This window comes from Varroa destructor, unplaced genomic scaffold (assembly GCF_002443255.2).
Source record: "Varroa destructor unplaced genomic scaffold, Vdes_3.0 BEIS01000005.1, whole genome shotgun sequence".
Classification (NCBI taxonomy): Eukaryota; Metazoa; Arthropoda; class Arachnida; order Mesostigmata; family Varroidae; genus Varroa; species Varroa destructor.
Genome location: NW_019211458.1, coordinates 8,870,032 through 8,942,120, shown reverse-complemented (window position 1 = coordinate 8,942,120; position 72,089 = coordinate 8,870,032). Strand labels below are relative to the sequence as shown.

Here is a 72,089-nt window from a genome sequence, read left to right as displayed (position 1 = left end):
ATCTCGATGGGACTGAATATAGACTCTTTAGGCCATAGTAATTCTATCCCTTCCCACTAACTTTTTTGGCGTGTAAGCTATTGTACACCGTATTCTATCCTGCATGGTGCTGTATTACCACAATCTATTGGATATCCGTTACTTTCCAAATCACTACTTGCGTGTATTTCAATACAGTTAAAAACCGTAGAGTGAATCTGATCATATGACCTCTTTCTTTTTTTCAGGAACTCCGTATCAATAGTCAACAATTCGGCCTAAGATACCAGATTATGATCCATGTGTATAGTACACACGTAAAAAATCAAATGTACACTTATATTGTACGGCGTGTGGGGGATGCACATCGACAACGAATCAGCACCCCCAATCTGAGCGAGTGTAAAAGTGTGAAATCTTTTGTTCTTAACGATCTCAACAAATTAATGGCACAGAAGTATGAACGGTTGTCGATTCTCTATTTTTGGCGGACTACTTTATACCGTCCTTGTACAATGTCTTCAATTGCTTCCAAGACACTTTACCACCAGATCATTGACCCAGTCCAATTTATACATAAAGAGATTCATTTTGCTATGAGAAACGGGAGCATGCCTTTCAGACGCCGATCTTTTAATCCTGAAATATTGATCGGAGCTTTTCGGGAAGGGATAAAGGAAATCATTTTCTTAAATGCTTTTCTTTTTATACAATCCAAGAGCACAATAGAATATACTGTGTTATTGATGCATCATTTGCGTTATCGATTTACTCTAGATAATTGCAGGGAGGTCGTTCAGATGACTATATATCCATCATTTGTTCGCGTCTAGCCGGCAGGTACGACGATTAAAGAGTACCTGAATACGTAATAATAAGAAAGAAATAAAGGACAGGAAAAATCACAAGTACTTTTTGCGATTTCGACCGCATTGACACTTGTTGTCGGCTAACGCCATATATCACCATTAGAAGTACTTGGCACAGTGGATTCGAAAGCATTCAATTTGTTTGCGCACTTCATCGTTAGATCGCCACCAGCGCAGTAAGTAGCATAGTTAAGACACGAGGCTGCGTAGCTCACAGTTGTGAGATCTTTGCCATTGAAGAGCGCTGGCAGGGGTGGGTAGCTCCAGTTTTGTCATCATAAATTCCCGTTCTTCCTCGCAAGCAACCAACAGGAAACTCTTAGCAAAGAAGCTCCCACAGGGTGGCTGGTAAAATTGGGCAAGGCCAGGCAAGGTCTACTAGATCGGACTACCGCCACCAACTCTGTACCTTCTTTCAATTCATTCCTACACAGACGTCATAAGTTAGCCGACGTTAAAAGCATTTTTATACGTTCGCACTTACGCTCGGCACTATACCCATATATCTGCAGGTTTACAGAAGTGGACTAATTTAAGAAGGCTGATGGCAACTGAGGCCGACCAGCCAGCCAGCCAGCCTGCCTGACTGTATACTTGAGGGTGAGGTGAGGCTTTAGACGAAGAGATAGGCCAGTTCTACCAGCTATCCGACTACGGTGCTTTTATGCCCGTTTTCTTTTCTCCCGGATTTCTCCCATGTCGTTAGTTGCCGGGGGAGGCCGTTCTCAGGTCCTGCAAACAGACTTGTCTCCGCTTTGCGGAGCTTTTAGCCCGCCGTCGTTTTTATTCATACAGATTTGAATCACTGCCACCGCTGCCTTCTATCAGTAGAAGCCGTGGCGTGGCTCCATTGGCAGCTAGAGTTGAAAACCTTTGCGCCACTCGACACTCTCTAGTCGAATATCAACCAGCACTCGAAGACGACGACTGACACCGGCAGCGTCAACGAGTCGCTGCTGGTGCAGCCGCCGCTATGCCCGAACAAAGAAGTAAATAGAGAAGGGGTGAAGGAAGAGAGCAGTGGCAGCGAAATAAAAAAATGTTCGCGATTCTGCCAGCGGCTGAAGAGAGTTTTCGCTGTCGTTGCAGTGGTGTCTCTTGAATTGCGGGCGTGCACTGCTCTTGCTACAAGGAGAACCCCACTCCTGTGAAGTGCAGGAAGGGGTGCAATGGAAACGATACGCTCCAGTAGTCAGTCTGCTGGGCAAAGAAGCCTCTCGCGATGCCGGAGAAGGTATAATTTATTATTAAGAGGTAAAAACCGAGACGAAAAGGCGAACGCCTTTGCCACTACTACAGCCGGCGCGGGCGGCGGCGGCGACGAAACCAGCACCACCCGCAGCAGCGCTATCATCGTCGCTATGGCCACGACCGAAGCAGAGTAGTAGAGCTGATGATAGCGCGCACTGCAAATTCAGTCGCGGTGAATTCAGAAGCATAGCTAAATGAAATGGGCACCAGCGTATAGATAATGTCGCCGCGTCCGCAAGTTATCACGATCCTTCCTCATTTCTTCTTTGTGCCCCTCACCGTGTGCACTGAGAATGAAGGGGACAGGCACACGGAGAGGACAGAGGCTTATATGTAAGGGCGACAACTTTGTTGATAAATCAAATGAGAAGCCCAGAGGCTTGAAAGCGGACCGCAAGCAATAGCGAATGAGCTTCATTTGTTACAATAGCAAAAGGGTTTGCTGCAAAGGGAGGCAAAAGCTGAGAAGGCGCATCGCGATCAGATCTCTGAAGACCATTACACCATTTAAGACGGGTCGCATATTCTGTAAGGTTTGTTGGGCAGAAATGGATTTCACAATGGAGCAAGAACGTGCTCGATATAACGATAAAAATGTAACCCTTTTACTCCACCGGAACTGCGCTAACATATACCGTATCACTTGAGTTCTTCAACGAAAAGTCTTCCTTCTCAGATCACCTAATACGATAAAAAAACGCTTAATTCCACTGAAGCTTCCTATGAAATTTTATTGTGCGGTTAAACAATCATCTCACGGCATCCTATTCCTTTCACTTATACCCAAGTCACTCAGAATACGCATTATTTAATGTACCTAATTAGGCGGCAATATGGCGGCCATCAAATTCTAAAGTCAAACAACGAGGCCTACAGAGCCGAATCTGATCATTATGCCTTTGCTAAAGTGCGCCACCCCAGAGAACAATTTCAGGCTAGATATCATAAAGGGGTGATGACTGTCTACACATGCCACTTCAGGACTCTTACAAACGGCATAATAAAATGCAGCTGTGGACAAAGCCAAGCTAGTTATATATAGACACTATTTATGTATTTTGCTTTACGCCTATGCAACATATATCTACATCGGGTTACTCTCGCAAAGTCGATCCTTTAGTAAGCTCTGCTACTTGGCGAGGTATTGGCGAAGTAAACAGCAATTTGTCAACTGCTATACACTATGGTCACTATAATATTGTCATTAACGTACATGTGCACGCACATACACATACAAACAGACGAATAAGATGCGCAAGGATCATGCTGATGACCAGTATAACACATGTGTACTTATACCTTTCATAGACCACTTTTATCGAAACCTCTGGTACGAAGGACCCATGCCTATTTCGCTCTGCCATTATCGAGTGCTTAATCTAAGTCTATTCGTATCCTAGACGAAAAAATATCCTATAGACGAATTGGCTAAACGGAGCCTGCTAGAATGGTCGTGTTCACCTTTCTGATAAGCATACATTGAGCGATCAACGATCGAGCTCCTCACTGAATGCTGAAAGACTGCCAAGCGCGTATAGGGGAGTGAGCTTCCGTAGGTTCTTTTTTTGATCCGATTTGCCTGATCGATAGTCGTTGGAATATAATATAATCACCGCATACTACTGGCAAGGAAGCATGCGTAGACAGCTTCACCGCTGCCATGATTCATCGTTTTGGGCCCGAAAAGCCCGACACTAGAAGCTTCCATAGAGCCTTAGACTAACGTATGCCGTTAATAGCACGCTTCTAGTTAATGTTATATCAACCAAGTCGAGCTAACAAACCATTATTTATGTTGGTACTTTTGTACGTAAATGGAGATTCATGCATTCATCCAATATTACGAAGAAAATTAAATCAAAGAAAATTACTACCGTATAGTAAGTCAGCAGTGTAGGGCTACAATAAATGGGCCTGAATGTGCACGAAGAAACAAGAAGGATAAAAATGTCCTATCCTACAGGAAGCTTATGTCTTCTGCCGGGGTATTCCTTCAGCTGCTAATAGCAGCTAGGGACAGATGAAAAATCATTGAACACATTATCTTGGAAGAAAGCCTTTTTATAATTTTAAACACGCTCTTTGAAAATAGGCGCCGATGATAATTACTCTCCATAGCCAAGAGAATTCCTCACACTAAATATAGCATTTAGTCGGTATCTAGAGGTTTTATTCCTAAGACGAACTATGTAAATTTACCTTTTCTAATCAACTAGATTTCATCCTATATTACCTTAGTTTTTACGTAGGCTGTCCCTTGGTTATGAGTGTATTTTGGTGCCTCTCTCGAGATGTATTGTAGACGGACTCGACACATTGGCTTACCGTCTTTTGTTACTTTGCATGGAAAAGGTGACACTAAATATGAGAAGTAGTAGTAGTAGTAGTAGTACCAGTATTAAGTGAATAGGGAAGGACTAATCTTCTCTATTAAGCCTAATACTGCCTTCAGCTTCAGAACGAAGGTCTGAAACGAACCATTGAAATATGGGCGTGAGGGGGACGACCGACTCATGGGTGGTCCCGACGAATTCGATGCAGCTACCCTGATATTGCGAGCTCGGTCGGTGTGACCCCGGTCGACAGGGGGCCGACGAAACAAGTCGTATATGTTCTGGAACACGCGACTAAACTACTATCGCTTAGAGATGAAACATGAAACTACTGCTTTTTTTTGACAATTTTAATTACACCTTGCAAACGGCGTCTGCTAATAATGATTCATTTAAACGTAGCGTTGAGTTTATACGTTATTTTAGTACTAGTATATATGTTTAACAATAATGAGCTCCACTGTACCAATAAGTTATTGTTTTTAATCGTCCTTGTAAGGTTTGTTTGATTTTCAGAAGTGCAGGTAAAAGGCAAGGAAAGCACTCTCATTGTCCTTCATTAAGTATGATATAGTACGATTCTCTATTTTATTCATATATGTGAGTCTTTGATACAGTATAGTTATTTTAGCTTTACTACTACAAGACATAAAAAGGATGGGCGTAATCCTTCCTCCAGCATATCAGTGGCGTGATACCGGTTCAAGGGGAATATATATTGAGTTCGTTTCTCGAAATCTATTAGACGGCGAGCCAATACGGATTCACATTGGCACTTAAGTAATATTTTACGCATACATATACATGCTTACGCATATAACAGCAACAACCGCACCAACGCCGGCCCGCAGGACGGAGCACGTACGACCTATGCTGGATGAGAACGGCAGGAACGGCCAAATCAAGAGAACGACTTCGCTCAAATGACCCACACATACACATATACAGAGGGAGAAAAAGAAGGCGCACTCACATTGCTTGGCCCGCCTGCAGTTCCTGCGTAGTCTGTGCTCCGTGCAGTCCAGAAATCCTCAGAGCGAGAGCTTCATTGATATACCCTGGGCTGGACTCTCGCATTAGCTAGTCACACTGTTTGGGTGGTATTATCCCCTTTAATCGCACTCGTATTCTGCTCAAACGTAGGCCTCCTCAGCCATGTATGTACTGCCATCGAATTTCAACACGCTCTCCCCTTTAATGCATTGTTATTGCAGTAGCGCTAGCAGCAGTAATGTCGGTAGCAATGATCGGTGGCATCGTTTATTGTTATTATGCAGGAAGAAACGACGCTCCTAGGACATCGAGAAGCAACGGAACTCTAATTCCCAATTGATTGATTGTTCGACTAAATAATGCTATTGTAAGTCGCTTGATATCTGCAATGTATTAGCTTCTATACTTCTGAAAGTGCAGGTCCGTAGGCTTCTTCGGCCTAAACCGACCGCTTAGAAGACTCGGATAAAGCTGATTTTCTGTGGGTCACCAGAGGTTCCTCAAGGCCTCTTGACAAGGCTAGCACAGGACAAAGAGGCAATTAAAGAGGTATTTTTGGCCTGGACGATGAAGTTTGCCTTCCATTGGGGACGAGGCGTTGGCTGGTCGTAGGTCGAGGGCAGTTCCAATGCTTCAAAACGACGCCGCATTACTGTCCAGAAACCGGGAGGGTCACCAGCATCGCCCGCACAAATTGTATCATACTGCGAAAATCGCGTTGCATAAATACGTATGATCGTGCAAGACGATATTAGATTATAGCTATGACCGCATTATAACAAGCCTTTATTATCATACAATTAAAGTAACATAAGTTTATGGCCAAAACAGACTCAGGGCTCAGACAGGAACTCAGACTACTGTTTTAGCTCTGCTAGTTACTGCTATGACTGGTGCATTGGTAACATACTGCATAAGCGTTCACAAATGTCGCTGGTCTTGAAACAGGGTGAGTCTATTTTTCACGTAACTTTTATATCAGAAAACCGAATAGTCTATAGGCAGATAACATAACTACCTTAAGAGATATACCGTTCGATACTCTTTCCGATTAGGATTATTTAGCATAAATATTACTAGATTACTTCTCCAAAATGTCTATTTACGCTGATTCAAATTAGTTTTATGAAACACATACTTTGTAACCACAAAAACGGCCAAAATTTTATTCTAGATAGAGGTTTTTTACTTCAGATGAGAATAGGTAGCGTGACAGATGCTCGTTTCTTTTTAACTGTTCATTTTTAACTAGTTTATATGCTGCTGCGACAGGCGACAGATTTGGCTAGCAAGCTTTCAAAAAGCAAACAGGCCTCCATAGATTCTGAGACCATTCAGGCCCGGCCTGGAGAATGATGCACGGCTGCTCAGAAGGATCTCTAGGCTTTCAACCTATGTATCATTGCTCTTTTCTGAAGTTCGGTGATGTACTAGTGGTAGCTCTGCTGTACACTTTATACACTGTGAACAACTACCAGATCCATAAAATGGAGATCAGATGCACGAGCAAAAAGGAGTCAGAAAGAGATGCAGATCGATGAGCGAGGCGCAAGGAGAAGCAGCACCAACTGGGCTACAACTGTATTTTCTTTCGTTTGGGCTTTTGCTGGCAGAAGCGGACAGAACAAAACGACTCACGTAGATAGAAAGGAGACCACAAAACGGCCAGCAGCTAATTGACCCATATCTCATTATTGGTCAATATCAACAGCACAAGTAGACACGGGTCTTCATTTTTTGCGACACTTATCGTTATTATTAGCTGAGTAATGATAATCGAATAGCGTACGGAATTTTTGTTGATATAGCGATGGTGTAATTCTGATTGACTGGAGGATTTGGGACAATGAGGCAGGGAAGGAGAGAAAAGCTACAAGTGGACTCTATAGGACCAGGCTGGTCTCTATTTTTACCTATTCGATACTATAGGCGGCCGTACGGGACCGCGTGTATCAAATGACTGAGATAGAACCATAATGTCATTTTTATATACTCAGATCGACCTGGCTTCGAGAACTTTAACTTTTGGATTGGGACAGCGGGCAGCTAGACGAAAGACGACACCCGCTTTAGTAGCGAACAGATAGGTGCTTTGAACTTTTGAGTATTTATATACGAGTTAAAAGAACCGATTGAAGTTAATTGTTGAAGTTTTGTCTGACCAATGTAATCAGATATAGCTAAACGATCCTGTATTTTTGAAAATGTGATTCTTTCGGTAGTTAACCTTACTATTCTAAAACCATCAGTTCGGTTATAAGAGATTTAGTCTGGCATCTTCGATTGCACGTCCCATATATGCATGTTTATAAGAACCGTTTTTGAACAATAACCAAGGTCGTGTCCTAAAGAGGTCTGCCCAAGGCTGTTATGAAGCCGTAAGAAAAATAGGTATGTGATAGATTTAAAAACTTTTATTAAAGATTTTACTTATAGATGTATGAAGGAGATCACAAGAACAAAATGTTAGCTTAAGCTTATCAAGCTATGTTTCTGTCATATTCTTTATATGAGGTACGCATTTTAACTTTGTCTTTCTCCTCTATATCAGTAAGGTAATTTCTTAAAATATTTCATCAGTATAATCGTATATTCGGTCGGTCGGATACTGAGATCGACAACGTCAGCCTTTACTCCTTCTGCACTTAACATATGCAGTCGTTTGATTTGAACATTGGCGCGTTCCTCCTTCCGGTTTTTCTTCGTTTGTTGTATGACAGTTTACATTTTGGCAGGGTTCGTTTATAACGACTTTTCGTGTGATCGACTATTATCGAGGAACTGCCGAAAATCGGTCACTGGCTATTTCACTCGATTTCCTGTCGGGATACGTGCGGCTGGGATAACGCGGATTGTGTGAAGGATCGGAGATTAGTGAGCGGTATCTAACAGTGTTTATTAATTTTTATTTAACGTTTATTAATTTTTGTGCTTCGGGGCGGAAGTACAATGTTTCACGGTTTGCTTTGGGCCTCCACATGAAGCGGACAAGGATGAATTGTAGACCCTTCTATTGACTGAAAATTTCGCCTAGTCACTTGGGTTCTACATGATTTCTGTAAAAATGTTATTGTTCCAAAAACTCATAGCCGGCTCATAGTCCAGGCTTTACTCCATCGAATCGAACCCGGGTCAACCGATAAAGCGTGACGTGGAGGAAAAGTGATTTAAACTAAAAGACAGAAATTCGAGAATAAGTCTATCAAAACAGATCACCTCTACGAATGCCTTCTTCATTAGCAGCATTAGGCTAGACCTTAAACCTACCTTAAAAAGCCTTAAACCTGCTGCTCGAACAGTCGAAGAAACTCTAACAGGCCCAAATAGATGACCCTAATGGTAGCGGTCGGACTCTTCCAGGAGTTGGCACTTCTTGAAGTGAGCAGCAAAACTCAATGACTCTCTGATCGGCCTAATATAATACATTAAAATGGGGACCACAAAGTAGATCAACCGCGCTCGTGTTGTGGGTTATTTAAGATCGTTGTTAGCGTCTCGCCTACTTCTACATTATCCGCCTATAGCACGTCACCTTATGCCGCTCGATCTGATGCTCACGCATACGCTTATGCAACACTGATGTCAAACAGCTGGACGCCGCTTGTGTAATGCGCCTGTGGTCTAACAACTGAAATTCCAATACAACTCCGCCTTTATCAGCAATCGAAAACAAACTATAATAAACCCCCTCTTTTCAAACTCTCCGACCGATTTGAACAGAGGGGAATATCGAGTTCCATTCTTTGAGAATTGTCGACTCGAGGAAAAGGCCGAGATGATCGTAAATTGTCGTGTCCACCATCTTTGCCTGCTGCTGCTACGATACTAAGAGTCGTAGCACCTCATATCAACACTTATTATCATGACGTGCTCCAACATACGAACTCCAGACACACCTAAACAGACACACACGAGACACTCTTGTCGGCAGTTTTATCCTTTCATGTTCCCTTCCTTACGCCACCTTCCTGCTTACGAGCAATAACTATAAGCTGCGGGCCGGCCGGTGCCGTCTTAAAGGCCACAAATGGCGTAACAAATACGCGTCAATCTCATACGAGTCGACTGAGTGGCGCCAGCGTATCCACTCGCAGTAACTAGCCACTCACGGGAAGTTCGCACAAGTAAGTTCCAGCAAGTAAATGTCGGGAAGCACAACTGTGGAACTTATGGAACTGCGCAACGGGAGCTCGATTCGAGAAGCAGCTAACTGACTGGCTGGCTGGACGCTCGAAACACACAAGTCGAGATCGCGTAGTTAATAAAGCGCTTTGACGTCGCCGACGGCAAAGTAAACCTATTGTGCGGATGAGAAGGGAGAAGACAAATGGCGAACCAGACAGAGCATCTGGAACGACAGCAGTCCGATTCATTTTTTATGACGCTACTACGAAATCGTCGCTGCTGTCCCTGAGGAACTTCGGAACTTCTTTCCAAACATGGAAGTTCCACAGAAGGTATAACACAGGTTTCGAATGCTTAACGTGTTATTCGGTCCGTGCGATTGACCTATCGCCTCAAAACCGAAACCTAGATGTAAAATTAAATTTAATGGGGTTTCTAGTCAATTTTGTTTTTTGTCGCTCCTCATGCTATTTTAACTGTTGCATACACATTGTTTTTACTCTTAGTTTTGGCTGCAAAGAAGTTCCGTACAAATGAAGTTACAAATGATAACGTTAGTATTAGCATTTACAATCTAACGAGCTCTATATTATATAGTGCTGATACGCAGTGTGTCTCGAATAAAGAAACTTGAACCAGCATAGATACATAAATTTCATATTTTCTTCTGCGATATATACACAATGTCTTCGTTGTGATTTTTAGCTATGGTAATAGTGTCAAAACTGCATTTACATAGATACAATTGTTGAACGTAGTTGTTGTGGGTGAGACACCACTAGACTTCTGCATTCTGTCTGCCTGTTTTGCCATCGAACGTTAATCTTTCTTGCCACCTTTACAGAGTTATCATGGGTATATACACATCACATACGAGCAAATATATCATACATAAACACAGAGAGCAATGTTAATAAAAGTCAAGAAGAAGGACGATTCTGCATGCAGCCACTGTTCCGGTTCCTTCTCGCGACAGAGCATTTTATTCTATAGCGTACCATGACGACTAATTTGGGCTCGTTTGAGTTTAACGACTACGTCCGTCAGCAATGGCACCGCCGAAGCAACAATGACCGAGGCTGTGATGATGCTGCTGCTGGTCGTAGTGGAGCAGTAGTAAAAACCCTACGCACACAAACGTACATACGAGAGGGCTCAAGACGACACTTAACCGACGTCACCATCGAGAGGAAACAGGGAATATGTATTATACACAAATACTGACTAACACAAGGACTTAGAGTAGAGAAACAGGGCACACACACAGAAATGCCGACACGAATTACTATGCCTGTTAAGGAGAGTACAGAGCAAGAAACAGCCTGAGCTTCGTATTTTCTCAACGATGACGATGATCATAATGGTAAACAGGGGGAAGAGGTCGAGCAACTCCCCAAGTTCCGGCAACACATCACCTCAGCTAAATGGGTTCATTTTCCGGTCGTATATTGTAGCAGTAATACCAGTAGTAATGGTAGCAGTATAGATGTACTTGCATATAAAACATTGGATTCGTTTCAAACGGTTTCAAGGCCTTTATCCGCTATAGTTTTCAGATATTTCGTCTGCTTACTGGCAACCACTAAACAACACATGAATGCTGCGGCCCTGCCCACACTTTGCTGTTAACGTTTGCCTTTCGTAGCTTCGATTCGGTCGTTTTATTTCTATTGGCGTACCAGTTAAAGATCAGCCAGCAATTCTTTTCCTTTTTAGATTTGTTTGGACAATCTCGAGCTCGTCGTCACTACCGGTTATCGCTATCAGCCTTCTATCATATTGGGACTTACTGGAAAAAGATCACACCAAGCGGTCCATCTTCGAGAAGACGAGTCTCTGGAACTGAGGGACGTACGCAGGAAGACAAAGGCTACATACACCCGCTTGTGTCTAATCCGGAGTATATCACTAATCTTTATTGTCCTCTTTCTGGACTTCATCTACGATCACTTAATCCTCCTAGATCTGCTTAAATGTCGCAGTGGCTGTCAGGCCAGGGAACTGATGGGCTCTGAGCATCTGTTATATACCAACGCCTACAGAACCATCCATGGAAAGCAAACAGGCTGCAAAAGCGTCTAGGCTGACTGTTGTTTGATGTAGCTAATTTGCATTTAATTTCTCCACGGTAAATCCAAGGGAAACGCAATGATTCGACGATCTTATGGTGCTGCTGTAACGCATTTCTGCCCATCGTTATAGCCCATCTCTTTCTTCTCCTGCTTAGTTGATCATCATTTGTCATTACTTTCCTAAGTTATTGTGCCACTGCCGCTGTCCATAGGGGAAAGTTTTTTTTTGCGTTCGGCGTTTGCTAGCAGATAGGCCTTCCCGGAAAAAGGTTTATTACGCATACTCGCACAGCTACTTCCGGATAGTTCCGCTAATTTCTGTACTGATTTGCATATTGTATAAAGTTGTGCGAGAGCTTGAGAAAGGCTTATACCTTTACATGAAATAAGTAACCTCAATAAGTTATTTTAATTTAGTAAACCGCATAGATTGATTAGCATTCATTTAATTAATTAATTGATTGATCGATTGCAAATGCATATCTACCTAGATCATTGTTGTATATTTGTCGTCTAAGATCATTAGGAGCATATACGTGTGTCTCCTATCGTTAGCTGTTTACCATTCCACTCAATTTAGATCGGTAAATGTTATTCAAGACGGGTTTCGAATACTTAACATTCTCTCATCGAGCAGCATGAAGTTCTGACCTCAACTTGGTGAGGTGTTTCTCCGTTCGTTCTCTGACAGGCAGACAAACGCGACAGACGTCCGATTATTGTTTCTGTTCAGACTTCTTGAACATACTATACGGCAATGGGGCATACACAGTCGGGGAAGATTGTCCACTGGATTATATGATCCTATTCATATGCTACCTTCACTCGAGTGCTTGAATGTGTGGTCGTATTGCAAACATGACTTAAAGGCGAATTAAATAAATAAGGCCAAATAAGATAAAGAAAGTGAAATAACGATCAAATGAACGATGAAGCTTTACCGAGCAAATGTCAATCGCCGTAGAATCGATCGACAGGCGTATGGCCACCTTTGTAACCTAATGGTCTATCAACTCTCTATGTCGATTAACTCAGGGCGGTTCTTCTCGCTTGTCTGTTTTTGATATCTGAATCTCTTTAATGTTCCGTAGATGTCACCGTCCAACAACTGGACAATGGCAGCCAAGAACGGTAGTGATGGCGACAACAATTATGACAACAACCTCAAACAACTAAGATTATTGCTAGGAAAAGTCGTCTGCAATAACATACTGTTATATACGTATCCTTCTCGACAGTTTGATTCCGACCACGTATGACAACGATTAGCTGCTATCTATCGCCGCAGATCGAGGCTGCCAGTTTAGCCGCGAAGACGAGGCAGATCCAGATCCAGTTGTTTAAGTTAAACCGATATGGCGATTTTACATGCTACGAATACTATATGTATTATATATATAGTGTGGTGCTGCAAAGGATTTTTTTGGTCGTGGCTGTTCAACGGCGTAGGCGCGACGCCAGATGGATTTCGCATGAGGGGGCGGAGTGAATATATGTATGTATGTGTGTGTGTGCATCAAGTCCAGGCAAGGAAGACGAAAGTATAGATAGTGTCAGCAGAAAGCTGCTACGATAACGTGCCCGACTGGCCACCGAGCCAAAGATGACATTATCACCGTGGCCGCCTCGAAACTCGGGAAGATCCTGTGACTGAATCTACCGTTTACCAGAAACTACGATGAACTAAGTTCAATAGATGCGAACCTACTATGTTACTTCGAGTGTAGATGGCCACAACAGAGTTACTGTGATGGTCGTGCCTAATAACAAGGATTCTTTGTAGCGATAGCAACTTCCCTATTAAACAGTCTCTATTAACTATTTATCGTTTAAAACGAATTACACTTGTCGTAATATATGATCCGTATTTTATTTGGAAATAAAAAGCAAGCGGCTAGATGAGCGTCTGCAAACTTAGAGAACGCTGTAACGGTTGCTGATGATCATTTCTGTAACCTGTTTGATCGGCAAGGTGAACCAATGAAGAAACCCATTATCTAATGATAATACTTGATTGCGTGGAGGATAGATGGAGTGTTTTAAAACATTATCAGGTTCTAATTTGGCCAGCATCGAAGGTCTGTTCTTGCTTCCCCTGAAAACGGATACAATAGTAAAGTAAAATAATCAGGTTAACCCAGTTTATTCAGTAACCCGAAATTGCTAAACTTTACTTACTGCTTATTGCTATAACCCTATAATAGATATTTTGCACTATAAAAAATTCTAACGCCATCGATCGACGTCTTTTATGTAACCAACGGTTCTTTAAAGTTTTAGCTCTGCATTTAAGACAGGGGGCACTTGACTGTGTGAAACAGTTCTCTTGCAAAGCTTTCTGACCCACGTGTTTTTCTCCGTAATAAGCTCTCAAGTTATGTCAGTTTTGGCTAACTTCTCCTACGCTTCCTTCCTTTTTCTACTTAAATTCCTTTTGATTTAGAGCACCAACTATAGTTCTTTTACCACCCATTAGAAGACCAACTCGTTGTAACGCACAAAGCGAGTTACACCGGGAAGATCTGTTCAGAAAATCCCTGTAAAGCCACGAGAAATCTGAGAGTGCTTAAGCATAGAACCAATTCTAGATGGATAATCGAAAAGAAAGCACAAATTAACAGTGTGATGTGGCTTTTCGTCATTGTCTTGTTCAGCTTTTTAATGTGAGGTAAACTTGTGTATAGGTCTGAAATTCCTCCATAGCCATCTTGGTACTGTAGAACAACTTTTTAATTATTCTACAAGAATGATGAGTACCAACAATACGCCTCAAGGTATTTGTTTACATGCACATAGGCGGCGTAGCATTTTCATGCCTCGAAAAAAACTCGAGCTTCTCTAAGTATCAAGGGAAACTGATAATACACATTTTAGACACGAGAGGTCGCCCTTAACAAATACGTTATTTGTTTGGGTAATCGTTCTCCTTTTTTTTGCAAAGAGTTTGATGCCGTCAGTTAGGATGTTAGTTAGTTAGTCGTCTTTGAAAGTTCGTATGCGTTCTTAATAAACACACAGCTCTGCTTCGCTTGCGGTCAATCAATACGGCGCACAAGATATACTACTGATTGGCGAGTCTGGTTCAAGGGAAATAGTTTGCTGACCCGCTTACTGCACCCACTTGTAGCGGGCGTACCAGTTAGTCTCTTCTTGCTACGATGCGGTGCCTCTGTTGAAACTGCATAATTTTCACTTGAAATAATATTACACTAAATCCAGCAAGACGATGCTTGTCGGACCTCACTAGTTCTATTTCCGACGAACGACTTCCGTTAGTCTGATGAATCGCCTCGAATCTAGCCTCGAACTCGTAGGCAGCCACAGCAATATGTCATTTTGTAAACAACTAACAGTGATTTACTCATGATGAGAAGAAGATGGCCGCTATCATCTCAAGGGGACCGCTGTTTCATTGCCAGCTTTTAACAGCGCTATTTTGACCTTGACGAATAGGATCGAAATCATCGGTACATTATCTCCCGGCACTGCACGCATATATGCCATTGCTCGTCCCTAAGCGGTCAAACTCGCATTGCAGAAGTGCTGAAGTTGCTTTGCTACCACTAAAATATTCGACCTGCTTCTGTGAGATTGATTGGGTTTATTTCTGGGATAATGCTGTCTGTTTCAAAATGGTGCCTTCAAAAGCTCACTGCTCTCCAGATGGGTTTAGTATCTATGCGATTGGGATAAAGACGAGTTGCAAGTCAGACCGAGGTCCAACCGATCAACCCATTTTTTTGATACAGCCTATGGCATTGAAATAACCAGAAATGAAAAAATAGGGAATGTCTGATTATCTAGGCTGACACTAGGGAAGAGCCTTCTCAATGTTCGACTCTTTCGAATGTAGAAAAATCTCGGTGATGTTCGACAGTAAATAAGCACGTCGATACAAAATATTTCTCAACGATTCTGTGTATTTGCGCTTGCTATCCACGTTTTTGATTACACATCTCGTAAGTCCGATGCAGTGGTGGACTTTTTCTGACACCACCTGTGTCGGCAATTAATAGGACCTTTTCCTTCTCGGTTGTTTCTGTGAAGTCTAATACTTTCGATCTCCACGCCAAATGCTTTCAGCACTCTTTTACCTTCTTTGCAACCGAAAAGAACCCCCGTTTCTCTGCCTGTGGCTATAGGTTTCCCGTCGCCGAGAAACTTTGTGCGGTTCTGAAAAAGTAAGCTGGCAACCAAACTAAGGGCATCCTGGAAATTAACACCACGAGATATCGCTCTGAATCTGCTCTAATCTGAGACCTTGAATGATGATCTGCCGCCAGCATCTAAATGGACCTGCTGCTTATGAGGCTTGCTATTTAAACTAAAGTTTTTTGAGGCTTTTTTGGGATGGATACCCAAGATTAGAGCTCCATTGGTCTGCTTGGACCTACAAACAGTTACATTACTCAATACGGCCGTGCGATCGCCGCAACCACCGTCGTACAACTAACTAAGGGTTGGTGGCTTGCAAAGACATCGCCTCTTAGTCGTCCCTATAGGCATTTGGACCAGCAAAGCCTTAGGCTTTGGCGAACGCTCGCCTTCGGAAAAATTTATTTCTGGATGTAGGGTATAGGTGTTCGTACGTAACGGAAGTACTATCTGGAAAGTCTCTGGCATAACTATAGGTGTAATCAAGACTGCTGACTTGCGTCAATCCTAGTTTGAGAACTCTCCTCAAAGACTTCAGGGTCTCAAATGAGAGACAGTTTACATCAGTTCAATCTATCGGGACTATTTGAGTGGGAAAACTGGGTATAAAGAATTTCCGTATCCTCAGATTCAACAGTATCTCTCAAATCATTTGCCGATTTCAACTTACCATCCTCACAAAAGCTGCGTGCGATAACATAAAGTTATTGGTGCAGAGACATAAAACATGACGGTCTCTATTATATACGTTTAGGCTACATTATGTAACGCAAGGGTGTCACACACTGGTCTACTTGTTCGAGAGGAGCCGTTCGAAGAAAACTTCGATCCATTCTTCTACCAGCTACTTACACTCTTCAACAGCTAACGGCTTCTTACGCCTGTATGCCGTTATAGAGTATTCGCAAATAATAAACAATTTTTATTTCCGTATGAAGCACATGCCATTGATCTTAAAAAGGATTGGATCTTCATGTCTTGGAACGGGTCGTATTCTGTATGAAATAAGTTTGCTCGATCATCAATGTTCTTCTTTGTAAACATGCTCGGATTTTTCTCTTGTGCTCAAGTGATGTTTTGGGCTAAGCGTGAACGATATTCTGGAAAGTCGATGACCGATCTATCATCGTCTGCTTTAATAACACAGGAGCAGCTAAGCATACGCTGTACGATTGCAGGAGCTGAATTTTCAAATTTAAGCCAAACTGTTCTCATCCTGATCGCTTCGCAGGTTTTCATGGCATTTTCTAATGCAGCGAGTAGTTCTGCTAGATCAATGAACAATGTGCTTGTAGCAAGACGATTGCTTTAGTTCTATTAAGTAAGGCATCAATGAACGTGAATTAAAGAGGTTGTTAAGTTTACTTCGAATAAATCTAATTTCGTAAAGGTCGACTTTCTCGGTCAACGATGTTTCTAGTAAGTTGATCTGATCTTTCCGCGTCGATGCGGTTTCCCCTAGCCACGAGCTCTGATAGTTAATTTTTTCTCACTTTGTAGAGACGAGCCGATAATCAGTCAATCATTGTACCTGCCTACACGGCTTGCTTGGAGTTCCTCGTCCAATCACCGATTGGCCGCCAATCATAAAAGTCGTATTAGACATTTTTACTTCTTTCTGAGGCCAAACAAAAACAAAGCCACTATGCCCGCTCAATCATCGACGAGCGCCGTAAAATTGCCACGCTCCTTTGTGGGATCCGTTTCACGCGATCGTTGCTTTTCTGCGAAACAGCATTTATTACATACTTGTACATAATGAATATTTTACAATATATTTTTTGGTATCACAATACACACTCTGTGCTAATTCCTAAGTCAAATTTTCTTCCACTGTTCGTTTCACTAGATCTATGTTAATAGCGATATGTCAGATTGAAGAAGCGTACTCACCTTCCAGCACGACAAAACCCACGTTGGTGCGATGTATGAGACTGTTCTTCATGTAAGCTTCCGCATCGGTGTTTGGGAGGTAAGTTGCGTCCGCTATTTTTTTGTCAGCTAATCAGAAACCTCTCTGCACCGATTCCCGATGAAGACCTATTTATACTAGTCTATACTAAAACACTATGTAGTGCGTTCTGACATCAATTGGATAAGCTTAAGCCAAACAACAAACGGAAACCACATTATCATAATTGTTTGAATTTAAAGTCAAATATCCTCCATTAAATCCTATTCTAATTTAATTTTGGCTAGCCTGTCTGTATTGGCCTCCGTAAAACGAGATACATTCGTACCTGTATGTATTTAAAAAAAAAAAAAAAAAAACCTATCTATTTTAAATATCTAAACCCCCAAATTTCTCTTTATGGGTCATCACATCGTTACCGTTATCTTAATGGATAGCACAATAATTATCGCTAAACAGCTAGGATAACCGACAAAGGCGAACTTGATAGCGGACTACTCTAGACGCCGCCATACGGATTTTGTTCAGAATCACAAAGTAACGTTCGATTCCTTGCTATGCGGTAAGGTTTACAACTTATCTATTTCTATGTGCGTATATAACTAAATACAACAATTATATAGCCAATCGACATGTAGCAACGCCATACGTTCACCTCAACCTGTGCAGAAAACCGAAGCGGTTAAAACAACTGGCTACTCTGTGTCCGAATCTATGACGACTTGGCATAAAAACAAAAAACTTATTATCGCCCTTATCTTTTACTTTCTGCCTATTAATATACCGGTATACGTTTATAAGTTGTGGCAGTTGTTGAGCGTATCTATATTGGCGCAATTGAGTCAATGTCAGTAGTGGTATATATCCTATCTCGAAGGCTGAATGGGGTGTTGATGGTCGGCAGGGCTAAGAACGGCACAGGCTGGTTGTAAATGTCTTGCCGATAACTGTTTGAGGTTCTGCTGATGCATCTCGAGGCCCATCATCAGCATCTGAAGCATTTCAAGTCATCATAAGTGATATCTGATGTTATGTTAGGTAACTAGCCACCGTCAATCGATCTGTCGAACCGGAGCCTTTGAACTGTCGTAAGTCGAGGCACTCACGAAGAAAAGCGTTTAAACATTTTGCTGAATCTTTACATGACTGCTCGTGGCATTCAGAGGCGACTCGAAGGAGGTCTGCCTTTGTGGCAAGACCCCGTCGCCTTACGCTGCTGCTGTGATCATTAGAGGATCTGCTCGTTACTGCAACTCTCTACAAGCCGTCATATAAACCTTGTTAAGTTTTACCTGCATTGCTGCGTCAATAAGTTTCACTTGGTGCATCTGGCCAAGCCGATCGAATGCTAAGTGTTTTAGCTACTGAAAATCTATCTAGGTTCAAGATGCTCCAGATAGCATTGCTTTAATAACACAGCCCTACGACTGCACAGAAAAGCATCATTCCCTTAAGTTCTTATTGCAACAATAATAGCAAGACAGGTTGGACAACAGTAACAGTGAACAAGTCAGTAGGTATCAGGTCATGCTATATGTGTCCTACCGTGCGAGTATGCAGAATGGCAATTTAAAGATACAACAAAATAGAAAAAAAAATTGGTGGTCATTTTTTTTTTAATTGCATTAAGCAAATTGTCAGTGTTGCCTACTCGGATCTGTATATTTACGATTTTGTTCGGTTAACGAGTGCACAAGTGTATCCTTGCGCAACTCACCGTACTGCAAATGTTTTCCTGATCTTTAATTAGACATCGCCCATGTTTGGCATGTACTGACGAACTTTCTTTTTGCCACGTTTTTTTAACCTATATTACAACACACACGGATTATTTACGACGAACGGCTGGCCCATGAATGGTAAATGGGTTGATGAGACCGACGCGCACTCAACCGTTCATTCAGCAGGAAGACTTTATTATTAGCAGAAGTTTAGGGCGTTCCATAACATCGCTTCGCTCGTCGCTGGCGGTAACAACAACAGCACTAGGAGACTCAGAGGCGTTTCATCCCGCAATCTTGGCGCTGTTACTGTTGCCGTATTAGGATTCATATATCCCCCAGTCGGTCGAGTGACTTTGCAAATCTGCGCACACGCATCGTTTATTTGAATACGGACACGTAAACCAATTCGTTTACCTCTTTAGATCGGTCGTTATGCGCTCGTCAAGAAAGAGCAACGGCAATCAGCTGCAGTGAAGTATAAGAAGACTATAGCAAAAATGTATGAGAGAAGATGAAGCTCGATAGGAAGCACAGCGACGCATTTTTATCAGAGCGAATTTTTTCTCCGGACAGGCATCAGATCGCTGAATATATATACCAAGTCAAAGTTTCAAGCCCCCACTAAAATCGAAAACTTTCTGATGAGCCGATTGGCGTTAATTGGCAAGCCGATACCGAATTGTCGAACGGAACCTTAGTTATCTTACTTTCCGTTACGTATGTAGCCGTGGTAACGGCAATGGTAATACGAGGCTATTCTGTGGACTCGGACGTAGACACCCGTGAGTATTACTTAATTTTTACGTATACGCAGCTAGCTTCCACGCTGAACTTCGACAAAGATCGCTTACGCATTGATCCGGCGTCTTACAATTACAGCGTCCTCGTTCATTCTACGCCTCGTCGCACTAACCCTGAATGCGTCTCATAACCATAATCATGGATCGAGCTCCGATTTTGGACGATGCTGGTAGATTGAGCTTGACAGATGTGAGCAACAAGATACGAAAAATTCATGCAAAAATCAAACTACAACAGCAACATAGGTGGCGCTTGCAAATATAGCTCTCCGTTATCCAACTAGAAACAATTTTCGAAGGATCATGATTGTCAGGCCCGTATCTGGGTCCGAATGCTACCAGCGGATGAATCGTGCACGCACATGATAAACATTAATACAGTTGGATGAAATTTCTGTCTCGTAAACAAATCTAATGTAATTGGATTTACTGCTAGATGTCAGTGAACCGACTTAGAAGTTGACCTTCAGTTAACACATTGCACAAAGCCCCCTGTAGAACATATGCAGGTAGGCAACTAAAAACGCTGAGCCCAGCTCGATGACAAACGAGACTGGCAGTGCTTCGCATTGAGAAGTTGAAGTTATTGCGAGAGCCTTCTTTACTCGCCAGTTGTTCACGAATCTCGTGCAAAAAGCAAAAATTCGATCGGCTCGTTTGTGTTAATTCGAGTCGTTGCGCATTGCTCTGGACAAAATTTATATTTATATTTAGGCACGATTATATCCTGAAAATGCAATCTAAATAAATATATAAAAAGATAAAAAATATCATATATATATATATAAGGACAAGATGATTATCTTCACAAATAGTACATAAATACTGACAGCGTGATTGCACATGCTGCAATACAGGATCAAATGAAAAAGTAATTTTTTGCACAGGCTTTATTTGAAACTTGCAATGTTTTTGTCCTGAGTAAACGAAATGTAGACCTGTTTAGGTCGAATCATTAGCGCACCTCTACCCAACCCCGACCGTAAGATGTACGAAAAGTAAACTAAGACAAACGGGGACTTGGTATTATACTTTAAAGGAAGCTTTTTAGCGCATCTACGCTATTCCTCTATTGCGGCGGTAAAAACATTTCTTCCGCATTCTACGGCTGATACAGGCCACGTTTTTTATGCATACCTGCGACCGAAGGGGCATCTGTGCAATTCGACTAATAGCGAATTACCTTCGCGAAACAGTTCTACGACTGCAATCTGTCTCATTGTATCGCATCAAATAGTATCTGTGACAAACGAAGTGCAAGGTCATTTTAGTCTATAAAAAAAAACTGAGCTTCATACGATAGTGGTTAACTGATCGATAGGTTGGTTCTTGCCGCAACGTGAACGCCCTCCATTGGCCACTTTTATTGCGTTCGGGATCAATGTTTCGTCTTTTTCGTTAACAGCTGTGTTCATCGCCTTCGCTATGAGAGAATTGGCAGAAGCCTCTTTGGGTTCGTGTCCGCAGTGCCTATCGTATTTGAACCCAGTGTTTGTTATTCCCCCTTTTTCGTTGCAAAGCAAATAAGATAAAACTGCTACAACATATGCTTTGGGTATCGACCCGCTTTTTTTTCTTGATTACATCAGTTTTAAATCACTTCTTATCAGGTCCCTCGTAGCCAGCAGAAGAAGAAGAAGCAGCAGCAGCAACGGAGAGAGGATAAAGATGTAATTATGCTATTTCCTAATGACACTCATCTGCAGCTGCTACCGTCGTTGTTGGCGCTTCATCTTTCATTCTTCGTCGTTTTCGTCTCTGGTCTCTTCAAAAAACCTTCCGAAAGACCAAAGAGCCGCGACTTCGTCGCTTGAGAACAGGCTAACCGCTGTTGTAGGTCGCTGTGGTCCACGGGCTGCTGAAGGAAATTGTCACAGAGCGCCATAGATGATAGCATAATACGCTGCTCGCCCTGTGGTGCGCAATCTACCATGTACGATGTTGCTATTGGACTAGCAGTTCCACTTCGCAGAACGAAAGACATCGTGTTTTTGTTTTGCAGTATTGAACGGCACAGCCGAAGGACGCAGTCGGCCCTTTGTTATCAGGTATAGTCGCTCTGTTTATCCGATCCCTTTCCCACTTTATCAGCTGTGGCGTTGAAATGTTTATTAAGTGTTATCATCAGCAGAAGCAGCAAGAACGACAACCAACCAGCTTCAGCAGCTCCAAAAGCAATATCATCACGAACAACATCGACATCGCAAATAGTTAGGATCGGAGACGCGGATGAACCTGCCACTACTGCCGAAGCGACTACGCTGAAAACGAGGCTTCGCCTGATCGAGGCACGACGGCCAAGATGAACCGGTGCGCATACGATTACTAAATCACACGATATATATATATACTAGGTAGTTAAAAAATAAACCGCCACGAGGTGAAGCTATCACAAAGGACTTGATTGGAACGACAGCAGTAGACATATGGGGCGCAGCTACGTTCACGACCATTTGAGTACATACATGATCAGGAAAAAAAGGTCCTACCATCCACCATGACCCTTAAGTAGCGAAACCATGATTGGCCTGTTGACAGAGGAACGATGTATTGAATTGAGTCAATCGTGGCCAATATCGTTCTTTACCTTCTTCTCTAACTCTTGTCAAGTTACTTAGTGAACTCTTATCTCGATCGATTTTTCAAACGGGCGGTTAGCGCTGCATTAAAAAAGCATTCAGGTGAACGCGTGAAGCTGGTCTATAAATTTCGCTCGGTCTTTCTTCGTTGCCCTCTCTTTCTTGCCTCTTTCGCTTGTTCTGATTCGTTTTTTTTATCTCTATCGTGTGCTAACAACACTGCCTCTATTGGTTTTGCTTGCTTCCGTTGACATGGCGACTGCGCGGCGTATATAGACGCTGACCGACGACAGTCACTGTCCTTTGCCACAGTATACGCGGACGCCAAGCATGAACACCACAAACTCATGCGGAGTAGAACAGAAAATTGAGAAGCTGTACGAAACAGTTTCGACGGTACTATAGATCTATAGATATTGAGAGATTAAAAACTGTTCAACGTAACAGATGTTATGTCCTTAAAGAGTGGTCTCGCACACCCATACCCCCTCTTCGAAGACGTGCACGTTAGTACGAACCCTATGCATAGCTCAAGCTCGGTAGACACAATTGTTTTAAATTAAGTTCATTATGTATCACAGAGGTTTAGTCGGTAAATGCTTGATGTTATCGTAACGATAGCGACGCGTCTCTGATGCTTCCCCAATCATCCTCAACCTTCACATAATCTTTTTTCTAACCGAAATTACCTGCCTTCGCAGGGAGCACACAACTTTCCTGCCTGGCTAACTATTTGTTTTTCTTGGCAATTCGTGATAAACTATTGCCCTAGCAGTATCAATGATATATGCTAAGTATTATGGTACGTTCTTACTGCCTGCTTCTACGGCCGTAATGTTTCTTTCGTACGTAGTACAATATCCGCCCAACATCTTACCGAGCACAGGGGTTTCATCATGAAGAACAAGATAAATCAGACCCTGTCCAGCGCGACCGATCGCATTGCGTGTGACGCTACGGACCATTCACCTATGCAGATCATGTATTTTTTTTTAGTTATTTGGGCTGATAAATATCTATACTACACGCAAGTTCGCAAAGCGGCATGTCGTCTTAAAACAGCCAAATGATGATTGAGACCTATTCGACAGTTAACTTTTATGGTTGAAGAGAGCAGCACGTTCAGCGTCAGTGTTGGGTCGCTTCAACATACATATATGTATGATGTTGTTGAATTAGCTCTACCTCGACCGAAGTCATAAAAACAGATGCTTTAAAAATATAATATAGAAAGGTTTTTCATAAGGTTACTTAGCTTAATGTGTAAAGCCTATTATTGAATAGTAATTTAACACTATATCTCTAATAATTATTGAACGTTTCGCACCGCTCCATGTTAATAAGTATGAAAAGTAATGAATCAGCTCTACATCAACTCCAATTTGTATGTTAACTTTACCAAATAAACAATGATTTGCTCAGTTTTCTTCCATAGCTTTGTTTCTAACTGTACTTCTACATAGAAACTTTAGTTATAGGTTATATATATATATAGGTTAAAGCAAATGAATCTAAATTTATGATGAAAATCGAAAAATGTGGCACAAAAGATGGGGCCACAATCTGTAAAGGTATATCAAACGTATATAAATCTGTAAAGCATCATGTTACGTGCCGAGACAATGGCATAGAGTGAAATCTTTCGAAGACGCTGCATAGTCAGCCTGGACTTCACCACAAGTCCATATCATTACCTAACGACCGACAGGCTCCGGGTTTCAATAGAGATTATCTGTTGAGTAAACCGTACTTTCTTCTTCCTTGATCTAGTCAATTAAGTTAGATCATATTCGTTTTACCTAGAGAGAACGACACGTTGATACAGCTCCTTATTAAACCACAAGTTAATATGATCTGAACGAGGGTCTGATCACGAAGATTTTTGACGTTTGAATTTCAAGGTGTAAAAGGTATAGAATATACAGGTAGATAATAGACAAAATTTCGATAAGTTCTAAAAGATCCGAGCAGGTACTGTTTCCGATGGCTTGTTTTTTTTTTCAGCTTCGAATATACTGTTCATCTTTACCGCATAATGCTTTCTTAATTGTGGTGATACAGCTTCAATTTTAAGAACTATTTCGTAAGCCGCCTGTAAACAACTAGGCTATTGTATGGGAATAAAAGTACAAAGTAACATTTGTCACCTGCGCTACCGGGACGCATCGCGTTTATTTAGCATTTGTTCATCATTTATACCTATTGTTTGCCTTCACGAAGTCAAGCATCATATCCCTACTTTGACTTGGGTCAACGAGTCGTTGTATCGTATGCGATGCCACGATTTGTTTAGATTTAAAGATAAAGAAATCGTTCTCTTTTCGGTACGAGACTCGTTTGAGACTTTCTGTACCAACTCGCATGTATTTCCTTCTCATTCTTCATTTAAACCTTTGTTCTCGTGGATCGATAGGCGAAGTTGCTGTCTATCACATGAAACCTAAATTATCATTGTTCTCTTTAGTGTATGTACGTATGAGATGTCTGCGCATGCCGCCGTTCACGTGTAGGGTTATCGTTGTCTTCCATACGTAGAGAATGCCTTCAGGTATCTTAGAGCAGGAACAGGCTCTAGTTAGACAGCGAACCTGCAGGAACGACTGTATCGTCATCGAATGCGCAAGATAGTTGGGAGAGCAGCTTCCGTTGTTCTGTATCACGGCGCCCATGTGTAACGCCTATGTACGTATAGACTAAACATTGTCTGTTATCTACGTCAGTTGCCAGCTATTCCTAAACTTTCATTTGGCCTTCTTTCTTGCGCCGTTCGGTTCTGTCGATGATATTTTTTTTCTACCCCTCTTCTCCCTTTTTTTTTCTTTGTTTTTGTCTTTTATTTACAACTGTTGACATAACAATGTGATGGTGATATCGCATATATGGCTATCTGTTTGTCTCACTAGCTGCAAACGAGAACGGCGCAAGGGACATATATCTGCCTTCAGGCTCTCAGTGCGCGTATGCCCGGTCGTCGCTAACTTATCGGGCCCGATGTAGTCTACGGTGGCGAATATACATGACAAGGAACTAGTACTTCTCTGGCATCCGTTCCGGAGAAATACTACTTTTGGTGCTCGTCGTGGTGCAGTATCAGTTTTCGTTGATTAGTGAGTGCCAGTGGCGACTTTGGGGGAAGGCGAAGTGAAGGGAGGAGTTAACTTCAGAAAACGTGTAACTGCTGCCCGCCGCGGGTCGCCAATTACTGTTAGAGTTGTTCTGCTTATACTGATGTCCTGCGCCGTCCGCCCGTTCATGAGCTCCTCAAATATAAAACAGTGACAATAACAGAGCGTATGCATGTCACAATTTACAACGGTCAATCGATATTTACGAATAGGGTTACGTTGGTCTCAATTTAAGTTGATGAAGATGCTAATCATAATAGCATGACGCTCCCTACTGAAGAGAAATACCCCAGATTGGGCTCAATAGGCCCACGAAACGACATTGCTACCGCGTGGTAAGCATGCCTTTTTTGCAGTTATTAGCACGTTTTCCTTGTGGCAGTCACAATCATTTGGTGATGGCACAATGCTTTGTAACAATCATTTTAGCGACGCAATTTGAACGACGACATTTGAACTAGGTGTGCATATATAGGGTATTAAAGCTCATACGTTACAAATAGTACAATCTGTATAGAAACTCGGAACTTTTTCCTGTGATTTTTCTTTTCCAGATCTGGACGACTTTCGAGAAAATCGGCCGGTCACACGAGCAAAACGGAAGCTTTTAACTTTAATTTCTAAGGTACTCCATTTTAGATAGTTATTTCTTCTAGAACAATCACGCAAACACCTACATTTTTAACAAACTTCGCTTCCCTATCTGCCCATCGTTAAATAAATTGCAAATTGATTCGGAAGTGTAGATATATTTCCATGTATATATTCCTTTTAGCCAACTCATATTGAACAGGAATAATAATGAGCAATACGATGGCGGTCATAAATTTGCAAGAGAACAACTTAGTGCCAGAGCAATTTTCATCATTTTCTAGTTCTGCAACATTGCTTCGTATTTGCAACGACGGAAAATTTGCAGCACGACTGACGTGCTGGATCATTTTCATCATTTTGTGGTCGAAGTCAGCATCATCATCATTCACATCTCAACGACCATTCGCACTTTGGCCCCAGCTTCAGAGAGGCCGTACCCTAACTGTTGCCTGTGACCGTTGCTGGGACGTTGCTGTGGGCCATGTGACGCCGGTGATCGTCGCCGCAGTAGCAGCGGCGGCGGCGGCGGCGGCGGTGGCGACGACGACGACGACCGGGCCGCCCGCTCGGCAGACGACACTTGGCGCCTTCATGGTGCCATACTCAATAAAATTCACTAAGCAACTAATCTTCTTTATCACCTTAACCTTATCTTTTATTTTGTTGTCCGCTTTGCCTCATCGTCGTCGCCATCGTTGTTGCTGTCGTCGTCGTCAACGAGTAGCAACAACAGCAGCGGCGATGGCGGCGGCAATGACGGTAGTAGCCTTCTTCATGGTCGTCGTAGTCCGTCGCGTCGATGTTTGCGGCAACTGCAACCTCAACTGCTGGCTGCGGCCGGCGACCACCGACCATCAGCTAAAACCATCATCAGGTGGCGAACACCTTTCGAAGGTGTTCTACTGCCGTTTTATCTCCCTTTTCACCCAGATGATGATAGTGAAAGACTCGGTTGAAGTTTTCGGTTCGTACCCCCTCCATTCTCATGTTCAGCTCCCTTAAAGCAAACGATCTTCGCATGCGATGCGTGTGAGCGAGCGAGCGAGCGAGCGCTGCAATCACGACATCAACTCAACAAGCGTTACTATTAGGAAGCGCTGATGGAGGGCACAGGGGGATAAGGAGTCAGTTAGTTAAGCAAACCGCGTTGTTTGCCTCGGCCGCTTCATATATACGAATGATAATCGAACGGTATTCGTAATGCTACTGCTGATGATATCAGCAATCATTATGACGGAACTCATAGGAAAACCGAAGCTTAGGCTATGGTACAGAGTAATAAACATCTATTTTTGTTATATAAGCTCGATAAGGTAAGTTGGGCCTTATTTTACTATGGCGACTATTATATCAGTCTAATAGGAAGCAACGGGACTGGATTGTCATACCATGTTACACGAAAAGGTATGTCTTAATATATCGAAAAGTTCGACATTGTAGCAACCGCATGTAGCTTAGTTGTCCCAATGTTGAAATGATCCCCCATTGGATTTATGCATGTGCATATCAATTTCTTTCAACAGGTTTCAAAATCGTAGCTTGATCTTGCTCTCGGTGTTTTCTTGGATTTTAATTGGCTATATTGACGTGAGATATATAGGTTTTCGGAAGAACTCGATCATCCTCGGGTAGGAATTATTTTGTTTCTATTATCTCATTTGTACCTGCCACGACAGAACGCCCTTTTTCAGTCAAGAACCTTCTCCGAGGCTGTATCGTCAGTCGCAAAACCGCTGCTATCACTTATACACTTAGGATTCCCTCATAGCTTGGTCCTCGAAAGCCTTCTACTGCTATTTCGGTACCATTTAATGGTACTTATAACAGAGCACGTTCCTAGCAGAAAGTACGATGCATGCCATTTAGCACTTCACCCTCGTTTTCCAATGAAACACGTGTGAAAATCAACCTTTTCAAAACTTTTCCTAAATACAAAGCGCATTCTCGAACTCTCTGCGCGAAGTTTGGCTTACAGAGCGCAGATCAACAGGCGAGTAGGGTGCCGTGAGCTGTTTTTTTCTTTACTGAATAGTACCTAGATGGCGTGGCTAGACATCTCAACAAGCGTCAGTCATGGGTAAGACGATCATGTATGTATACAGTATGATTTGAATAAAAGGAGTCTTTAAAAGAGTATACTCTTCATTACGGCGATATGCATCGTGTATGCCTTGGAGCACCAAGTGTGCATCGCATGCCTGTATAGGGTGGCACTAAGTGTTCAGTAAGAGATCAGATATCGTATTGCACCCACTGTATATCTGGAATGGCTACCCCCAGGGCGTGTCACATGGACAAATGCAGCGTATCAGTAGAAGTCATCGTGAGGCAGGATGGCACTCATTGCGTAGGAATGTGTGTAATAATGTGGTTAATAATAATAATAGTAGTGCTATAGTGAATTCGCCCAGGCAAACGACGACATGGCCCGGATCCATGTAGATCAAAACATAGCCACCCATCTCCAAATGCCGCTGTTTTCGAGACCCCAACGCCGCCCCCGCTGTCTCATACGGTCATACGCCCATATGAAAATACCTATTTAGTATACTAGGAGAGTCTATGCGTACAAAAACGATGTCCATATCTATCTGCTTGCACACAATTCAGTCAGACATCCAGAAAATAGCGCATGATGTCATTTATGATTTCCGCGCTGGGTCGGTACAAAAGGGCCGATCAAATCAAGTGTTCAACCTTCTATATTTGACCTATTTCAAAATTAAGTATTCTGCAAGCCCTTAGGTTAAGTGTATAACAAATATTCTGCATTTAAACCAACTTGTAACCCAGAAATATCCGGCTTTAAGCCGGGCGATTTGCGCGAGAAAACTGATTTTTGCCCACGTGTTTTACATTGAGCCCTCCTGTTTTCTACCTGTCTTTTTAGTTTTACGTGACTTCTAAATCGATAACGCACATTCTTCAATATAATCCGCACCAATTTCGGCTTCCCCATACTTTGAAACTGAGCTGAGTAACGTATACGATCATATTTGCCCATGTGTACGTTAACCCTAAGCTTTCATTTGGGGTACATACATATATGTATCTCAGATGAAAAAAAAAAAATATATATATATATATATATATATATATAGATAGTGGTGGCAGCTCCAACCGAAAAATCTAAATAATGATCAACAAAGCTCTCTTCTCGGCTTGACGGTATCATCATGAAGAGTCAGCGAGAAGGCACGACGCAGCTAAAAATCGTAAATCGCTTTGCGCTACCGCGTCCTTAACGCGCGTTAATCGAATTGCTCAGCTCAATGCCGTGGTCGGGAACCTGGATCAATTTAAGTCATAGCATCGCATTTAAATCAGTTTCAGCCGATTTCAAACAATGGCGAGAGGCAGTAGAAATCGTGGTAGCTATCCTGTCCAGGCTTTCCACACCCGCACGATCATTGCTAACCAAGCTCATCGATCTTAGCTCTCTACCGTATAGTTTACTATAATATTAAACGGGCGACTTCAATCCAAAGGACCACCATCGGACTGGAGGTCATTCACCATCTCGCTCAACAGCCGCCGGTAGTTTGAAGACCGTTAGGCGACGAGAAGTTACCCGGCGATATAAAAGTTCACATTGATAAGTGCCGTATGCGTTTATCCGAAGGTGACCCACTTACAGATACTAAGACTACTTTAAGGCAGCCCCCTGTACAAAGCTGCGTGTGTACCTGTACTGAAAGGAATGATCTATTTTATTTCCAATATGGAAATAACTTATTATTAATCTATTTATCTTAGTCAATCGACATCAGTTCATCCTAATTGAAATACCGTATAAATCTCACATTATGATAACAAAAACACGTGTTTTTCCAACGCGGTTATACTGTAATAAACACGTACTAAGTGCACATAGAAATCGTGTTTATATTTCAAAAGTAAATAGACGTAGAAGGACATTTAGATGTTATACGTCTAATAAAACACAGATGCTTAAAATACTTATAAGCGCCATGGTTTTATTATCAACGGAAGAGATGTCAAACATACAGAGTGCTTACTGATTAACACGCTTTAGGGCTGACTCAAAATACGATTCCAACGGAGCTGAACTGTGATCGTTAACGAACTCAATCCATCTTAAATACCATCCAGTCGTCTGTTTCAAACGACACTATTTCACTGCCACCGTCATTGCTACGAGCAGCAGAAACACTGCTGCTGCGGTAAGAGATGGTAAGTGGCCGATCATATAATCGCAACATCGAACGGTCCTTGAGTTCGTCACCGTCTGAGCTATGAGGATCACTCTCGGCAGCCTATGTTGCTGATACGGCCTCTGGTGATGTTGATTAATATATCAGTTATAATGAAGTTGCCTTACAACCACTATCTAAAGTCACCCAAAACATTTGATTACGCCCGCGCTCTACCCACTAGTAGGCCCTAACGGTTTGACAGTTGATAAACTAACAGTTTTTCAGACTTAACCTTATACAATACAACGAGGCTACGACTGTATTTTTCTTCACATCTCAGACTGTGGTTTCCGTGTCGCGCAGCATCTTGAGAGCTGTTAACCGAGGCAGATCTTTTCAGGTTTTACAGAGTCGTCGCGCGGCAACTTCATGAGACACGAAGTATTTCCATGTTATTCATGTACCTAGTGAGTTGATGTCTTTTGTTGCTGGGGTTTGCTATTTCGCGAAGCTTTTCTGGCGGAGTCGACGGGAAGATGCAACTGTAGAAAAAAAAAAAAAAAAAATGATTAACTATATGCTTTTTGAAACATTAATAATCAAATAGTGCATCTCTATTGCGTCAACTGAAGACACGTACACGCAAATATCGTACACAGGTGCGGGCTCGCCGGTAGAAAACGTATATATGTCGTCGGTTGACTTTGGTAATCTTATCCCAACGTAGACCTCTTTCTTATTGAGCACTAACCCTCCGACCTGCTGTTATTTAAAGGCGGTAATGAACCGTCCGTTGAACGGTACCAAGGCCATTATTCCGAACATTTCCGATGTACAAGGAGCGATCGCAAGCGTTCTGCTTCAGTTAGGGCCCAGCCCACTAGAGTGCAATCCATTTGGGTGAGCTATTTTTCTGTTTAGAACTGAAGATACTCCTGAGGGGTAGCTGGGTCCGGGCCAAGAGTTCGATTTACCTCTGCCGAAGACATAAGCAACCGCGCAACACTTATGCCATGTGTTAGCAGTAGGAATCTAAAATAATGCTTCACACCACTACTGGACGCAAAATTCGGAACTTTGACTTGGCAGTAACGGCAATGCGCAGACTGTTGCCTAAAGCAATGTTTACTGGCAGCAATGGTCGTAGGACTCGAAACGCTGTTTAGGTTGCTCAGGACATTGAACAGCCACAGTGAGCACTGACCTATCCAACGACCATGTTGTGATCGATCTACTGACCCCTCAATCAAATATGCTTTATCTACTGTGAAATAACTAATGTTGAATTCCCTCTATAATACAGAAACCTTCTGTAGCGCTATCGGCGAATCGTGCAACACCGTTGTCTACGGCTATCAACCGAGCGATTAGTCTGCCTACGAACTGATTGAGATACTTTACAAGTGAGGAACTCCATCTGCGACACTCTGCTTTAATAAATTACAAAATATTCTATATATATATATATATAGAATATTTTATATAGAGAATATACACAACATAAAGCCCTGTTTAGGCTAAAAATTCTGGCCATCTTTGTTTGCCACACCAACTCTCGACTGAAGAGTCGTGAATAGCTTCTATTGCTGTCATCATAATCTTCTATTGCGTACCACTGCATCGATGAAACGGATACCTGTTGTAAAAGCATATCACTTTATTATAGTATTGTGCAAACGTCCCACTACCATCGGTGAACATCAGCGACATCCACAGTTCCTGAATAAACTGATTGTTATCTCTGAAGCTCGCATACAACATTTAGACTGCTGTCTTAGTTTAAGGCAGATTTCATCCAAACAATACCCCGCTCAGATTTTACAAGTGCCTGTTTAGTCCTTGAACTCTATATTCGCTAGACCTTATAATATCGATGTTGACCATGACCTTACCAAAAAAATGACCTTACACCAGTACCCAGCATAAACTGTAAAATAAAACAAATGTAGGGGGCGACCGGTCAGTTTTCCGATGCTGAAGTGCCTGTCGTATTCTTGAAACATCAGCGTACCACATGTTGACTTTTCTTACCAGCAGTGACCTGTCTGACCCCCATCCCGCAGAGTTAAGTCGGCCATCGATCGGCCTGTGCGCGACCGGAAATAGCGAATAGCTATTTCCGCAGTATGAGCTACTAGGTTCGTGAAGTCCGCACCTCTGGCTTAATTAATATATTATGAAATATATTCTATCACTCCCACATACAATAATAAGAAATACGAGTTTGGCCTTTGAAGCAATACTTAATGACGGTACTGGACGTAAAACTTGAGGCATCTTTTAGTACGTTCAAATTATTTGGCTATTACAGATAATGTAATTTAGTTCAACTAAGGCTCTAAGATTTCTTGCCGCAGAACGTTGTACAACTCAAAACTATACGACAGAAGCCTCCGTTGGTTACAAATATTATGCAGTGTCATAGAGTATTGGAACCCCTGTATATAGTTCCCTTTTCTATATAGGACTATTTCATAGACAGACCAGGAGAATATTCGCGCATAGCCAAACGGTCGACGTTGACTCACAGTTGCGATTAAACGATCTACAATATCAAAGTATAAATAGCACAACGTTTATTTTTATTTAATGTTTGGGCACTCTAAAAACAAACAATACTGTATTTTTTTTTATTTAGCGTGAATTGAAGCTTTGGGCTGATCTGAAAGAGGGACTGAAAATTGGTACACTGGTTTCAACGAGAATTGGTGCAATCTGCGAGGCTGAGCCTTACGCTCGATCCACATAAGATGGACGTAACGCCCAGATGAAGCTGCCCAACTGCTAAAGTTCTCTATAAAATGTACTGCTGCTACTCCGTCTATATACATAGTTTCGCTGTTTCCAATGGACCATTTCGATCCCAAAACATCCGCAAATTTCGCAGTCAATTCAGGTCTGTTCATCTAAAAGTTTTTGCAGCTCAACAAGCTGCTCATATCTCACGCTACGTAAGATAACTAAGTGACATAGATAATTTCAAGAGGAGGCATGGCCTTACAGCCTTGCCTGTAGGCCAATCAAGGCCAAGCACCTTTCCAGCTGGACAATTTTAAAAAAGTAAACGAAAAGCCTGCTTGCTTAGTTCTTCTCATAGAAGTAAGATGGTAAGAGCAGTAGCAGAGGTCAGCGTACTTTTTTGATGATGTGGAAGCTGTTGGTCGTACTTGTGTTCTGTATGGTGCTTGATGCTTAACGTATTGGCTACCGTGAGCAAACTCCGTGGGATAGAAACGTAAGTTGCGACACCTGTTAGTAATCTGGATAGACAAGTTGGGTCTCAGGCACGTAACGAGCACATGTCTGGCCAAACAGCGAAGTCATTCGCTACATGAACAGATGGCGTGAGGACTCGCACATAGTTCATACAAAAGTCACAAGGCCAAAGACAGCCTTGCATATCATCTATTCGGTAAGACGTACATATCGATATGACGATGGTAGTGAATAAAAGAGTTTCAACTCAAAACGTTTAAAAATTGATTAACATTTCCAAAGACCTAACCGGTAATAGATAAACATTTCAAGGGTTAGATTTAAGGTAACCTAAGAATCAGCAGCTCGTGCACCTTTTTGTACTATATATCTATTTATTTCTCAATGAAAAGCTAAAGGTTCACACAACAGATAAATCGACCTAAATATCAAATTGGGACATATTTTCGTGTTTCGAAGGTTCTTTTTCCCTTTACTTTGGATGCGAACAGAATTGGTAAAGACTCACCTGAGTAATCATTCTAAAAGTGTTCAGTGATGAAACGTATTTGTTCATACTAGAGACGGCTTGCTCTGGGGCATCTCTTTGAGTGCGCGCTCACGGTACCCATGAATATGCGGCCATAATTAATTAAAATTCTACCATTGACAAATGGTTACTACGATGTACTGTTAACACGACGTATTAAAGGTTGTTAGAGAAAACTCCAGCAAGACAACTTTGAGGTAATATCTAATGGTGAAAAGTTCGTCCATGATGCTCGGTCTGTTCCCGCTTTCATGTGACTTGCTCGTTTGTGGACGAAATCTTCGTAAGAATTTTTCGTGATTCTTCTTTTTGACGGACTTGTTCACCTTTTCCAGAATGGAGCGTCTTCAACCGCGCAGGACATGGGGGTGGTAGCCGGGGAGCGGGGCGAAAAAGCAGCTGAAAAGTAGCGTAAAAATACGTCTATAATAACACTGTAGGTATGCATGTTATTGTTGCTAACGGTGATGCTTGAAACCCTACCAACTTCTCTTCTACTTAGGTCACCGTTCATGAGGGGGGAAAGAATTGCTGAGTCGAAAAATGATTATAATTACTTTTGCGCTTGTGTCTCTGTGTGTGCAACCATTCAATTTCCCCGTTTCCTGTTTGTTTTTATAGACATTGACTCTTTTCTGTTTCGTTAGATATGGTAATTACGTGGATTACGTTTCGTTTGTACGTTCGTGTCCCAGAAGGCAGGATTTGCATTTTCCAGTCGGGGAACTTGCACACTGTATACGTCTAATTTAAGTTACTGGTTTGTATGTAGCGTGACCATATTCCTTGTTTGCGTTCGTGTGTCTAATCGAATCCTACGACGCATCTGCCTTTGGCCAAATCAAAAGGCAGGATTATTTACTTTTTAGTAATTTCATAGACGGACACGTACGATACGATTACGCTCATTCGCAAGACGAACGAATGGAGAATGAAACCCAGACCCACGGCTACTGGCCCATCGCTGCTGCTGATCATCATCATCATTGCCACGATCAACAATATTGTCTTCGGCTGCCCGCTGACACTGTAGTTGCCTTTGCCTGGCCAGCGTCAGTAGTCGTTCTGCCATTACTACTACCACAAATAATGGGTACTATTGTTATGGACACGTATATATATTCGAGCACAAGTTCGGGCATACACACAGATATTATGTTTTTTACGCCGGTCGTTTATCTGTGTTCTTGTTGCGTATGCCAAGTATTGTATTAGTTGACAGAACAATTATAACTAAGATAAATAGTCGATGGCAATTACCTACGCTTCAGCTGGTGCAAAACAGCACAGATACGAAGAAGCTTCAGAGGGTATGAAGTGCGAATCATAGGACGAGAAACGAGGAAAAAGAGAGCGGGAATGGCGGGCGAATATTGTAACAGAGAAAAATGGTCAGAAAAAGCCATTTTGGCGGGTGGCAGCAACGAAAAAGACCTTGTTGGGTGTAATGTGAATAGAGTAGCAAACGTACTTAATACCTTTTGGATTGTTTATCCAACGAGACGTTTAAAAAGGGGTAAAGCAAGTGGCGCGTTCTATAGAGTTTATTAGTAGAGTGGTAAAAAGATCACAAAGAAAATACAGAAGGGAGTAGGAAACGGTTTTATTCTTAAATAATCCACATCATACATGTAGCTTTACCATGAAGATTTCTACTAGCTCGTCTATACTTCGACTCAAGGCTGGAGAATTATTACTCGAGGCAATAAAAATCCTATAGTCAAACGAATCGCGTTGCGATTCCCCACCGTAGCGATGGCCTAGACATTCGTGAGCTTCTATCCACGTAAACTCTATCATTAAATAAGGTAATCGACAGCGATCAAGGTGGTTCAGGCGCGTACTTAAACCTAAATTTAAAAAGCTATTGATCTGGGACACCCAGAGACGAAGTACATATCAGACTGCATTGAAGACCGCTTCTTGTTTAAATGTTTACTGGAACGTTTTTATAACGCGTTTTATACACTCGATGTAGAAAACTGTTTATTAAATCCAATATTTAATAGTTTCGCTTGTTGCTGTGAGCATTCAGAGGACCCTTCTTAGATGCGCAGTTTATAATGAAGACCTTTTACAGTTTAGAAAAAAAAAAAAGACATGGATAATTAAGAAAAAGAAAGTGCGTATGGTACAGGTGAAATCAACGTAACGATTCCTCGTAAACCCGAGGCGTAACAAGCGCGATAATACTTTTTAACTTATCCGCTATTGCTTCGTTGAGCAAATGTACATTATATCCCTGTATAAATCTACATCCGCAAATGATGCAAAGCAAGAGCATTCAGTCTTTCCGGATGGAATTAATAGTAGAGTCGACTACTTTCTAAACTGTGTTATATACTCGTTCGTAAGTTAAACAGAATTTAGGGTTTGCAACTTAGATACGCAACTGATGTTCGTCACTCTCATACTTCTTTCACAGGCCGGCTCAAACGAACGTTTGTAATGGAAATGTTTTCTGATATCATTCAGCATCGCTGCCTGACGCGTCAAACTAAACTTAGTGACAGGACATCATAGATTGACACAAATTCCACCTCAGTGATCATAATCCTCACTGCCATAACAACAACAGCCGTTATAATAGTGACTGTAAAAATCACTCATGACACATGGGCACTGTTACACATTATACGTTTATATATGTGTATACATCAGCCTAGCCGTACATAACTATCGAGACACGAGCAGATTCAATTGCCGACCCGTCATAGCGCGACCGTAGGCAACAATGAATTGACAGCGATCAAAGCCGGCATTATTACCACCATTATCATCGTCATCTTCTGCACTGTTGTTATTTCATGAAAAACTGGTGTTGCCCGCTAAGGCGCACGTTGTTAAGAAAGGCATCACTAGAAAGTTATCGATCTATGTGTCCATCTGGAGTGATATTTTGATCTATCTCTCCAGACACAGCAATCAAATCTGACATTCGCTAGAAGGCGAGGAGTACGCACCTCAACGCGTATCGTATAAACATCTCACTCGAAAGCATCGTTGTTGTTGGCCCAGAATAGAACAGACGAAGCTGTTTCCTCGCCTCTTTAGTTCAGGTCCTTGTCCTGTCGTGCACAACACACACACACCCAACATTGGGGCGAAATGCAGCAAAGACGGCAAAACTAGCGGCAGTAACAACAAGCACGGCCTGCGTCAGTATACAAAACACGGGCGGCCCATAGAAGCCGTCAGCGGTGATCAGCCGAAGCCAGCTCGATTTCTCATTGGGCTCAGTGTTAGTCCTACGCTCCGTCGACGGCAGAAGAGAACGATCCCGATAAAGTGAAATAGGTTCAGGTAGGCTAAAGAGCAGGCACACAAGCACATCTCGCTGAACAACAACAACAACAATATAATAACTGCTGTATCCTTGTTTCATATCAAAACGGAGAAGCGAACGGAGGACAATGCACAGATCTATTCATAGGCGTGCATTGCGGCTGGAAGAGAGCCAAAAGAGTGGTAGCCGCTAAAGCCGTCTCGGTAAAAACGAGCTGAAAAATGTGTACTGCATCTGGGATATATGGGAATAACTATTTTGTGTAACTGTTACATATTATCTTGGCGAAATAACAAAAACACTATTTACTCACACGATATGTCGAAAGTGCGCGCTCAAGCTGCGAACAACGGTTGGAGCCGCAATTCGAGAATAAACCGTTTTTAGGTATGGTTAGAATAGATTTTCCAATAAATTACTTAGTAAATTTCAAAAGTGACTGTGTGCGGCACTATTGTTTTATATCAATTCGAAAAGCGTAGAACGGGGCATATCTTATTCTCCATTAAAAATGAGTTTCCTATTATGGCGCAGCCATAATGCATTTGTTTGGTCTCAAAAAGTGAGAAGATCTGGATTCGAATTTAGCTGTAGGCGTACATTTTACTTTTTGATCTCCTGCTAGACCGTTTGTTGCAACACGCTCTCGGTTTGGCGCTGACAACAGTATTTGAAAGCGTTACTTATATAGGCAATCATTTATATTCTACATGCTTTACTAATGATATGGAGTAAGATTTAACAATGTGCTTCTTCTTATTCTTTCTGCTAGTTAATATTTTCTGTCCGGAATATGTAGTCGCCGTAAAGCTTAGTAACTTTCCTAAACGGGCTTCCATTGTTCGAAACTCCCATGAACTAGTTGATCCGCTAAAGACTCCTCAGTAGACGCATAATCGAGAATGTAATGATGGTATTGAAGTTGCTACAGGGTGGTGGATTGGTTTCCAGAGCTCGAAGTATTTAAAAATGCTCTCTGGAAGACCTCGTAGTTTTAAGCCCTATTACTTCGATCAGAGAGAGGTATTTGCGCGTCATAAAAGCGTATATGATTTTCCTAAATGTTCGGAACACTCTGTTTTTCTTATCATCGCTCCAAATAGAACTAACTAAAAAATGTCGAACACGATTTTACACTAGATCAGAGCTCGAATTGAACAGAGCCGTGTGCTAACTCGTTGTGTGATCGTACCTGATTTTACAAGGGGCAGCAAAAGTCTCGAGTCTTCGATCGCGGTCCTTTGAACGATACTTATTGATGTGGCTGTCATCGAGCGTTCCCTTAATTCTGTTGTACGAGCCACTTATCCAGATATTTTATGTGGCCATATTAAAGCTCAGGCACGATTCGGCATGCAGTTGTTGTATGGAGTTGATGCTGAACGATCGAATCGTTTTACCGCAAGACGGTGTTGCTTAGCGTAGCGGAACGAGCTGTTTTTATCCGGTAAAACTAGTAATGGTGACGGCGATCACGACCAGCATGAGCTCCTTTGCGGGCACTCACGATCTATATATTCAACCGCCCTCGCCGTGTTACATTTACTATTCGATAGGTACAGCTATATAATACAAGCTCGGTACCATTAATTGCTAGGCATTTTTTTTCCGCTAACCTTTCCGCTCCCAATAGTGGCGTAAGCATCCGTCGTTTACGATGGTGTGCACGTATTGTCCTAGTATTCAAGCATTAACTATTAGAACCGTTGATTACCAATAAAGTTAGACTGATTCGTAAAAAAAAAACACTTGTCCATCTATTGAAATAGGTCAAATAACTTGAATTGAGAACTACGTGCTTGATACTGTCCTAGCAGCGCATCTCGATAAGTTGGTTGTACTCGCTTACTTCGCAGCCAAAGGAAACGATTGCTATACGAAGTCCCCGTATTGCTATACCTTAGCATGACTCGGGTAATGCAGCTTTTCCACTCGGTGGGGCATGGCGATTCTAAAACTTTGCCTAAAGTAATACAAACAAGAAACAACATTACAATGTAATACTACTAACTGTGTGTAAGCATCGAAGCTTTATACTATACACGACCTGAAAAAGCCTCACAGTGGTTTCTCCTCGATCTTCCGACCATGCGTCACAGAGGGGTTTTGATTCATGTACAACGCTCTATTTTGTGTTATTGGGTATGCATTTTTGCGTTGCATGCTTAGTGCATTTTCGTATATACGTATTGTCGGAACGATGGCCATGTGGCCCATCGGCCAATGGGCATGACTTCCTTTCGCTAAGACACAACGGAGTTCACACGAGTCCATTGAGCAACGCGTCAATGATGTCGCGTTTCGAACTGGAATGTACTGAATGCCTGACCCACCGATCGAAGGGGTCGTACCCTATTCGATTGCTTCATGCCGCGACAACTATGGTAGATCCAGTGGAACTATGTCGCCATAACGCAACGACACGGACAGGGCAGAACATGGTTCGAAGTGACTGCACACCGTGGAACAAATGCGAGCAACGAAAATGCATTCCTCTGTCATCGTATTGACGACGATGGCGACCACGGTGATGATGACAGCGACAACTACGTCACGAAGCCGCAAACCCACAACGAACTTGGTAAGCGACCCTATTTCTGTGGCTGGGCTATCGATGAAGCCGTGAAGCCGATAGACGTTCGGCGATTCATAGACAGAACTCAGGCTTAAGCTAAGCCCTACAAGGCCTGAACCGGCGGGCAAGTCTCGGAAAGAGATGAACGAAAATAACAGAAATCAATAAATACGTTCTTTTTGTTGTGACATCTTGTCGTCGCAGCGGCAAAACCGTTCAGCCGTAGGAACATACGTATAATGAATACATCTATTAGATGACAGCGTGTACGAGTACTCATGTACGTAATGGCGTATGCTGCGTTCAACTTCGTTGATAGAAATGCAGAGCTTCGTATTGGTAAGGTGTCTTTTGGATCTTTTGTGCCAGAACCGTTGTTACTCCTTACTTGCTGTTGGAGTATAAGATTCCTACTTAAACAAAGGGACACTGAGAAATATTACAGGTACCGGTTACGCCTTTTAAGGTAAATAATACTGTAATATCTGTGTTCAGCTCGGTTGAGAATGTGCAGACGATATATGTGTACTTATCGGCTCCTCACCTATTGGTAAAAAAAATATGGAGCTCAAATAGTCCATAAATTTAAAAGCCATTTTGCACAGATCTCATAGAGCCACTGATATGACTTACAAAGCTACAATTCTTACTCGTCTGGTGCTCTCAATTGTACCTAAACATTAAAATATAAAAAAGATACTGTACATCTGTGCGCTTTAGATTGGTACGTATAAGATCAACATAGAACTAGTAAAGCTGATGAGAGATCTCTCGGTAAGTGAAACTCGATTTTCGTATTTGTCTAAACAACGGCGCACCGGCCGGACACCAAAGCTCAAATCACTTTATATAGCCTTTGCTACCTAAACTGGCCTGAAGCTTTATTCCCAATGCTGTAACAGTTCAGGCGCACGCCGTCCGGATAATGGGACGTTTCACATCACGTCTTGCTTGCAGGAAAACCGGTCGGGGCAGACACACCCGAGACCCAGAACCTTTTAGGGCATAAACAGTAGTCACCGGCGACGAAAGCATTCTCGAGGCCGCCAAGCTGGCGTAACAGGGAATGATCCTTGACACCTTAATTACAGGAGCTCGCCAATCGATCGCTGCATACGCGCAGTCCAACTGACGCACGGAGATGCGCTTGCAGCCGAGCTAAGAGGTGACAGTTTACGTTGGGTCTGCACAGCCGGCAACGACACAGGCCCGATATGCGTGTCTTCGGAAGAACAACGTATTGCGCATTGTCACGGCTTATCGATATTGTGGATATGATACGCTAGTACGTTATAATCGCAATTGAATTAGTCACCGAACGTATCCATGATGAAACGTAATTTCTGACGATCACTGACGCAAAATGCAATCCAGCTGCAGAACTCTGTGCTCCATTGCGTAATTCTTGAGAACTGAAGTTCTCTGGCTGTTTAACTGACACTACGTTGCAAACGGTCTGAAATTGGGCGCCAACCACGCGTACTTGAAATGGAAAGAAAACAAATAAACGGTAAAAATGTTTGTTCTAGTAACTTGCATTGACATCTATTTTTTCGTCACAGCATGAGACGTGAGACCCTACTTTGGTCCAATGACCGACACCGCATTTGTCAACTTAAACCTCGTGGACATTTTTCCCTGTTTTCGTTGTTTAGAGAAAATGTACGTAATAAAGAATAACTTGAACATGAGCAACGAGATCCCAGTTCGTAGTCGATCAGATATTATTGTAAGTATGCTTCCATGCCAATGGTTCTATCGGTGACATTCTGCGTGGCGTATATTTATAATGCCGAATGGCTACTGATATGAACAGCGTTGTTGTTGTCAGCCAACTAGTAATGGCTTCGTGGAAATGATGCATGAACGCATAGGGGGCCCCGATCCGTTGTAGCTTGATCGGATCCGGGTGAAAAAGCCCACCTAGAAACAGATAGGCAAATGATTACGTTAGTTTTTTTTCTCCTCTGGGCCATACCTGTCAGAAGATAGTACAGCTTTCCCGCGGAAATGCTGCTACATAACAGCCGGCAGGAAGGAATCTATTAGAAAGTGATGTGTATGCAATTGTACTACGGCGACAGAAACATTAGGGGGTTATTAGCAAGGTTTACGAAGCAACCAATGGTCTTTTTAGTTCGTTTCAATGCAGCTCCCAGTTTACTTAACGAATATAAGTTTGTCATGTACGTAGTAACGCGTTCGGATTGCTATTGCTTCGTTTTTGGGTTATCTCTGCACGTGATATTATTCCCATTTTTAGCCGCAGGATTAAATCCAGGCAGCTGAAATAGCGGCAAGGTTGAACTGTGCTGCCATAGTTGCCGAGGAAAAAGGTTTTCGATTACAGTTTCTGGAACGCCGAAAAACGAAGGCACTCTTGTGCGTTGTGATGGTGATGGTTGTAGCAATGGTGACGATGAAGACGACGAGCTATTACGTATTAAGCGAAAATAGTCATCTCATTACGCAAATGGACCTCAGTGTCCTAGCGTCAATGCATTTACTCTGGAAGTTTACGGTGGTAAACCTTCGCTTGACGCGCGCCCCATATTCGAATTTCCAGTAGGCCTAAGTTGTTCCAAACGAGATAAAAATCCGTCAACGGATTCATAGCTCTTTTGTTGAGATACCCCGTACGCTCAATGATCGGTGAGGAAAATCCTAACCGTGGTCAAGACTGTTATTACCATTTACTTTAAATAATCCAATCTGTAGGTCCTCAAACTCCGGAAATAAATTGTTGTTGATGTCAGTGCATCTGAAGGACGATTGTCTACGTAGCACGATGTGCTTACAAAATTGTAAGTACTTCTAGCTTCAGCGTAAATATATAGATAACGTTGTTCGTCGCAAAAGTGATCTTTTCTCTATTTTGTCTCTTTATTCTTCGTTGAATGAACGTATCTCGTTTTTTTCGCGTTTCCTGTTTATCCGTAAGGGCACTGGTTATTATAAATACGCACAAACGTCGAAGTGCCACTGTTTTGTTCGACATTGCCCTCCGTAGGTATTTGTATGTATGCGCGGCAGAAGCTAGTTAACAGTAGCAGTGGTGAGGGGTATTGTTAATGAGTGATCACTCTGTCTGCTGTCCGTCGGTCTATCCGATGTCTGCCATATTTTGTGAACGGTGAGACGGTTATGGCGGACGGCGGTCGCTGTCTGATTGTTGATGGTCACCGACAGCCTCCTGTGGCCATAGCACTGGTGGTCACTTTTTGTTGTTCAGATCACGAAGCTGCTTCGCCGTTGGGGCGCGCCTTTGCCAGAGTGAAATCGTGGTTAATTGTAAAGTAGTAAATGACAGAACGCACGTCGTGTCGTATGATGAATGTCTGATGGAGAACACGGGTCGACAAAGTACGCGGTTTTAGCGGATTCCCCCTAACGAGCTGCTGCAACTTCGTCTGGCTTATTCATTCTTATTTTTCTCAATTATACAAAAACAATGCAATAATCTTAAAGAACAACACCAACGACGAAAAGGTAACGACGCAGATCATAACACAGATTAGAATACATCATAAAACATGAGAAAATAGCAGAAGTTAAAGGAAATGGGACAGGCATTTTGAAGGTACTTACAGCTGGTGCCGTAATTTTGAATACCCAGCTTTCCAGAAGACATTATTTCAGTATGTTCATCGCCCCAATCCTGAATATCCAATTAAGAAATGGAAGAACTTGTAAATGTTTTTTTTATCCGTGTGTTGTGCTCCAAAAAAATCTTCGAATCGAAAAAGCTGCCGAAGAGTGTTTTCGAATAGCTATCTTATGTAAGGTCAGGCTGTTTACCTTAAATACACTGATTACTAATGGCCCCCCAAAAGTAACCCGCAAGATGATTTGAGTACGCAAGCCGTCGAGCGAACTAACTTAGAAGCTCATGCCATTATATCCACATAGAAAATACTAGCGTTCGGGATCAGCGTCAACATTCATCTTTCTGTTCCGCTTTTGTCTACCTCCGTCCTCCCCCACCCTCACCTCATTCCGCGCCATTTTCCCCTCTTGCCGCGTATCTGCTTTTCACCGCGTCAAGCGACTGATGTTCATTACGTTCGCTGCTACGGCTGTGTTCTATTCTCTTTTTATCTGGGCAACAACATTATCTGTAACACCACTTTGTCGTTCGATAAATTTTACCAATCGTTACTTCCTAAGACTTTTTATCAGCATATCGTCATGATCGCAGTCATAGGTGCTGTATTAGACATATATATATATATATGTGTGTGTGTGTGTGTGTATATATCGTTTCTATAATTTATCGTTCTCTGTTCTATTGCTACTTCTGTTATCGATACTAAAAATACCGCTACTACGAATCAGATCGGGTGGTTCACTGTAACATTCCACTTGGCCGCCATGAACGTTGGCTGCGTGCATTTTATACACGTACTCATGCGTACTACATAGATCAGTGGTTGCTAAATAGCTATTGTATAGGTACACAAACAGCAACGACAATCAAATCAAAATAATTTCTCTTAATTAATATCAATTAAAGTATCGTTTTACGGCCACGTCTCATCAGGACCGTCTTGTTAGCGACGATGACGACAACAGTAACAACAACGACAAATGCTTCCACTATCGAACCATCTAAACAACGATGACGTCTGCCGTTACCGGCTGACCAGTTGTCTCTATGCAACGCTTCATCTATTCCCCGGACGCTTATACATATATGATAATTATCTTGATACCAATAATCGGCGGCGTCGTTGATAGCGATGATAGAAGTGTTGATTCTAACTGCTATGATTATTATATATCTATGATTGTGTCTTGTGCCTTCGCTGGGGTTCGCTTCAGCCGTCATTGTACAGCATGCGTTTTGTTTGTAACTTCGTTTTGCCATTTCTGCTGCTACGACCATGGCGGCGGTGATTATCGCTACTTCTATTAGCGATCCGCTGTCCCTACGCTCCAGCGCTACGTCTTAACAGCGCCGACTACGGCATCATCGAAAGCCGCTTGGTCAGCCAAACAAGCGACCGCTCACTCTACGCTTAATATTTCGTTGTAGAGAGATAGAAGATAGCAAAACATACACTTAACTTCATTTTACACTACTGTCTCAGAGCGTTGTCACTAAGCCTATCATCCAGATACCCCTTCTCTTTGCAGCTTTCGTCTCATCTGCGCGCTGGTTCACCGTTCCCTTTGTGCAGCTACAAATTGGGAAATGGTCAATGTCGGGCTAACCCGGGTGGTCCAGCTGCTGGCGGCGGCTGGTGGGGGGAACCAGGCTAAACTTTAGGCGGTCGTGCAACGTGGCGCTATCTAACGTAGGACATACACACTTTAACGTGCTACGTCATACAAGGACAGACAGACAGACAGGAAGAAGACAGAGTTATATAAGGCAGACGCGCACGTTCATTCAGGCACTCACACGCAAAGATGCAGACAGCAGGATTGAGAGAAATAAGGCTAGGGGAATATATGGCGCGTCTCAAAATTCCATTCGCTTACGATGGAGAACCTCGTTTGGTTGGCTTTCAGTTTTTTTTTTTATCAGTTCGAGTGATATCTCTTCTGCTCTGCCTTTTCAGTCTTCTATTTGTTACCGACTCGTAACTGGGACCAGCTTGCAGTAGCGAAGCGGACGGTGACCATTTTGACTCAACGGTGATTCTGTTCGCGTACATCACCATTGGGCCGCTGGGAGCCAGTTAGGCGACTGAGTTTGGCGGATTGCTATAACCTATCGGCACGCTAACAGGGCATTGTGTGTAACAAAATGTACGGTGCACGCTCAAAAAGTTACTAGAGTGCGCCGTACGCACTCGTACGGCAGAACGACAGCGTTGGTTGATTCTGAAGCACCACGTGTCCGTGATAAGTATTCGGCTTTATTACACATTGGCTTCCCTCGTTAGGAATACTTCTATTTGCTGGTCGTCAGTGTGCCCATTTCGGTACACATATGTTTAGCGGGTTCTGTGGATGCACTGGAACACTCCACTATGCAGATGATCGGTTATTATTGTCGCTCTAGAAAATTATAGCGACTGAAGGCATATTGATCTGGTGATGATCCTAATAACTTTGCATTGTGAGACTGGCTAATGAGGCGCGCTTCGAGGGTTTTCATGTATAACGTAATAGCTTGTTAGTAACTAAAAGCGTGTCGAGCAGTTAGCTCAAATTCCACTAACGAATAGGAATAAACACTGTCATCGGTACTAACAACAGGTGGTGGTAGCTGTTTTTTTCTTTTCGCCTTTTTTCCGTAAATTTTCTCTTACTTCTGCGCTTTTTGAGTTGACTTCACTCAAAAGGGGTGCACGATTATCTCGTGCCAAAAGGTCTATCAGAGCAACAAACGCAGCCGAAAAATCCCATCGCTTGAAAACGATTTCGAGATGACACGAGATGAGAAAAGAAGATATTATTATTAAGATGATGATACTTAATTTGACAGTGAAAGCAGTAGTAGCAATAAACAGCGGCACCCAATACAACCTTTGCTTGTATGCTATTGTCCACTGCGTTGCCGCTGCTGGCTGGTTTCACGCCGTTGTGAGCACGTCAGTAGTGACTATCGCCATGCTCGTCGGCGTTGACGACCCGTCGCAATAGTTTACGGCCGTGACATTTCTCAGGCATATACTTAGAAACCATGTAGAAACAGCAGCAACACGAATAGCAAAATCAGTGAATTCGCTCCTATCGCTGTCTGAGTCCAGAGGGGCATAAATGAATGGCAAATATCTAGCTCAACACTAACAGTTTAAGCCCTGTTAAACTTGTTCTTAGTCAGTTAGATGAAGGAACTGGTTACTTGTCGGTAGCGCACTGTCGACAGGCTCAGAGACGGCCACTCGTTTTGCTATCACCGACTAATGTTTGCCTCGGACTTTTCTAACAGCTGCTATTACGACCGTAATGAAAAATGATAGTTGGGAAACACAGGAAATCGTCGCTATTTGACGCTTCACAGTAAAATGTAGGTAAGAGCAATTAGGGGAAATGATGTCTTTTGGGAACCTGTCAATTTGTCTTGCTACAGTGGTCCGACTAGATGTTAATTTACTTAAGATTCCTCTTTCAATGACTTTCAAAAACGTAACTAGGAAATGCTCTGGAACTAGGTAGATGTGCCCATCACATCATTTCTTGAAGGTTATAAATGCCCTAGTAGCCGGCCTATACCTCTAGGTCCAGGCTGAATTTCGTTAGCTAACAAGTTCTATTAGGGCATGGCATTTCCATCGGGTGCAATAAAAGCCGATCCATATCTAGTTTCTTCTTTCGGATATCAGCGCTTTTCTAAGGACGACGTTTTATTCATTTAAACCCGACATTAAAATGGGCTTTCGTATATCAGGCAGTACAACCTGGCGTAAAGTTTAACTGCGAGACACCTAAATTGTCTTGGTTTACATTCGGATTGATCGTTCTGTGGCCATTGTTGAGAATTACTCAGACATTCGATTAGCGATGTACACTTTAGTGTTGACATACATACATACAAATTACTGTTACCAATAAATTGTTCTTTTTGACCGTTATACATATTGATAAAATAAGCAGAGGTATAAACGGGTACACAGACGCAGCGAAAAAAGGCTTAGTCCAATTATACTCTCCATGCCAACGTATAAATAAATGCAACTCACTCATAAGCTTCATGGGTGAAAATGCTTAATTTTATTGCTGCGAATCCTAACAATGGCCTGAGTTACTAAATTGTTAGGTTTTTGGACCTCAACTTTCTGAAGCTGCTTTGACACTTAATGAGCAGCGTCGTAGATAAACGCGTAAAAGCGAATGATACACTTCATGGCTTCGACTATATCTTTGCCGTGGATATTCGTGCAGCCGTCTGTCTGCGTCGGTCACCTGCTTTGCCTGTCGAAGGTACGAGCGCGTATGGCTAGTTTCGTCGGCTGATCACCTCGTCGCTGCTCATATCTCATCGTAATTGCTTTTAAACCATTGAAACAAAACATTCATATACAAAGCCAGACGCAGGCTCAGTCGTTTCGCTAAACATGGGCCGTTGCGTTCGAGCTGCGAAAGATGCTACTTCTGATAATTCAGTATTCGAACGAGGTTTAAGACGGTAGCCAATGCCGCGTATAGCGAGCGAGTTTGCCCAGCTTCCAAACAGAGACAGCCGAGCTGACCTAACCACTAAGTAGCTGGCTGACGACTAGCTCCGATTGGCGTCCAATTTAAGCGACGACTCAAGCGAAAAGTCAAAGGACCTTCAAGATTGAACGGCGAGATATGGGACAACAGCAACAACAATCTGATCAGCAATGGATTTTCTCGTAGAAAAGGTTTGTACGTGGGGGGAGCGGGGGTGAAACAAGACGATCAAAGCGAACGATCAGACTTCGGCTTCGAGGAAGAATAACAACGCTATAAAGGTAACGTTTGTCCGCACGGCTTCTTGCTTTTTGTTGGGATGAGAAAAGCAGAAATCAACTGGCTGTATGGTTCACTGTTTTCTGGGTAGCGGTGCCAAAGCTGATAGGCCGATGCCCAGATTTGTTCGAGTGCAAGCCGTTCTCTAAGTTACACCGCCTAAGAATCAATGTGACACAATAAATATTCATAATACTATCAATGTCAAAGATATTTTATGTCAGACATTCGACAATGTGTTGCGTTCCTACATAGGCAAGATCTGTTATAGCAAGAATAATCCAAATATCAGACGATTAAGTCGATACCGTAGAAAACACGTAGAAAATACGTGCAAGCCCTTTGTTTCGATGTTTAAAAACCTTTAACAGATCACCAATAGCGAATTAAGTCGACTCTTATTGCCTTTAGTATCTATACCTTATCGCCCTGATCCGTCTATCTTGTCGCAATGTTGACAATGTTTTATCACTTGTGCGCCAGTTCCGTACCGTTTACCTTCAAAGTATCATGCTATTTACACCCTATGCTACCTTGTCTCATGTATGATTTGTTCTATTCATAATAGTTAAGTTTCTATGCCTCTCAGCTAATACCTGCTTAAACGTATCTTGCTTAGCAATAATCCATACGTTAACATTTGCGCCTTCTCGGCCCTGCTTGAACGTAATAGTATTCTCTATAACTTAAGCCGACTTTGTAGACTTTTTGGGGCTGTCTGTCGCATGTCTGTCTACAGATAGTAACCGCGTACAGCTTTTAAAAGTTATCGCCTATATGTCGTAATATCATCTCTTTCTTTATAAGATCCTAGCTCTTGCTTGAGACCCCGTCTTGCTATGATTGCTTGGTTCACTTTCAACTCTACTATACTTTTTCTATACCGCTGAACACGACGATGACGTTCAGCCTTATTTTTGAGACAGGACAAAGTTAGTCATTTCATTGAATCGCTTTATTTCTACACCCAGCCCCCCTGAGCTCTTTAATGTGAAACTTTTAACGTCCTCTTCCTGATTTTTTCTACTCTATCTCCAACAGGGGATGAATGTTCGGATAACATGACTTTGTGTAACTGCTGATTAACGCCGACAAGTCTATTGTTCCTAACGTGTCAAAAAAAGTTCCGCCGTTCGGTGTTGCTGTGCTATCTGTCTCTCGGATTCTGTGTCATTCTGAAGTTGTCGGCTAGCGTCGCTTGTTCTCGCCTAAGGTCATCGCAATCGTAAAAATGTCATCGAAATATTTCGACTACTGCTCCACCCACCTGTTATACAAACATATCCGAAACGGGTCAGCGACTCTTAGAAAAATAGTAGTACCAGAACAGAAATGTCGAAAACTAATAGGGTTACACAGGCTACAGCCAGACAGGTAGTCTGCAGATAAATCTTACACATAACGATGACAAAGGCAATCTGTATAATCTTGTTTTCATGCATGTTAGATGTTTGTTCCGCTTTTCGATCATCACGATCATACTGGCGCCGGTGTAGTGGTGTGCATACGTATGTTACTAGACGGTATGTGTACGCGTGTCTTTGCTGTGTACGTAGTCTGCGTACATATAGTTGTATACTGAAGCGTGTACATACCGTTCGTGCCGGAGGCTGTTCAGTTATTGAGGTCGTCATTTTGGTGCTATTGTGAGTTCGGAGAATCATTCGCCCTCGTGTGCTAGGTCTATCTTGAATCTCGGCTCGTTTCCTTTTGGTTCGGCATAGGTCCTATCAAACCTAGGTCGACAGCAGCGGCCTAACGGAGCCGAGCAGATCTGGCCACTCCTAAAAAATGATTGTTCCTGTCGATGATGATACTAACGATTCACATCACTCAAGTGATCATCAAGCAGCTTTTTTCCAAGTTCCGGGCGAGTGAGCCTGCTTCACAGCAGGCTCTAGCTTGTTGTTGTTACCGTTCGTTGACGTCGCGTTGTCTTCTCTCCCATTTCTCATATTTTACTTCTTATGGCATTAACACTTACATTTCGAGGCTAACCAAAAGAGGTAGCAAGTCTCGTACGAGAGTTCGTTTTAGGATACATTTACCTACTGTAAGTAAAATCAGCTTCTAATGCTAACATAGCTTTGTTGTTTGGCACTGATTTTCTTGAAATAATGGTAGAGTACGCTGCAACCTTCATTAGAGACATGAGTAGCGCAGGTAGGGTTAAACAAATGGGATAAAAAATCGAACACTGTCTGAGGCATTGAATTAAATTGACTTATGGCCTTACCTAAGTGTAGGAGCCAGTTCAAGGACGCGGCGATACCGACTCATTATTGCCAAAAATCTATAGTTATGGAACTTCTGAAATTCGATAATATATCCGCAGTAAAATGCGTTTATTCATAATACCTATTAACGATAATTTCTTAATCTTCATATACATGTATCATATTGCGCAAGTATCGTACCAGTGTCCTGCAACAGGACTCTGGCAAAACCGATTTAGGGGTGCAAGCTTTAACCAGGTATATACGTACTGGACCTCTCTGTTTTTCACTCACAGTTAAATACCGTTATCATAGTTTATGGGTTATAGCGGAAACCAGAGGGAAGTGTATATCGTATATTGCTATCTTGTTTCGGCGGACGCTTATAGACGTTTTGATTGCTAGAGTTTAATTTAATGAACGGGCGGGGGGTGACCCTCTTTCAGGCCTTTCAGCTACCATCTCTTTCAACGCTGGAGTGGTAACATCGATGTCTAACAAACACCATCAGAGGCTTCGGTACCTGTTTATAATCAGTTCTGGTCTGTAGTACTAGGTCGTTTCTCTTTCAAAATACCTTTGCTTCAAGTTTATTCACTCCTGCTATGTCACTATGTCGAGCATATTTCTCAGCTTTACGCTAAAGTCACAGCTAGTGATATTGTAAATCAGACGGACTGTATCGGCTCATTGTTTAACCGAAAAGAGAAAATAGATACGAGTGAACAGTGAGAAAGAAAATTACGAGAGAGGGCTGGGTCATCGTCATCGTCGTCACCACCGCCACCACCACCACCACCACCACCACCACCGCCGCCGCCGCCGCCGCCACCGCCGCCGCCGCCGGCAAAAGAACATGGCCGTTTGTTTTAAATTTTTTTCAGGTGTACTTCTAACTGGTCATCTATCGCTCTCCTTTAGGGTGGGCGACCTGCATAGTCAATAGTCGTACCGATGCCAGTCACTAACTGCTCGTTGTCTGCTCCTTGATCTGAAGCCGTCATGGACGTCCCGCTGTGCGCGTCATCAAGGCTCCTATCTGCTGCCGTTAGGGAGCCAAAACTCATCTAACCCCTGTATCCCATCTACATACCAATCCATTCCAGATACAGCGCACAATCCGTTTACTTGTCTACAGCTCTGTCAACAAATCACAGGCAGCGCCTGGAACCTCATGGTAAAGGGTTGCAATGCAGAGAGATTAAGACCTTTGTATTGAACAGTGAGTTAAGTCCTACCATTCTTCGATTATGCTTTCATTTATTGTTTTGATTAAGTGCTGCTACTATATTTGTTAAGATGGTGCTTCAAATCGTATCACTTCGATTTGTATATGAAAGATAAAGACCAGGAAGCAAATACTCAAATTTTGGACTTCGCTAATTGTTTAATAACGATATCCTAGTAATGGTCTATGAAGCATGCTTCAGACACCAGTTAGTATCAACAGGGTTCAAGCTCAAATACGCACCTGAAAACGTATATACAATGTATGGTAAAAGGACGATTGAAAATTCTCAGTAATCTATTTATATTATTAGCTGAGCGTAGGGAAATTTATCTTTGCGTGCGTGTAATAGTTTCACGACTAACTTCGTAAAAAATGAGCATCATACGCTTTTTGTTCATTCATTTGTATATATAGTGTTAGAATCTTTATATTTTCCATTTTCATGACCGTATATATAGAAATTTCTGGCTTCCTTAAGTGGGTCACATTCGGATCTCGGCAGCCAACGCTTTCGGTGATTAAATTCTACCTGTATGCAGTTCGATAAAGCTAACAGTGTATCTCGTTGAGGCACAACACTCCTTAAAGCTCGAATAGAGTCAAGGTCGATTCCACCCCTCAAAGCGGAAACTGCTTGTTCGAGTTCCCATATATAACGCATGAAGGCGTCGGGCTTTGAGCTTATGCATTCGTACAAATATGCAGTACAATTTATGCAATGATTCGCGGTAGATACATTCGTTCGAGTTACTGCAATTATTACGAAATATATACTATGTCAATATAATTTGAAAAGCTCATAGGCCACTGTCACCATCGGCCTAAATTTTTCCATCTTATACGCTCAATGGATCAGGTGAAGACTCAGTGAAACAACGACGTTTCCCCTTATACAAGCGAGAGTGAGCTAACTGTCATTTGTATACTGATTTGCTTGTTATATGCTGGCTACATTAGCATTTATACATACTGTACCAGCAGATGTACTTGTGCAAAACGGCGTCACGTATTTAGTCACGAATGGGAACTGCTGTCAGTCAGAGCCGTAAAGTAGGAAATCTGCAGAAATTTACAGAGTCTAACCACACTCTGAAATAACACATAGTCTGTTTTAGGGAGACGTGTTAACCAGTACGACCTCAACAAAAGTAACATTCGAGTTACATATAGTAACATAGCGATACATAGCGTTTGTACAGTGTGTGGGTAGGTAACGTTATGGGATGGATTGGGTTGGGTTGGGTTGAGTTACTACATCGAGCAGTCACTTTAGACGGCTTCTATTAAGATCTGGCCAGGACGACGAAAAACGAAATGTTTGCCCCTTTTCAGATTTCTGCAGGAAGTGAAGGTTAGTCGCAAGCGAAGTCTAAAGCTAGACAGGTCACCACAAAATCGGGCTATAGCAGTCCGCGATTTGTCGCTTCCCGATATAGAAAGTTTGATCTGACAATCCACTGCAGAATCGATTTTTGTGGTTTCCCACGGGGCATATATTTCAGCTGGCGTAGTGAAAAATGACAACAAATAGAGCTAGCTAGCTAGCTCCTTTTTTTTGCTAAAAAAAAATAGATTTGATAGAATTACATTCGGATGTTTTATGCGGTAGCCTCATTTAGATTACGACGACAAGTCTGTATATGTATTTCATATTCAAAAGATACATAAAAGCAAATCTACTTAGATTTTGCGGGGTGAGCGTAAAGTGTTGCTCGTCCCGCGGGGACGAAACACTATCAAACGTATTACTTCGTCTGAGTTTGACCTTGGTAGAATCTTCATTCATGGGTAATGTCGGTGTTCAACTTCCAATTAGAACGATATGGGAACTGACCTATACTCACTTCAAGACTTGACAGATTATTACGTTGAAATATCCGCTGTAAAATTTCGTCAGCTTAACAGTAGTCTGCCTAGATTCTCCATTTGCAATCACTTCTTTTACTAGCCATTTGCACGTTGAACGTTTCGTTGCTATAGCATTGTTCGCAACCAAGCGGCCAATAGCCGTTGGGGTTTCTGAGATGACTTGGACTTATGTTTCTGCCGCTACTATTGTCATTGGGTTTGCTTCCACAAGCTTCTACTGTGGTCAACAGCATCTGCAATATCAACAGCGAGGCTTGTGTCTTGATTCTTCCTATAGACAAGCAGTCAGAGAGCGATATATCGGTGTGCGTAAGTGTGTTTGCATTTATGTGCACGCGCTTGCGAGCGAAATTGTGCTCGGACATAATGTTGCCTGTGTGTCTGCGATTACTTTCGGTGTCACCGGCTACGGATTGTGACTACGCCGACAATCGTCGCCTACGACGACAGATGCTTGCCTTTGTTAGCTGGCCGCTGTCAAGCAACTCTCGAATCAGCAATCGCTCTCCGCCACCGTCATCGTCAACCCTAACCCCACTGAGTCAGTGTGCAGTGCAAGCAACCCAGCCATAATATTTTGGGTCAGTCGTGACCACGTCATCCTTCTTTATGACCACCCGCCTGCTATGGACATCTGTGAGCTTTGTACACACGAGGCGCCACAATTCACTTGATGCTTATGGTCTCGTGAGGAACATTACACTCACCACCACAGGTCGAACTGAACATAACCAAATACATCCAACGTTCATCACTTAATTGTGCTCCGCGTCGGTGCTGGTCTATAGTACAAGTACCTAAGTTCCTCATTGGGGTGCTTCCGTCCTTTTCCGTGTAAAATTCGTTAGTGTATATCTAAGCATTTGAGTAGTTCCCTAATGTCCTGTGCGGTGGGCGTATACATACGTGTTTCTATACTGTAGCGATGTAACCCCGCGAATTTCTTAAGCCGCCTAAGACATTGCTTGAATAACCACTATTGCCAATGTGACCCATGTTGGTGTGCTGCACGTGGCCTCTGTTGTTCAGATCCTTGGACATTCGATGCACGATCAAATCAAGGATCAGGTAGACAGCAAAGCTGACAAACAAACCCAAAGACGCTAACGCAGCACTCTAAGCACTGTTCTTATTTGACTGTTGCCCGATAAAGCATCAAAAGGAGGAGCATTTGCGCTGGACAAAAGATGGGAGAAAAAGGATTGATGACGTGCAGCTTCCAGCAACCGACCTAACGCTAGCCCCACTTCGCTCGTATCGGTTCCTTCTAAGACTCATGCCGTTGTCGTAGTCAGTCAGTTGTCCATCACAGACAACTGTTCTTTAGCTTTTCCTACCTCTGGACAATTTCCTGGCTTTTCCATTCATCTTCGAATCCTCTTTCTGCTGTTCTCCCCATTGTTGCGGCTGAAATCATGACCATCTTCGTGGTCTTACGGTTGTCGTTTCTTCCCTATGCATTATTACTTCGGCTTGCCGACAACAGGCGGATTGGTCATATTATTAGCGTGGCATGAAGAATGTTATTCGGTCATAATGTCGCTCTGTGTAAAGTCGAAGAGAAGGCGCCAGTCCTGAAATGCCGGACTCGCAGCAACTGATATTAATAGCAGCTATGCGCTCGTGCTTGCGTCCACGAGCAACGCCGCCGCCGCCGCTGCCATGATTGAATCGGGGCCGTGCGATCCCCTGTTCCCCTTATTCAGTTGACGCTGAACTGATGGGGACACTGAACCGACAACCGATGGCGTTGCGGGCGATTGTTCAACAGGCGTCGTGTTGTGATCAGGTATGATGGGTTGGCATAGCTGTCTTAATATATAATATCCCTGTGGGCCTATCTGTTTGTCTGTCTGTAGTGTGCTGTGATTGTGTATACGTGTTTGACCACGATATGATGTCCACTACGATGTAATAATGTCCCGTCTACTGAGGTTAAAGAGGTCTTGCGCGTGGGATAGCGATACCAAGCAAAGGAAGCCAGAGCCTTCGCGGTCGCTGCATGTATCTACTGCACAACTACTTGAGATGAGACGATCAGACCGTGATGAGCTCCGTCAAAGCCTGCATAAAATTATATTAACCGAAGTCATAGTGCGGCGCTTTTTGACTTTATTATTATACGCAAGACATATTTCATTTTCATCATCAGATATTGTCAATATACGCTATTCACGGCGATATATGTGTCTTAATGGATATGCGTGGCTGGTGAATGAAATGTCTTAGCACATGCTCACAAGCTCTGGAACTATGTAAAAGAAAAGCTATTCCCGCACACGCAGAGCTTTTCTGCCCAGTTCTAGCCTTAATTGATATCGCTCAGGCATATTGCAAACCAGAACGGATGGTCAGCTGCTGCATAAAGTGAAAAGAAAGTGGCAAAAGATAAGCCATAAGGAAGTTAGCTTTTTCGCATTTGTTACGGAGTAGTTACAAAAAAATATAAATTCCCTGATATTCGAATGAATTGCTAACCACTCAAGCGTTTGGTCAAGATCAGACCAGCATCTATTTAAATCCGTCAATCAATATTACATGTTTTTCCTGCGGCTTGACACTCAACCTGACGTGCCTTAATTTTTCATCGTAACCTAGGTCGCCAGTAATTCCCTTCTTGTTGGCTAATACAGAACGGCGACGTCAAGGTATCAAGTTCAAGCAAGCCCCATGCATACTCAAGGGCCACTCGATGTGGGTCGTAGAATATCAAACGGCTAAGACCCACCCAACATGCTTTCTATCTCGGTTGCTATACTTTTCTGTTGGTCTGACAGGGTCAGCGCCTCAGGGACACTTCTCGAATGAGCCTTATGAGCAGGTAGTCGAGTCAAGTATTTCAGCCATTAATCTCCAATTGTCGGCCCCTCAAAATACCTGTGCCGCAACAGCAGCGGGACAATGACTATGCAGCTCAGTACAGCCCTTCACATCGAAATTGGTGGTTCAGTCCACCTCTAAGAAATACTTGTGTTGTGGTTGCTAATAGCCCACCGTTGGTGTTTTCCGTTACCAAACTACGCAGAACTTACTCTCTACCAGCTTCAAATAAATACAAATTCCTCTTCGAACTTTGCCTTAGAGCTCTTTTCCGTCACTTAGCTCTTTCCTTTTTTTTCGCTCTTATAGCCTTGTTCTCTTTCGTCACGTTTCAAAATAGGGAAGGACAGGTTTTCTTTCTCGTCTGATCCACCGCCTCCACCAGCTCCGCGCCTCGCCACCGCTCCTCGTCTTTTTCGCTGCATGAAGACGTTCGGTAGCGCACGTACACAAAGAATCGTTGATTGAGGGAGGCACTGCTACTGGATTCTATGCCAGCACCGTCATCGCCGTGAAAGATGATGTAGACAACACTCAGTGGGACTTCGTCAGCACGCGGATTGAGCTCCACACGTTGGCGTTAGTGTTGGCGTCAAACGTTTACTAGTGATCTTCGCCACTCGCTCTGCCCGTCTCCTTCATCTCTGCTGTCTGGCTATTTTAGGCTGGGTGAAATCGAAGAAATCCTTCGTAAGGATCGGCAAGAGGGCGAGTGCGATCATCAAGAACACTCGCTACACCACGCTATGCTACTGTTTTGCTGTGTTCGCGCTTTTTACTTATGTTGATGTTAAGATGCTTGCTATTCGATGCCGGTAGCGAAGGATAAAACGCGCCAGTGAGAAGACAGTAAGGCCCTTCTTCGGCCAGATCTGATGATATAGGACGTCCACAACAATAACATTTAGTTGAACAGGGGATCTGGAGAGTACAAACGGAATGAGGAACAAACATTTACAAACACAAACATACACACCATTACATCTACACAGACGTAGGGACGCACTCACAACCGAACAATGCGACTGATATACACAGCTGTCTATCTTATGTACGCATGAATCTTTTATTGTTATCGGATACTGAACGCTACGAAGATGAGGACGAGGAATGAAGAAGTCGATTGGGAGAAGAACGAAGACTATGATGAGGATCGCGAAGACCAAGACACAACGAACGGCCAATACTGAATAACGCATGGCATCAGAATACAGCGTTCTCCCTCTTTGCTTTCCTCTCCTCCCAACGACAACAACAACAACAACACCATGATGGCAACAAACTTCGTCCTTTTCGACTTCTCGTTCTTCACTCTGGTTTGACTAAGGAACGGACGGGGCGTCCTGTCTTCTCTTCCTGAGTTGGAGAGCGCGCGTTACCGCGAATAGTTACACCATGATGGGAGGTGATCAAGTGGAAAAGGCAATCCGAACCATACAATGTAGATAGATAGATAACGTCATACGTACAAACGCTCACTGGTATATAGCCAAGATCTGTTCGTTTCCCATGTCTATCTATCTATGTCTGTCTGTCTGTTCGTTAGTTTTGTTTGTGTGAAAACTTAACGTTACTGAAGGTCTCTATTTTCCCCGATGACAGTGGTCACAACAGCGCTCAAAACTGAGAGTTGATGAAGTGGTTCTGCGGCGGCGGCAGCAGCGACGACGACGACGACAACGACGACGACGACGACGACGACGACAACGACGACGATGACATCGACGACTTATGCTACTGCCGTTGTGGTGGAGGCGGCGGCAAGGAACAGAGGTCCTTGTGCATCAAGCACATACAATGAATTGGGCGTTGGCCGACCGGCAATCCGTAAACACTGTGATCAGCTGCCGAGCATGCCATAGACATTGTAGCGTTCCTACTGTGACGATCAGTGGTCGTTGGCTGGAGAGGTACTCAAACGGAGTCGCGCATTCAACGAGGAACATACCACAGCAGTAACGGCTATAGGAATAGCAACAACAGACAACGGTGATGAAAGGGGAAACCGTGCGGCCGTGCAGAGAAAGGTGGACAGAAGGAAAACTTAGAAGAGTAGAAAAAGGCAAAAAATCAGGAGGTGTGTGCCGACTGCAACAATAATAACAACAACAATAATAATAGCAATAATAGAAATAATCTGTAATTACTGTCAAATACAGGTTGAGGTGGCTGGCTGGCTCGGCCCGGTAGACAATCGCTGGTCGACGGTGCTGAGCTGAAGAATTACGTGAAGTTCGTATATTTAAACGTTTTCATCGGCATCACTGTAGTGGTAATGATCGTTGTAAAAGCAGTCGAGCCTTAAGGCAGTGACCAAGAAGCTGGCTGAGGAACGAGGTGAGTTATGCGAGGATTGGTACCTCATCTCGGAGATTTATACGTTATGCCTACGTTGAAATTTCGTCTTGTGACATCCAGCACATATTGTCAATTCAAGAGGGTTGAGGAATACGATATGTTATTTGGAGACTGGGGCGGACGCGAGTGAACGTACTTCACGCTTGTCGCTCCTGTTGCTGCAATTGCCTTCGTCGCTGGCTTTGTAAATCGTTGATGGTTATGGCAACTCAAGTTAAAGTTGATAGGCAGCGGGTGCACTACAATGAACTTTCACGTCTGTGACAGACAATTGGGTGGATTCTGGCACGTTTAACTCTCTTTCGTGTGATCCTCTCGGCTCTGCCCCGCCCTTTGAAAGTTACTGTTTATATCATTATCTGCGCTGCCGTTGTTGTTGTCATTCCTGTGATGCTATTGTTGTTATTTGCTGTTCGCTGTAGCTACGAGTTAAGAGTTTTGACGAACACTTAACGGCCCAGACAACGAGGCGCAATAGGGTCGATGATCAATCCAACGGAACACCGACCGAATAGCGTGCCTAGAAATATAGCATATACGAAAACAATGAGATATGCCCTTGTTAAAAATAATGACACCAAATCAAATTATATGTCGATATAACTTTGAGCCTTGTGACGAATAGCTTACGTTTCATATACTCGTATGTGGGTGGATTGTCAACCAAACTCAGAAGAACGTGTGTAGACACTTTATAAAGCATGCGTCTTTTTTGCTTATTTTCGTACCTAGATTGTCTGCAGATATGGCTTAGATATTAGTTTATTCATTGAAGCCTCCAGGCTACACCAACTGCAAAATCAGAAAATAACTATATACACATTTTTTGTTAGTTGCAGTTCGCACGGGCTGATATTCTTAAAAAAAAAAAAAAAACTTTTCTCACTAATTACAATGTGTTCGTGGTTAGAACTCTTACAAGCTAACTTCCAATAGAACTCGATCATGTTATCTAATGGATCACAATTCTCTTGGGCATACGCGTTGCATTGAGGATTCGTTCTCGATGTACAGTGAGAACGGGTGTTTGCTATCAACTTAACTATGATTCATTCTTTCAAGAAAAGAATCAGGGAGGACGCCTCGGGGGCGCCACACGCAGGCTAGCTATTCCGATCTCTACAAACCGCAGAAGGGCGCCATGGTGCGGCGTACCATGTCATCGTATTCATACGAATTATTAGACCTTTGACCCAAAGCCAGGATAATTCTTTGTTGGGCGTCAGTTCTAACTTTAGATATTTAAGTTTCCAGGATACGAATCTATTATAGGATCTTATAATCGGTAACATCTGGTAAGTACGCGGAGCCTAGAATAAACACTGAATGGCCAGCTTCGAGTAACAAACAGCATTAACGTGGTCGATTTCACCTTCATCATTCGTCGATAAGATGTCTTCTCGTGCCGTATATCGTGGTATAGTTCACCGCTCACTGGCATCGATTAGCATGGTGATCTGATCAATTGGCAAAATGAGGTACAGCGGTTACTATATTTAATATAGTTGGTTCTCTTTCTCATCAAGTGTTTCGTAAGATGGATCCGAGCGTCACCCAAGCCTCCATGCCGACCGCATGTTCACCATTAGCATAACCATCGTCATTATCTCATAGATACCCGCGTGTTCAATGTAGAACCAAAGGATTCGACTTTATCGTGATTCAATTGATGCACTGCTCTAAAGTCTGAGTAGTCCATAAGCGTCTGAAATCAGCCATCATTTTACACTGTTGCCTGCCTCCCTCCCACGGACGCGCGCATGCTAAAGATATTTCTGATACGAGCGGTAGTGCACAGTAATACAACGCACTGAAGCATCTGCGGTGAGTTGAAATGATACCATTAATGGAAAACGTATCATTATGTCATGCAAACACACACACACACACATATATATATATATATATATATAGGGTTATCAAAAAAAGTATTGACCACATTCAAGTAATATTAAAGCAAATAATTTCTACGTTCGTTATGCTAAATATGCTTGTTTTTCTATCAAAGGCTTTTTGCCATTGTTCTGGTAAGACCAAATTTAACTGCCCTAAGGCTTCTGCTTCTCGCCCAGAGATTGTGACGAGGGATTTTTAAACACCTGTATTAAAACTAAATTAACATTATAAAGGGCGCTCTGCAGAAACCGAAACAGATGACAATCTGATAGTGCAAGATCCGCGCTATATGGCGGATGCGGTAACATGTTTCTTTGCCGGCTAACGAAGGATAGGTGGTCTGGCATTGCTACGGTGGAAGACGACGCCTTACCTATTCACTAGTTCTCGTTGTTTTTTTCAATGGCCCGTTATAATCTTGTTAAGCGTTAACGCCCGAATCGATCGTTTTGTCAAACGGCGTCAGTCGATCACATGTCGTCAGTCTGGGCTTTGACGCGAATTGTGGAATACTATTTTTTTTTTTTTACTCGCGTATTGTTGGTTGTATGCAGGCCGTTTTTATCGCGCCTAATCGACCGCGTTGGAAAAGGTAAAATTCTACAGAAATAATAGCATCTCTTTTGAGTTTGCAGAAGGACATAGAATTAAGAGAATTATTCAGCGTCCATTCCCGTGACATCTAAACATAGATTTTTTTGGCTTCAAACTCTTCAATTCATTGGCAATACCACACGGGTCGCTTTTGCTTAATTTTCACAATTATTTCATTATTTTTTCCGTAATTTATCAGCCATTACGAAGAACGTCGTAATTTTCATAGCAAAATAGACATAACGAAACGTTGTTTTTTTGATAACCCATCTTGAGCATAAATAGCACAACTTTCTCATGTGCCAGAGCAGCGTTCCTGTTTTTTTTTCTCTCTTAAATCGTAATAAAGTTGTCGATATAGCGAAACTTGACTTATCTTCAAGGCGATATATTTTAAGTCTGAATAAAGATGTTCCAACGATTTTGGCACATCGGCGACTGCCAAGATCGTCTACAGCTTTCAAATAACACCAACGCCGACGCTTCTTATATTATATATAAGATATTAACTTCATTGTAGTCATCTGGTTAGAAAACGTATATCGAAATGTTTTCAAAATTATTTTTGTGTATTTTAATATAATATATAATAACTAAAGTAGATTGTAAAATGATATATCGACTTCGAGCTCCTATCCGGAGTATCCCCCTTGCATTTGGCTAACTCTTAGGCAATACATACGGCTTACTAACTACTGAATAAATGATCTGAGTTTAACGTCCGGTTCGGCTGCACGTAATTCTGGATTCTGTAATTTGTACATACGATTTGTTATCAAGCAATGTTTTGAGTTCCAATATGTGTGGCTGTACTGGCATTTGTCAAAGCTTTTAGTTGTCACCTTTTAAGTGCAATTTTAAAGTGGGTTGATGTAACAAACATGATAACACCGATAAGATTAAGGCAAGTAGCACGCACACCTGCAGTGGCCAAACAGGCCAAAGAACAAATTCTTATCGCTCGATCACCACGTGGTCGTCGTCGTCATCGTCGATGTATAGATATATTGGCTGACGTCATATGATGACTTCGGCAAATGAGCGAAAGATAGGGTTCGTTGTGTGTGTATTTATCGTCGACGCGTATATGTGCGTCCGTAGAGCTGGAACGAGTACCAAAACAAAAATGAGGGGAATTTTTGTTTTTGCCATCCAGGCGAACCTGGCCTATGCGTGACAGCCATTCACCGTTGCTTTGTCTCAGTCAGTTTTCGAATCTGCATTGATTCGAACAATCAACGCTCGTACCGATAGCGGAACGTCGCGCGGACGTTAGTTTGTACTAACTCACTCTTGTTACTTTGGCCAGGCAGGTTTTACACATGATACATGTAGGTAGTATGGTTTGCTGAAACAGTGAAGCGCCATATTTGTTATCTCATTCGAGTGGGAATATTGATGCTGACTTTACGATCTACATCGACGACCATGGTTCATATTAAAGTTTTCTTTCAACAGAGTTGAAACTGCCTCTGAGATATCCAAAACAGTCATGGTTATTTAACAATGTAGTAAGTTAATTGACTTGGAACTATTTAGTAGTAACTTTTGAACTACAAACCCCTAACAGACAACACCTGCTAAGTGTCTTCATTACACCGTTTAGCTATTTACAACCATGAAGAATTTAAAGACAAAAGTCTAACTGTGTCAGAAAGCCAATGCGAAGTTATTTCGAGTCAATTTCTCGAAAACACAAGCGTTGACTGGGTATCTCGGAAATTAATAGAAACACATCGCAAAGAGGCTTTGAGTGAAACAGAAGCTCATCACTGGTGTAATAATTTCAACGACGAAAATTGGTGGGTTGAAGGCTACAGGTTACCCCTCAGGATCTCGGACGAGTTTCTGAACAAAACAGGGCACGGACAACGAGCGCTCCTTCGTCTCCTCCTAAAAGTACGTGCTATAAAATAGTAGCGCGAACACTTAGCACGAAGTAGATAGGTAAAAAAAATGTTTTCTCTGTGAACTATATCCGAAGAAGAGAGACGGAAATACGGGTACGGGATCGTATGAATGATCTGCGCAACTATTATCAGAAAGAGATCCGACTAGGACACGGGCATTATGGTGGGCGCTTACTAAAAACGGAGCAGGGCGGAAAATTGCCTTAAACAGAACAGCAAGCGATTCTGGTGGCAGTTCCAAATGGATCTCGATCAAAGTTGGCACTCATACTTGTCATGGAGATCAGAGTTAAGGCATACAGCATGATCAAATCGATATTACCAGACATCTCGAATTTTTGGAGAGCCTCATAAATGTCTAGGCCAGCATTCGATAGCGCACGATGTACCTATTTGACGATAATGCATGACCTTCACCAGACCGCTAGAAAACAAAACTGGATGAGTCCTCATATTCTCCACATGCAGGTTCCCGTGCGTAAAAGCGAGGGCAGTAGGAAGCATAGCGTGCCTTAGTGTCGACGCACTCAGACAAAATATGATAATGCGAACGGTAAATACAGAGCTGTCTCAAGACTTCCTAGAAGGTGGCTTTAATACGTAGGCAACGTTAAAAGGAAAGTGTACCAAAGTGTTGCCGCTCAAAACTGGACGCTTTACAGCTCACTGAAGTGCTCCGACCCTCAAAATAGTTCGAGTTGTCCTAGTAGTTATGTCGCACGATTTCTTTAACTTTAATGAGCGTGACGTTATTAAAGCAAGATCTCCTATATGAAGATAACAATGCATTAAACAAAACGGATTCATCAGTTGAGGTGACCGAGCGGGCCAATAGGATCTGAAATCCTATCGTGAAATCTATAGAAGATCCAGCCGTCGATATCGCTAACCGACACAGTACTCTCAGACATGTTAGCTGATTGATGATATAAAATGTAAATAGGATTTTGAATTTTGACAGATACGACCATTTTTATTGCGCTTATTAGAATGGTCGAAGCTGAAACGATCCATTGGTCAAACCCATTTTTGTTTGATGCACGCGCAACCCATGTAGCATTTGTTTCCAAGTTAATAAATACAATATTGTTTCGATATGTGGTCGCTCTCGATTTTATTTTCAGAGACCAGTAATAAAAGTGAACATACTTGAAAAATCTAGATAATTTTAATGAATACGATACCTTTGATTAGCATACGTCAGCTGGAGCCATGGTTCCTTTGAACTGATACGTACTGCTATAGGCATTTTGGATAACTGGATTCTGTTCATCAAAATGGCCTGATAAGGTTGGAATGTGCGGTCGAAGGTAATATCTGCTCTATCATAATGTTAAATAGGAAATTCTGTTACTGAAGTCGTTAGGACTAGTAATCGGGTACCCAGATGCCAAATCGTGCCTTCTTCACCCACATAATCTTGGACGAGTTAATTTTTTAACTTGTTATATAATATAATAACTACATTGACAACGTAGCCTATCAGACGTGTGCTAAATGGAAACAGTCATTAAATGAAACTTTTATAGGTTGATTATAAAGAGAAAAACAAAAAACATCGACGTTTTTATGCCGTTGAAACCGACAGCTGTAATAATAAGACGATGCTTGTTCACGACGATATTTTTCGGCTTAGTTTATTATATCCATACTTAAAGGTAAATAATTCGTATTTAATTCGTAGGGGTAACTGTTTCAATAATATATAGTTTACCGTAGAACTACGTTACACCTTGAACACTCTGTACAGTCTTAGATTTTCTATTTTACGTTCAAAGTGTTCTACCGAAAATGAAATTTGGTAATTGAAACCAATAGAAAACAGCAGCTTCTTGTACGAACTGTTGCTTTTTCTAAGGTTATTAATTTTAATCCAACTCTACTTTCACAGCATTTGGCATTTAGCCAACAAAGTAACAGCTTTTTCGAGCTGAGTAAGCGAAACAGAAGAAGTACCGTTTACTCTCCGTTAATCCATATAAACTTCTGGTCAAAATTGTCTAGTTCGCATTCTAACTACTACTTGTCCTGGACATAGCGATGGACAAGGCCAATAAAATATCATTCTGAACCATCGCTGTTCTTTTCGTTCGTCATTCTATTTCAATGAATTTACACCATGGTGTTCCTAGCACATTCGTTTCTTTTGGATTTTTTGACCCGTGATCCGATTTCCTGAAGCGGTGACTTGCCCAGTCAGACAATCAGACTGTCATAGACCTTCGCCTGTGAACTCGCGTTGTCGCAGCGCGTTAATTTGCCTAATAGTAAAGAGTAGGAGTTGGGGTCTTGGCTATCTTTCAACCCAAAATAGCTCTAGATATCGGCTGAAGTGAACCGCTCATCCCGCGTTATCTAGTTACTTCATTAGGACGAGTTTCGAAAAGAGGTCGAGGGGGTAATCGGCAGAGAAGTGCCGTCAGAGCTATCGGCTGGCATCGTCGCGGGATTTGAATCTCGAAACAGAGATAGAGGATACAGGCTACATGCGCCCATGTCTCTTGACCCGAGCTGAAATTTTCGGTACAACCGACAGCATCGTGTGTCTACGCCGTGTTTGCAGTTGATTCGTAGATTCCGACCCATCCCAGCCATGTCCTGAGGTAGGTTGTTTGCACAGTATATTATTTGAAAAAGTCGGTGTTTACCCACCCGCAGTGGATGAATAGAATTTAACAGTGGACACTGTTTAACTCTATAAGCATATGAAAACGAAAGATCTATCAGATCTTCTAGACATAAGCTGTTCAAAACAATTCGACGATTGTGGGAGGTCTGCGGAAGAAGCTTGCTGAGGTTAGCCGACATCCGATGATCCCACGCTAAAAGATAACGGAAGACACAGGCGACGACTCAGTGTCTATACCGTGCCAAGGCAAATGACTTTCAGCGGCAACGACGGTAGCGACGCAGACCTGCCGCTCGCAACGCTACAATCGAGAAGTGGGTCGAGCATCCCAGAGGGCATCTAGTTGACGCGACAGGCCATTAGCCAACAGTTGTGAGCCTGTAAGTCATAGTGTGTTTGTCCTTCTGTCTAGGCTTGCATACGTATTGATAGTAAAAACTGCAGCGGCAATATTCTATTATATTCCCATGCTGAACATAGGCTGTTTCAGTATTCGCGCCCTGGAGCTTTGATAGCTAATTTCTTATTGCTTTGACATCACTCGACGTTTTCTAAAACATCTGAGTCGTTTATCGTTGTTTATATCTAGTAACGGCAACGAAACAGTCATCCAAATCGAAGGTTCAAAAACGTGACTTCAGCCGATGCTTGCTGTTAACTTTCTGAATCCAAATAAAAGGAATAGAAAGCCGGAGAGTTAGCTTCCCACAGACTGAATGACTAAACAGGATACCGCACTATGCACGACCTATCGAGTGGGTCAGAAAGCTGTTACTGGGCAATGAGATGTGGGTTTTTACTCGGATCAGTAGAGTAAATTGTAACGACTTTACCTCTGGGAGACGGAAGATTTAGGAAGACGTTGATCTTCCCTTTAACAAGAAATCATTGCTCTACCATATGCTTCTTGATTCTCGTGTAATGGTTTTTGCGCAACGCTGTGTGCGCGAGCTACAGGCTTCAATTGGTGAAAATGACCCTTTAACGATATAATTTCATTGTGTGACAGCAACTGTCCTATGAAGAGTGCGGGACATCATCTGCCGTATGCTCTGCAAGTATAGACAAAAAGATCTTAACATTTTGCCTCCTTAAAGCAACTGTTTATCTAGACAGATAGAAAATCTATTGGTCAAATGATGTCTTCGACCATTCGACAACTGTGAATTCTACGTGAGAACAACCCGCGAACCGTCCGATAGACGATACGGTATAACGAGAATCATTTTGATGATTGACTTCTTATAGGAAGATAACCAAGTGCTGGCTAAAGCGGGTGAACAATACCTTACCTAACCTAGCTAACAATACGGGTAGGATAAGAGCGAAACGTACGCCGCCTCACAATTTAGGAAATGAAAAGCATTTAAAACTGAATACAGTATCCCTTCTATCTGCAAATCAATGATTAAGTTTTCCGTGTGTTCCTGATGTTTGATGGAGATAGCTCGTTTGGTAACGATTCGAAGAAGAACCGGGCGCTAAGGGGCACAAGATGGGTCGCTAAAGGTCATTGCATTGAGACAGATGGCTGTGACGTGACACGTGCCACCGGTTCGCTGTTACACAAGAAGTAGATGGAGACGATTCTAACTAAAATGCAACGTGACCGCTGTGAAATGCTCGTTCACCATTTTAAATTAATGAGACCGATTGTATTATGGCCCAGAAGACGTCCGAATGATAACTACTCTAAAGCTACGTGTAGAAAACCTGCTAGCTCGCCTTATCTCCATGGAAAAGGACTGCATTACATCTAAATGCACCGCTTACATTTATGATTTTACCGTATACAAATGTGTGGCATTGTCTTGCGAGCATTATGTTGGACTATATACAACATAGAAGGACAATCAACCGTACGGTTAACATGAGAAAAACGGCGTTACCCTTATAATAACTTAACCCTTAACTACTCAAGTATAACTCAGTTACAAGATAATAAATTGCAACAGGTATACTTGTGGACAAGCTAGGTACGGACAGGAAATTTAAATGATGCTTATGTACTTTGAAACAATTCATTGCTTACCCAAAAATTACAGTTTTCCATTGAGTACATTGTTCGGATGAGATGTATATATGGTAGCTTGAAGTCGTGTGAAGAAAGTGATCTCAAGGAGCCAGGCGTTCTGCATGCCCAGATGAATTTTGTCAATGGTAAAACCAGAAATATGTTTCATGTTTTGCTTAGTTGAATCAATATTTATGCTACTTTCATTTGTTGAAACCATGCAATATTAAGCGGTAGTTGAAATTTGTTCGAAAATCTGCTACGTCGCTCATTTGAAGCACTCTAAATGCCATAAATCGTTTGTTCAATTGAAGAAGTGGTCGGCCCAGCTTGAGACTGGCGCAAAAAGATGGCGCCGAGCAAGCTTCATTCCGATGACGTCTGTTCTATTGGCGACCGTAAATCTTGAATCGGGACTCGTTACCTATCCATCTCCATCTTGTCACCAAAATGTGTATTATGACGAGTCATTGTTGCCTACAAGTCTTCTCCTCAACAAGCTGTTTGATCGATGAGGCCTGTCTTGAGCAACAATCACGATCGTCACGGCATCTTACGTTTCGTTTCATTATAACGATAACAATCCCAAAGTCTTTCTTCCATAAAGAGCTGCCGTTTGTACCCTGCCGATTTCTGTATTTTAGCGGAGCATCCAACATTGTCCTAATTTATCATAAATCCTGAAGAAACCTGAACAACAAGGAAACTGCAAAAATACTACCATATTATCGTACTACGACTATGCTGGTTACTAGAATATTTGTTAATTAGGCGAAACACAATTAGTATAATTCATTTAGTTATAAAAAAAAAAGTTTATCGGGCTTCTTCTCTACATATTCTCCTAGTTGATCGGTGCCGTTGCTTTTGACAGATGGTCAACCCGTTGGTCAGATGGAAAAACCCATAGCAGCATTACATAAGATGCGTTGCATCTTTGTGGGCTGTATTATAACCTATGATAAACTATCAGGCCTTTGTAAATAAGGCATTGTCGAGCGTAAAATAAGTAAGTTAACAAAGCCGGGGGCAGCTGGTTTAAGTTCCAATTTTAAATAAATAGCTCAAAATTTACGTCCAGTGCTACCGTTAGGCGTTACTCGAGCCGGCTGACTTCCAGCACGAAAGAAGTTGCCCAAACTTGGATTCTAACCTAGACTATTACGCGTCCCTAAGCTCAATAGATAATGCGACTGACACTGATATGTATAGATAATTTTTTATTTATAAGCTTGTCTATAAGTTGTGAACTATAAACATAAACGTGAGATCTGGGATAGGTCAACCGTTCGCCCCTAGAGATTGTCCTATCAACGTAGCACTCGTACATGTTTTCACAATATTTTTCAACCTGAAGCATGGGCTCAATGCTGTATCGCTGTGGACCTTCGAATAATTTGCCCGTCGTCAGATCTTCTCAGAAACGCTCGTCTATCTTTGCTATCATCAGCTATAGGAACGAAGGGGAATCCTGAACGAAAGTGACAAATAAGAACCAACTGGTAACAAGCGAACGCCGCAGCTTTCGTCCTTTTGATCATTGCAGCCGTTGTTGAACTCTGCCGCACGAAATGACAACGAAAAATGCGTAAATGCAACACGACTATTGACTGAGGCTTTAACGACACTGGGGTGGCACGCGGAGAAATGAATAGCAAGTAGGTTCTCATTGGAATGGATGACGAATGATCTTCAAACGACGACTATCCAATTGAGTTCCGGCCAGTACAACAATGGGTCTGGCAGCTTCGTGTCTTACGATGGGCGACCGGCGAGACGCCAGCATTATGATGACAGCTTGTTCTCGGCGATTTTTACCGCAATAGGTGGCAGCGTAAGTGTTAAGTTCGGTATCGTCTAATGTTGGCTTTTTCAGCCGTGGGCGAAAATAAAATTAGATCCCTTATTGCTTTACAGTCAGATATGATCGCGTCTAGATAGACTTATAGCTCGATAAATTAAAGGTCCGGCTTTGTGAGCACGACGCGATTCTACTTACAATGTAATTTATTTGGACTATAAATGTACGCCTATAATTAGAGAGTATGTACCTATTTTTTTTCCGCTACACTTTATCATCACTATTTTATGGTATCGACATTAATTGCTTATACTATTACGGGCTTCGTGGGACATAGAAATTCTCATACATAGCTAACGATCGGATTTCTATCTCTATTAAGATCACCGTTCGTACTGTTGCATGATACTATACATGTCAATTATATGTGTGAGTTCCTACTCCCCACACTTTGCAGAGTCCTACGCGATAGATAGTATCGGTTCAGATCTTTTCGTGTGTTATCTATTAGCATATTTATCACAGAAGCGAACGGAGCTCTATATCATTTATAATAATCATTGTAAGTGGTGTTTCTGTTTATAAAGTACAATCTCCGTCTTTGTTTTTGTACGTGTCAGTGTATCTTATGCCATATGTTTGTGCGCCATTTGTCTCTGCCTTTTCCAACGACGCGACAAAAACATCGGACGTATAAACAAAGGACGTCATTACGATGACTAAGTACACCGAAGTAGCCAAGGAGGATTGGAGTATGTAGGCCTGCACAGGACTACGCTGCACCGATCGATTTGGCTGATAGAAGTATTTTGAAATACTGCACCTTTCGAGCAAATCATTTTTTTTTCTTTTCGCCTAGGCTACTCAAAAAAGGCGGACCAAATATTTCTTTAGTGGATGAAAAAACTCTGCAAGTTTCCCAAAGTCCGATCGCAACTTTCAATAGTGTAAATCTTGCCGTATGAACATCATAATTATCATTATACGTACATATTTTTTTTATGTGTATTAGAGGTGATTCTTAGGCTACTCATATAAAAAAAAAAAAAAAAAAAAAACTCTTCTTAAGCTGAAAAAGACTGAAAAATTCATTGGCAGTAACATGAGTGACTTCTCAGAACCACTATAGTATCTTACGACAATAACAAAAGCAACTTTTTCTGTGCGTTATTGATAAGCCTACAAATAGAGGACGGGGATTTTGGTTCCACCATGGTTGATATACTTGGCCATTTCTAAAAAGCCCATCCAGTTTTTGAGGTATCGCAGAAGCGACAGAAGGCTCAAAGCTCTAGCAGATTTTTGGTGGAAATTCGTCACGAGGGTACACAATGCCGTCACCGTCATTTTCGGGGCACCGCAACAAGAGCTGCTTTATTTAGTCGCGTTGATTTGACTTTAGACTGGATTTATACGACGGAATCAGTCTTTATTAGCCATACTACCGCCTAATACGGTACGTGCTATCAGCTGATGCATAATATAAAAATCACTTGCTGATGTTTTCGTTTTCTGTGCATTGCTCTTGCCTACTTATTAGTGGCAATGCTTTTTTTTTGTAAGGAAGGATGAAACACTCGTAGAAGTTATTGTGATTTCGACCTTGCTTAGCATATTTTTTGCTGTCGTCCGAGTCTTACGGTGTTTCTATAATCGGAATGAAGTTACACGATAGCGCCTCAATGCTCGTCGTGTATCGGTGATGATGACGATGATAATTGTCCTTATAGTGATGATTAAAAAAGGTCGCCAGCGATCGATACTTTTGTTGTTCTAGTTCTTGCACTTTCGTTGCCTGTCGCGGACATCGGAAGCAGTAAGAATCGATCATTTTCCGCAACGGTGGAAAGAGACCGTGTTTTTTTTTAAATATTACCACTACCGCTAGCAATAGCAGTGAGCTTGCTTAGTTTTTCTGCTATTAAACTTACCGTTTCTCATGCTCTTTTTCTGCTAACATAACCGAATCCTCGCTGCCAAGATCATCATCGTCAGAATCAAGCTACCATCATAAGAGTCTATGTGAATCTAATAGGAACCCGTTGCCGGCGTGGCAAATGACGCCAGTTGTGAGATGGTAAATGCAGCG

At 42.4% G+C, this 72,089-nt stretch overlaps 4 long non-coding RNA genes across 5 annotated transcripts; 2 read left to right on the top strand and 2 right to left on the bottom strand.

Moving 5' to 3' along the window:
- Positions 1–13,518: 13,518 nt before the first annotated feature.
- LOC111251571 (uncharacterized) lies at positions 13,519–17,859 on the bottom strand. Its single transcript, XR_002673857.2, has 3 exons — positions 17,671–17,859; positions 17,309–17,501; positions 13,519–13,717 (listed from the first exon to the last, which is right to left on the bottom strand). It is a non-coding gene; the product is annotated as an uncharacterized LOC111251571 (long non-coding RNA).
- Positions 17,860–18,135: 276 nt separating this feature from the next.
- Positions 18,136–25,809, top strand: LOC111251430 (uncharacterized). Of its 2 annotated transcripts, none has more exons than XR_015328668.1 (3): positions 18,136–18,251; positions 21,824–22,523; positions 25,696–25,809. It is a non-coding gene; the product is annotated as an uncharacterized LOC111251430 (long non-coding RNA). The 2 variants fall into 2 exon arrangements; XR_002673771.2 differs by lacking the exon at positions 25,696–25,809 and adding an exon at positions 25,257–25,339.
- A 132-nt stretch (positions 25,810–25,941) lies between these two features.
- On the top strand, positions 25,942–27,179 carry LOC147755247 (uncharacterized). Its single transcript, XR_015328667.1, has 3 exons — positions 25,942–26,252; positions 26,472–26,542; positions 26,837–27,179. It is a non-coding gene; the product is annotated as an uncharacterized LOC147755247 (long non-coding RNA).
- A 3,304-nt stretch (positions 27,180–30,483) lies between these two features.
- On the bottom strand, positions 30,484–39,342 carry LOC111251825 (uncharacterized). Its single transcript, XR_002673985.2, has 3 exons — positions 38,892–39,342; positions 34,393–34,812; positions 30,484–31,210 (listed from the first exon to the last, which is right to left on the bottom strand). It is a non-coding gene; the product is annotated as an uncharacterized LOC111251825 (long non-coding RNA).
- Positions 39,343–72,089: the final 32,747 nt, after the last annotated feature.